Source organism: Oncorhynchus keta, chromosome 13, assembly GCF_023373465.1.
Source record: "Oncorhynchus keta strain PuntledgeMale-10-30-2019 chromosome 13, Oket_V2, whole genome shotgun sequence".
NCBI lineage: Eukaryota > Metazoa > Chordata > Actinopteri > Salmoniformes > Salmonidae > Oncorhynchus > Oncorhynchus keta.
Genome location: NC_068433.1, coordinates 48378189 through 48441941, shown reverse-complemented (window position 1 = coordinate 48441941; position 63753 = coordinate 48378189). Strand labels below are relative to the sequence as shown.

Here is a 63753-nt window from a genome sequence, read left to right as displayed (position 1 = left end):
AGGTCCTAAGAAATGATTCTCGGAGACATCACAGTGTAGGATAAAAAGTTTCTGCAACGAGTTTCTAGTCAGAGAGGGTATTTTCTTGCTCCTCACGTCACCGCGAATCCCATAGTGTTTGAAATCACTGTTTTGAAAATGTTTTAACTGTTGATGATGTCGTCGGGTAGAACTTTTAACTTATTTTTCTACAGAACATAGAAATGAGCTGGAACAAAGTCTCATTGCTGTCTGGTAAATATTGCATATCTAATAAGGTGAAATAAGTATCATACAAACTCATTCATAGAATCTACCCCATCAAGACCTTTATTAAACACAGAATTAAAATAGCTATTGTTAACAAATGTGTATTTTGTGGTTGTGACCCAGAAACTCTTGAACATTTATTTTGGGACTTGTTCTTATGTCAGACGATTTTGGAGTGAGTTAGAATATTTTATTTTAAAGGAAACGACTATTAATGTTAATCTAATAGACTCTGGTGTTATGTTTTATTTTGATCCAAATGATATGGACCCTGATTTAACTTTCATTGTTAATTTGTTTATCTTTCATGGAAGATTATTTATCCATACAATGAAGTGGGCAGAGAACAAACCCCTCTTCACATTATTTAAGATACAATTGAAATATAATTTGTTAAATGATCAGTAAATGTAAAAACAAAAAAGCAATACACACCATAAAGGTTTTTGTCAAATTGAAAATGTATCTTGATATGTAATAGCTGTCTGTCTGTTAGGTTTATGTACTTTTGTTTGTATATTTCTGTTTCTGTATTTGTTGTGTTCATAAGAAGAAGAAAAATGCACCATTTTCACATATTTAGACACTGGTATTGTGCTGGAGATAATCGAAAATGAAGTTGAAAAGTGGTGAAATTGCCATTTAAGCTGTGTTGATTAATTTGATGGTAATTCCTAATGATTCTATCATACAGAGATGTGTATGGAGCCAATTGACATATTATGCAAGTCCAGTAGATGGCAGCAAAGACTCGTGTAAATCAGGGCCTTTAAAAGTCAATGGATGGCCTGGGCTGATATAGAGTGCACTGCATGCATTTAGGAAAACTACGTAAGCAAATGATGATAAATAGTACACTAATAAAGGTTTTAATAGAATTGTTTGAATTAAATACTACGTGTTACCTGATACTTTGATGGACAAGCCACCGTTCTAACAGAGGGACCTCACCTCAGCAGTAAACAACATTCACACTTCACTCCAAATTCCCAAGTCTTTGTAGTGAAGAATATCACGCAGAATCAGTGTAAAAACGGTCTGTGACATGCAAGGTCTTTGCAGGGTTGGGTAGATTACCTTCTTAATGTAATCCATTCCAGTTACTTGTTACCTGTCCATAATTGTAATTAGTAACATAACTTTTGGATTACTCACACACAGTAATGTTATCTTGTTACTTTAATTTACTTCTGGATTACTTTACCCTTAAGAGGCATTAGAAGAAGAAAAATGCGTGTGTCATAGTGGTCGCTGACATGTGGTCAGACTCGCTCAGGTGGAACAAACTTAAACTTGGTTTATAATGGGTTTTTTTCTTCTAGGAAAAATCCTAAAAGTTATCCAAGAAGTAATCTAGTTTTTCGAAAGTATCTCTAATCTCAAATCAAACTTTATTTGCCACATGTGCCGAATACAACAAGTGTAGACTTACTTACAAGTCCTTAACCAACAGTGCAGTTCAAGAAGAAGAAAATATTTACCAAGTAGGCTAAAATAAAAGGTAATAATAAAAAGTAATACAATAAGAATAAGAATAACAAGGCTATATACAGGGGGCACCAGTACCGAGTCAATGTGCAGGGGTATAGGCTAGTTAAGGTAATAATAAAAAGTAATACAATAAGAATAAGAATAACAAGGCTATATACAGGGGGCACCAGTACAGAGTCAATGTACAGAGTCAATAAAATGGACGGATGGTGAAGTAGACATACTTGGTATTCACATCTCAAAAAATATAAATGAACTTACCACAATCAATATCAATCGAAAGTTTGAACAAATAGATAAGATTCTTTAACCATGGAGAGGTAAATACTTGTCTTATTATGGAAAAATCATATTGATGAACTATTTGGTCCTACCACAGTTTACTTACTTACTTACTAATGGCACTGCCTACTTCAGATGAATAGTTTTTAAAATCATAATCAAAATATTTATTTTTATTTGGAATTCTAAGCCAGACAAAATTAAACGTGCCTATTCATATAATGAATATGAGTTTGGGAGGCTAAAATTATGAAATATTAAAGCTTTAAACCGCTCACTAAAAGCTTCACTCATACATAAAATATATTTAAACCCAAAATGGTTCTCCAGTAGATTATTAAGAAAGGCTCATCCTTTGTTAAAAGGATTATTTATTTTAAATGTAACCTTTATTTAACTAGGCAAGTCAGTTAAGAACAAATTCTTATTTACAATGACGGCCTACCAGGGATTTCAGTCATTTAACATTACATTTAAGTCATTTAGCAAACGCTCTTATCCAGAGCGACTTACAAATTGGTGCATTCACCTTATGACATCCAGTGGAACAGTCACTTTACAATAGTGCATCTAAATCTTAAAGGGGGGTGAGAAGGATTACTTATCCTATCCTAGGTATTCCTTAAAGAGGTGGGGTTTCAGGTGTCTCCGGAAGGTGGTGATTGACTCCGCTGTCCTGGCGTCGGATTGAATGAGGGAGTTTGTTCCAACATTGGGGGAGCATAGCGAACAGTTTTGACTGGGCTGAGCGGGAACTGTACTTCCTCAGTGGTAGGGAGGCGAGCAGGCCAGAGGTGGATGAACGCAGTGCCCTTGTTTGGGTGTAGGGCCTGATCAGAGCCTGGAGGTACTGAGGTGCCGTTCCCCTCACAGCTCCGTAGGCAAGCACCATGGTCTTGTAGCGGATGCGAGCTTCAACTGGAAGCCAGTGGAGAGAGCGGAGGAGCGGGGTGACGTGAGAGAACTTGGGAAGGTTGAACACCAGACGGGCTGCGGCGTTCTGGATGAGTTGTAGGGGTTTAATGGCACAGGCAGGGAGCCCAGCCAACAGCGAGTTGCAGTAATCCAGACGGGAGATGACAAGTGCCTGGATTAGGACCTGCGCCGTTTCCTGTGTGAGGCAGGGTCGTACTCTGCGGATGTTGTAGAGCATGAACCTACAGGAACGGGCCACCGCCTTGATGTTAGTTGAGAACGACAGGGTGTTGTCCAGGATCACGCCAAGGTTCTTAGCGCTCTGGGAGGAGGACACAATGGAGTTGTCAACCGTGATGGCGAGATCATGGAACGGGCAGTCCTTCCCCAGCAACCTTTCATAGATAAGAGACATTACTGTGCAGCCGTATTCATTGACCTGGCTAAGGCTTTCGACTCTGTCAATCACAACATTCTTATTGGCAGACTCAACAGCCTTGGTTTCTCAAATGATCGTCTCGCCTGGTTCACCAACTACTTCTCTGATGGAGTTCAGGATGTCAAATCGGAGGGCCTGTTGTCTGGGCAGTGTCTCTGTGGGTGCCACAGGGTTAAATTCTCGTGCCGACTCTCTTCTCTGTATATATCAATGATGTCGCTCTTGCTGCTGGTGATTCTTTGATCTGCCTCTACTCAGACGACACCATTCTGTATAACTCTGGCCCTTCTTTGAAAACTGTGTTAACTAACCTCCAGGTGAGCTTCAATGCCATACAACTCTCCTTCAGTGGCCTCCAACTGCTCTTCAACCGATCGCTGCCCGCACCTGCCCCGCCGTCCAGTGTCACTACTCTGGCCCTAGCTTCATACTCGTCGCCAAACCCACTGGCTCCAGGTCATCTATAAGTCTCTGCTAGGTAAAGCCCCACCTTATCTCAGCTCACTGGTCACCATAGCAGCACCCACCCGTAGCACGTGCTCCAGCAGGTATATCTCACTGGTCACCCCCAAAGACAATTCTTCCTTTGGCCGCCTCTCCTTCCAGTTCTCTGCTGCCAATGACTGGAACAAACTGCAAAAATCACTAAAGCGGGAGACTCTTACCTCCTTCACTAGCTTTAAGCACCAGCTGTCAGAGCAGCTCACAGATCTCTGCACCTGTACATAGTGTAAATAGCCCATCCAATCTACCTCATCCCCATACTGTATTTATTTATTTATCTTGCTCCTTTGCACCCCAGTATTTCTACTTGCACATTCATCTTCTGCACTTTCTACCATTCCAGTGTTTATGCTATATTGTAATTACTTCACCACCACGGCCTATTTATTTCCTTACCTCTCTTATCCTACCTCATTTGCAAATGCTGTATATAGATTTTTCTACTGTATTATTGATTTATGTTTGTTTATTCCATGTGTAACTCTGTGTCGTGGTATGTTTCGAACTGCTTTGCTTTATCTTGGCCAGGTCGCAATTGTAAATGAGAACTTGTTCTCAACTAGCCTGCCTGGTTAAATAAAGGTTAAATTAAATTAAAATAAATAAATAAAAATGTTACTAATGTATTAAGTATAATGAATGAAGACTCATTAGTCATTTGATAATGTCTGAATGATTCCATCTCTAAATGGAAAATAAAGGATTTTGACACCCACCATCTCAGATTGTTCTGAAATAATTTATGTGGTTAGAAACAGATAAGATTAGCATTCATGCCACATTATTTTGTTGAATTATAATTTTGGATCGCAGGGAAATTACGCTAATTAATTGCATCCAAATTGACCATTTAAATATATAGGGTTCATATAATATTCACTAAATATAGTAGCTGACATCATTTCTACAAAACGAATGGTCAAAAAGTCACACACAGACCCCCCATACCCCACGCCTGCTACCCCAACAACCAATATACTGTGTCAGTTCTCTATGTTTCACACGTAGTATGAAGCTGTGGCTTGTAGTATTGCTTATCCATAGTATATAATGTATTCCCTGTGAATCTGGAGATGTTTTTTCCCCCTCATACATTTTTTTGGTAATATTAAATCACTTGGATTATTTCGTGTGAATTTACCACATTTTGACCACTAGATGCCACTGTTGCTGCTATACCGCCACACTCTTATACATTTCTCTGGTCTCTTGTGTTTACTAAATAGATCACAGCAATTCCTAGATCTGGCTCATAATGAAAATAAATCTAGGCTTCATATGCACTCAATGTTTATTATTAAATTCACTCAATGCTTCTTATTCTTGTGCTGATGAAGGTATGTTGTCTAACATGTGAATGTGAGTATTATCTGCTCACACATCAAAATCCACGTAAAAAGTTGGTAAGTGAACCAAACCAGCATCCAGAAAAAGAAGCACTTGAAAAAGGTTCTGTATCAACAGGAAATAAAACATTTTTATTGATCATTTGTGTATATGAAGTTATATAACAACAGTCAAAAAAACTCCACAGAGTGAATCACTACACAAAGTGAAACAAAACTGTAAAACACCTCATAAAAAATGAAGGTATACACAGCAATATACAGTAACTGTCAGCTCGCTGTCACCGCGAGCGATATGGCAGGAAAAACAGCCCAAACAGTTGTACAAGATTACAGAGAAAATGTCAACACAGAAATACTCAAGCAGGCAGTTGATATACACAAAGGCAACTAGGATCTTTCTACAGCATCAGACTCTAATACTTTACACAGCTTCGTCTTGAAAGGTTAGAGTGGCTTTTTGTTGTCGTCATTTTAGAGAATCTTATATGTTTCTGGTCACACAGTGAGATGTATGGGCTTTTCTTGAATAGGATGTGAGGAGTTTTGCTTCCATGATTTAGTAGGGGGGACCAGTAAGAGTAGCATTACATTGCAGCTGGTGGCTTTTCTTGTAGTACAGTAAGTTACACACCTCACAATCTGATCCTGTAATGCTGCCTCTTACTGTAGTGTCCCGCCCCTCAAGAATTCAACGCTTTCCCTTTCCTTTGTTGAAGCATTCTGATTTCCTTCCCCTTTAAATACCGATTACAGCCTTTCTTTAGTGATTTAGTCGTACCCTTGTGGATCTGCTCCTTCCATTCAAATACCGAGCCTACGTTGGATCCTTGTTTGTGATTTAAACAAGCGTTTTTTTTGTTGTAATTCATGATTTAACGGATGCATAATAAATATGTTAAATGAAAAAATATATAGATCAAGAGGGAATGTAATTCATTAGGGCACATTCTGCTGTGATTAAATGTCTGTTCAATGTTTCTGGAATGTATAGTTTATCCGGGGAAGGTCTACCCAAAAGGGTATGTAAATACATAAATTAAAACACACACAAATCAACATATTTTTGCAACAATGAAAGAAAAGTACCAACTACTAATCTCACAGTTAATCACCACAAACACACAGTCCATACTGCACATTCAGAGTTTTCATTTCAAATATAAAAGTATTTTCAACAGGGTTGTAAAACATAATTTATTAATAAAAAATAATCATAATTAGATATAGTATAGTAGATCAGGTTGATACAATGATGGATGAAGTTGTCATGACAAGATGTGATACGTTTCGGTAATAATCATGACCATTTCAATATGATAAATAAATCACTTTTTGGAAAATGATGAAAATATGTACATATGTACTTTCAGAGGGTGAGGGGTCATTTAAATGTTTCTGTGTGTGTGCGTGCGTCACATTTTGGTATTTCCCAATCCCACTATGTCCTGAAACTTCTGAAGCCGAATCTGTGTGCGAGAAAAAGCGAACTGGATAGGAGGGAACCCTTAACAGAAGGATTTTAGACGTCAGGCTCCAACCACCACAGAATCTATATGTGCTGTGTCCTAACCATCTCACTGGAGAGGAATACGTCTCACTTGATAGGAGTCTTTAAACTTTAAATATTCATTTTTTTTCTCGGGCAAACACAACCCACACAACACTATGGAATGAACATACAAGTATTGCACAGTGCTCAACGAAATGCTGTGTGAATCCCACCACTCTCGCTCTCCCATAAAACGTTCTAGAACTCCTGTGTGTAGCCCTGTCAATCAACCAACCAGCCGCTGCACAGTTATAAGAACTGACGATGCCACGCACTCTCTCAGCATGTGGAAGGGAAATGGCAGTACAACGTCACTACAGAACAAACTTGTCGCTATTGATAAAGTCTACACCTCTAAGCACGCACGGCAGTCACAGTGACACACAAAGCTGTCCTCAGAGACACCCATGGAATGACAAATAGCTTTTTCATAATAGTGCTATCAACTACACAATAACATTGAAAACACTTAGAAACGACTCCTGAAGCTAGCATCCAATATATGCATGGAGGTTCCTCCAAGATAAGAGACTTCACGGATTTCATGGATTCAAGCGTCTTACTTATTCCTCTTATTGGGCCCGTAGTAAAGGACATATAAACAAATATTATCCCCTATGCAGACCATTAACTTTTACAGTCATTGTTTATATCCCATTGTTCTCTTGGTGTTGTACTGAGAGCCAACAATAGAAAACTGGCTAACTACGGTTTACTCAACGAAGAGATACAGTTATATGGTTGTTGCTTTCATGTACTGTTCCTTTAAGTAAATACCAAGAACCAGAAGCTCCCCTGCGCATTGAGCGTCCTTAAATAAGGACCGTCAACATAGTGTAAAGAAGTCAACAAGCTATTGCCGGTTCAAAGACATACAGTGCAAAACAGTAGCCGTACAGAAAGTAAGATTGGCAGTATAACATGGCTCTATTGCCACTGTGAGAAGGCAACACAAAGCTGCTATTTAGACCTTGTGCAGCCAAATACATTGTTCCCGATAAACCAAAGTTACGACCACTACCTAGTGGGAGTGTGCATGGAGAGAAGGTTACTCTACATGTGTCACCTCCCTGAACATGGCAGTGTTTAGAAACTCACTATACTTCCAGTCAATATAATAATCATATACTGACCCATCAAATCACTGACTTCAGCTTTAATCTGGATGAAATAGATTGAAGGCAAGGGATGTTATCATAAGAGACAGCCCCATGGTGTTGGTAGATCCCCCCCCCCCCATCCCAGCCTTTAGCAAATATTGTTTCAAAAATCATGCAGTTTACAAAAAAATCAACTGAATTTATCTAAAAAATAGTAATCTAAAAGCTTAGAGTCAAAACTCTTTGTTCCATCTATGGAGACCTTGAGACTCCAATGTCCTGAACATAATCCGTTTCCAACAACAAGGCTATGGAAAGTATATATTGTTCAACAAGCTTAAGGACACAATGGCTACTGCTTGATTCTATTTCATATGGGATCAGTTTCCGAGGGGGGTTTGGCGGAATAGTCATTTGGGTTTAAGAGGACCGGTCTGTAAAAAGTCAATCATTTAATGAAAAGATGGCCTTTCAAATGAGGACCTATTTCACTTCGAAGTAACTGACTGTGTCACAAGGTGATGCCCTGCTTAAGGAAAAGGAAAAAGGCTAACCGGTTTGCATCGATTTGAGAGATCCTCCAGAACATCGTGTTTCAAGCAAAACAAGTAGGTCCTCTGATGGAGAGATGTGTATAAAAAGGTGTATAAGAAACCATGTGCTTGTATACTATCCAGCAGCATATATTTTCCCATGAAACCATAGTAGTTAACGGCCTAGTTTTCTGTGTATTTCAACTTTTTTTCTGCAATGGTTCATTAGTAAACATAAAGCCAGACACCGTCTTTTACAATGTGACTATACTTCCATTAGCATCTTACAGGTTGGAATTGCTTTCTTCTTCCTCTGGAATGCAATAAGGTCAAAATGTTTTATCCTGTAATATATAATATCGTCTCTCCTATATCTGCATTTACATCATTTAAAATAGAACATCTTATTAAAAACATCCAGATATACATCGATTAGGAAACGGGTAACAACATACCAACATAAACTAGAAATCATTTTTGTCTGCAGACTGATATATACAACTGTGGTACAATAAATGCCTTTCAGTCATGCGCTATCTATACAGATCATATTGCTTAAAAGAAGGGGGAATTTGGTTAAGGGGAATCAGGGTGCAGAGATGGACAACATAGTCAGGGGCGGGGACTCCCAACCTGACAAATAGAAACACAAATCTGAACGACAGGGCCTAGGGGTTTGAAAGAACCATTGACAATTACAAAAGAAGGCGGTAAGACAAGTAGTATGGAGTTGGTGGGAAGGATGGGTGTTGGCTGGATTGGTTTGACGGTGGATGGACTCATATCACTGAGGTATTTACACATACTGGCTAAAGAGCACTATGGGGAAGGTGCTGAAAGGGCCCTGCCTATTTTTTTGTGGAGAGCTGAGCGTCCACCTCCTCCTCCACCTTCAGCACGTGCCACTGGGCGATGGGTCTCCTGGGGTTGGCCAGCATATCCGACCAGTGGCGCAGCTCCGTCCCCGAGCTGTTGAGGCCCACAAAGACCTTGCCGATGGCATCGTTCTTGCCGATCTTGTCATAGTCCAGAACGGTTACAACAACTTGAACTTTCTGTAAGGGGAAAAGTAGGGAGGAAGACGTTGGAATAAATTATGAGTTTGTGGGATACACACACTGTACAGGTAACTAAAGTAATGTACTGGTAACATTTAAAGCTCACAGACTATAGTCATGGACGTTTTATGATTTGTGTAGTGCTGAGAAGTTTTCTTGAGCACCCAGTATTCACCCAACGTAACAGAGAATAATAATATTGTCTCAAGTCCCCAGACAGCCTACTTCCTCTATTGAGCACAATGATGAAGGCTCTGCTCGACGACCTACAGAACGACCTTGGCTAATTTCTCAAATACAAAAAAGCAGTACAATTAGAAGACAAGTGGGAGTAACCTCCACTCTGTCAAATGCTCCTGACTACCAGAGTGGCCTATTTGAGTGAAGAGTGATATGCTCCCTTGAAGAGCCAGTCCTACGTGCTTATTAGCAGTAGATACCATTTGAAGACTGGGTCTGAATCTTTCCAGAGCCAAACGCACAACAGATTGTAATCTCACTCAGAGGTCAACATTTCAACCTCAGCATGTGTTTATTCAAAGTGTCTCAGCAATGAGCGGTGATCCGTGCGTCATCTGCTGGAAGGGAATATGAATCGGCACACTAAGATCCACATGAGAGAGGAGAGAGGAGCTGCTCTACCTGTGTAGGTGCCGAGTCACTGTTCTCCCAAAGCATGTAATGAAACGCTGTCCCTCAGCCTGTCAGTTGGAGTCAAGTGGCTTCGGAAGAGATAGTCGACCCCCTCAAATCACTTTGAGGTATAACAACGACAGAGACACTTGTATTTGGGTTGTTCTATCCCTTTAAAGAGAAGGATCCTCTGTGGAGGCGGGAGTGTACTTAGCAGTATAGGCTTCCTCCACTGTCACCCCTCTGTCTCTCCAATGGGTATGGGATGTTCTGATTGGCATCCTCACAGGCTAGGCGGGGTTGGGCTGCGAATTGAAACGGAGACACGTGGAACCAAACTCGTGGTTTGTGAGCTGTGAAGTGCTAAATCAATTATAGGCAATTACTTTTTTATGCCTGGCGTTTAGACGCCCGCTCACAGATAATTCCCCCTTGGCCCAATTTGCATGCACTTTATCTTCTTTAATTCTCTGGGCCTAGTAGCTTTAAAGTGCTTTCTCATAAAGTAATTTGTCCTCAAACAGTGCGAGTGCCATACTAAACCGTACTCTATATACATTTCATCGCACTGGATGAAAAAGGTGCTGAATTGCACCGTGAAGAAGAGATATTTGAATGTTCAAATGTAATCATGTGCCAAAGGCTTGTAATCAGGGATGTGTTGAGAATGGCATTACTTCTCACCACTCCCCTGTGCAATTCTCTTGTACGCTTGTGAAATTAAGGCATTTCATGAGAATGCAAATGTGGGGGACTTGACTTAACTCCCTCATCATTCTACCACCTTCGTGTGGGAAGAAACCATGAATAAGGTCGAGCAAACCTGCCGGTTCCAAGTGGGAAAAGCATGTACTTTGTTTTTTTGATAGAAATAACAGCATTCTCCATGCACAGTCATTTATAAATTGATAAGAGCTATTGATAAGAGCTAGGTTAAAGAGTAAACCATTTGGAGAAGAGAATTGTAAATACACAAAGCAATTGTTTTAGAGTTGGTGAGGGTAGGTAACAACATCTCCACCCCGCTGATCCTCAACACTGGGGCCCCACAATGGTGCGTTCTCAGTTCTCAGCCCTCTCCTGTACTCGCTGTTCACCCATGACTGCGTGGCAATGCACGCCTCCAACTCAATCATCAAGTTTGCAGACGACACTACAGTGGTAGGCTTGATTACCAACAACGACAAGACGGCCTACAGGGAGGAGGTGAGGGCCCTCGGAGTGTGGTGTCAGGAAAATAACCTCACACTCAATGTCAATAAAACAAAGGAGATGATCGTGATCTTCAGGAAACAGCAGAGGGAGCACCCCCCTATCCACATCGACGGGACAGTAGTGAAGAAGGTGGATTTTATGTTATGTTAAGTTTATGTTCCTTGGCGTACACATCACGGACAAACTGAATTGGTCCACCCACACAGACAGCATGGCGAAGAAGGCACAGCAGCACCTCTTCAACCTCAGGAGGCTGAAGAAATTAGTCTTGTCACCAAAAACACTCACAAACTTTTACAGATGCACATTTGAGAGCATCCTGTCGGAATGTATCACCGCCTGGTACGGCAACTGATCCGCCCACAACCGTAAGGCTCTCCAGAGGGTGGTGCGGTCTGCACAACACATCACCGGGGGCAAACTACCTGCCCTCCAGGACACCTACACCACCTGATGTCACAGGAAGGCCAAAAAGATCATCAAGGACAACAACCACCCGAGCCACTGCCTGTTCACCCCGCTATCATCCAGAAGGCGAGGTCAGTACAGGTGCAAAGCGGGGTCCAAGAGACTGAAAAACAGCTTCTATCTCAAGGCCATCAGACTGTTAAACAGCCACCACTAACATTGAGTGGCTGCTGCATACCCTACATTACTCATCTCATGTGTATATACTGCACTCTATACCATCTACTTGTTGTAAAATTGTTAGGTTAGATTGCTTGTTAGATATTACTGCATGGTAGGAACTAGAAACACAAGCATTTCGCTACACTTGCATTAACATCTGCTGTGTAGGTGACAAATTTGATTTGATTTGAGATGATTTTCCTTATGATCCATGGAGACACCAGTCATATGGAAGCAAACTAAAAAATCATATCAACATGATATGCATTGTGTCCCTTTTCCCACAGTGAAGTAAGCTGTAAATAGCTGTGCCGTTAATCTGATTTTATTTGTATGCTCTCATCATTTGCATAGATGAAATTTGGAGACCCAAGCTACAGGCTTCTGTCGGACCGAATCTGCCAAATTGCGCTTTAGAATGTTTTAATTATATACCCAGACTTTTTGCAGTTTTATTTCACAATATGTATTGTTAAATATTAGCCACTATCGGGAGCCACACATACATTTGTAACTGTCACTTAGGTGTTAGTTTCCTTTGAACTTGTTGCCTACATTTTGAAAGATTCCATTCCATTCCGTTTACTTTTCTTTCCTCTGTCATGTCTGTGTAGTTGTTCCTGAGGGTCGCTAGCATTAGTGGATCATATTAGGCTAACATTGAGAAATCATTTGGGACAGCCTACTCATAGCCTACTTGAGTCAATATGGAACTCAGACCATACGTAGCAGTTTAAGCCTGGTGCATCGTTCACGACGACTGGACCGTTGTCATACAGTTCCATGATTAATGAGGATCAGGGTAGATTTCTAGGACTACTGTTCAACCCCTATAGTACATCTACTTCCACCTTCTAATATTTAATGGAATGAACTTGAGTATCTCAACTTTCATCAATCAATTCTGTGCGTAGACGCACTCCAAACCTGTAAAATATGACTCATACATACTTTCCTAACCATACATTTAGCTTAAAGTCTACAAGATCAGAGTATTTTTTTATTTACCAGTTGGTGCTGAAACTGAGCTGAATATGCATATATATATACAGTAGATTGCTTTCTTTCATTGATCCCTATATTCTGAACCCGTTCCTTCAATGTATTTTAGTCTGTCGACAAAATAAAAATTTGAAGTACACTAATGCATTACGCGCCTGCATTAGGTAAGCCTGAATACCAACTACTGAGAAGTGCATAGGAAAGGTGTACATTTACTAAGTCTGAATCGGGCCCATGATGAATAGAGCCTGAGACTGATTATCCTTGTACAGAACAAAGAGCACACATTCACATGCTAATTTTAAGCCACCAATTCACTCTTAGTAGCCACAAGCTTTGAACACAATCTCCTTGTCATTGGTCTAGGTGTTGGCACTAAGTCTTATTTGAAGTATTCTTTAAAAAAAAAAACTTGACATGGTGGTTTATGACTGAGCTCAATTAGATCTAGTCTTAATGCTTCAACAACATGGAGAACTCCCAAGATGTGCATGGCAATGTACAACACCTTTACCTGGATTTGCTCGAATGGCACTTCAAAGCTGAAGGACTCGTTGTAGTAAGGGTTGAGGGTGTTCTTCTTGATTGTCGTCTTCTTCTTCTTCAGCCTCTTCCCGTTCTGCATCAGGTGGATCTTCAGGGATCTGAGAAGAGAGGGCCAGGTTAGAACCCACTGATCAGGTAGGGATCTGAGAAGAAGGGCCAGGTTAGAACCTACTGCATCAGGTGGATCTTCACGTAGGGATCTGAGGAAAGAAAGAGGGCCAGGTTAGAACCTACTGCATCAGGTGGATCTTCACGTAGGGATCTGAGGAAAGAAGAGAGGGCCAGGTTAGAACCTACTGCATCAGGTGGATCTTCACGTAGGGATCTGAGGAAAGAAGAGAGGGCCAGGTTAGAACCTACTGCATCAGGTGGATCTTCACGTAGGGATCTGAGGAAAGAAGAGAGGGCCAGGTTAGAACCTACTGCATCAGGTGGATCTTGACGTAGGGATCTGAGGAAAGAAGAGAGGGCCAGGTTAGAACCTACTGCATCAGGTGGATCTTCACGTAGGGATCTGAGGAAAGAAGAGAGGGCCAGGTTAGAACCTACTGCATCAGGTGGATCTTCACGTAGGGATCTGAGGAAAGAAGAGAGGGCCAGGTTAGAACCTACTGCATCAGGTGGATCTTCGTAGGGATCTGAGGAAAGAAGAGAGGGCCAGGTTAGAACCTACTGCATCAGGTGGATCTTCACGAGGGATCTGAGGAAAGAAGAGAGGGCCAGGTTAGAACCTACTGCATCAGGTGGATCTTCACGTAGGGATCTGAGGAAAGAAGAGAGGGCCAGGTTAGAACCTACTGCATCAGGTGGATCTTCACGCATAGGGATCTGAGGAATCTGAGGAAGAAGAGGGCCAGGTTAGAACCTACTGCATCAGGTGGATCTTCACGTAGGGATCTGAGGAAAGAAGAGAGGGCCAGGTTAGAACCTACTGCATCAGGTGGATCTTCACGTAGGGATCTGAGGAAAGAAGAGAGGGCCAGGTTAGAACCTACTGCATCAGGTGGATCTTCGTAGGGATCTGAGGAAAGAAGAAGGGCCAGGGCTGCATCAGGTGGATTAGAACCTACTGCATCAGGTGGATCTTAGAACGTAGGGGATCTGAGGAAAGAAGAGAGGGCCAGGTTAGAACCTACTGCATCAGGTGGATCTTCACGTAGGGATCTGAGGAAAGAAGAGAGGGCCAGGTTAGAACCTACTGCATCAGGTGGATCTTCACGTAGGGATCTGAGGAAAGAAGAGAGGGCCAGGTTAGAACCTACTGCATCAGGTGGATCTTCACGTAGGGATCTGAGGAAAGAAGAGAGGGCCAGGTTAGAACCTACTGCATCAGGTGGATCTTCAGGTGGACGTAGGGATCTGAGGAAAGAAGAGAGGGCCAGGTTAGAACCTACTGCATCAGGTGGATCTTCACGTAGGGATCTGAGGAAAGAAGAGAGGGCCAGGTTAGAACCTACTGCATCAGGTGGAAAGGGATCTGAGGAAAGAAGAGAGGTTAGAGCATCAGGTGGGGCCAGGTTAGAACCTACTGCATCAGGTGGATCTTGACGTAGGGATCTGAGGAAAGAAAGAAGCCAGGTTAGAACCTACTGCATCAGGTGGATCTTGACGTAGGGATCTGAGGAACCTACTGCATCAGGTGGAGACGAGGGATCTGAGGAAAGAAGAGAGGGCCAGGTTAGAACCTACTGCATCAGGTGGATCTTCAGGATCTGAGGAAAGAAGAGAGGGCCAGGTTAGACTGCATCAGGTGGATCTTCACGTAGGGATCTGAGGAAAGAAGAGAGGGCCAGGTTAGAACCTACTGCATCAGGTGGATCTTGACGTAGGGATCTGAGGAAAGAAGAGAGGGCCAGGTTAGAACCCTGCATCAGGTGGATGCGTAGGGATCTCAGGTTAGAACCTACTGCATCAGGGATCTTCACGTAGGGATCTGAGGAAAGAAGAAGGGCCAGAGTTAGAACCTACTGCATCAGGTGGATCTTCACGTAGGGATCTGAGGAAAGAAGAGGGCCAGGTTAGAACCTACTGCATCAGGTGGATCTTCACGTAGGGATCTGAGGAAAGAAGAGAGGGCCAGGTTAGAACCTACTGCATCAGGTGGATCTTCACGTAGGGATCTGAGGAAAGAAGAGAGGGCCAGGTTAGAACCTACTGCATCAGGTGGATCTTCACGTAGGGATCTGAGGAAAGAAGAGAGGGCCAGGTTAGAACCTACTGCATCAGGGATCTGAGGAAAGAAGAGAGGGCCAGGTTAGAACCTACTGCATCAGGTGGATCTTCACGGGATCTGAGGAAAGAAGAGAGGGCCAGGTTAGAACCTACTGCATCAGGTGGATCTTCACGTAGGGATCTGAGGAAAGAAGAGAGGGCCAGGTCACGTAGGGCTCTGAGGAAAGAAGAGAAGGTTAGAACCTACTGCATCAGGTGGATCTTCACCATAGGGATCTGAGGAAAGAAGAGAGGGCCAGGTTAGAACCTACTGCATCAGGTGGATCTTGACGTAGGGATCTGAGGAAATAAGAGAGGGCCAGGTTAGAACCTACTGCATCAGGTGGATCTTCACGTAGGGATCTGAGGAAAGAAAGCCAGGTTAGAGAGGGTAGGGATCAGGTTAGAACCTGCATCAGGTGGATCTTCACGTAGGGATCTGAGGAAAGAAGAGAGGGCCAGGTTAGAACCTACTGCCACAAGGCATATACACCCTCCCTTTCTAGTGTCTCTACACTCATATGTTTTAGTCACACCTTGTCTGTCACTTTATTTGGATATATCAACACGGAGAGGAATCACACAGTCTGATAATATTCACTGTACTTACAAACCCATTTCAAATCATATGCAAGAGAAACAGAGTTGCGCACAATTTCTATAAATAGAATTTCGCTGCTTTTTCAAGTGGTTCATGTTTTCGCCACTTTCACTGAAGGGCCTCATTTCCCTTCCCCAATAATGAAGACTGAAGCCTCTCCAGAGTGGGCCTGCTGTGGCCGGCCATGTGGCACCCCTCTCTCTGGTAATCAGGTCAAAAGGACCAGTAAAAGATGCAGACTCACCCATCAGCCTTCCTGCTTTATCATTGGCAATCAAGACGTTGGACTAGCATGGCTAGCAATCCTGATTTATTTTACTCCTTTCGGAATGCTAATGACAAGCGGGAAGTGGAGGGGGAGAGGAGGGTGTGGAGTGGTACCCTGTTTGAGACAAGACACTTGAGTTTTGGAGAGCTAATGAGCCTTGGTAATGGACTGCCATTGAAACCAATTTGAGTTAGATAGTAGACAGACTTATCTTAATGAAAACAGGTCACGCCATTTATCTTTGAAGATGAGACAGCGTTGTTGGTTCTAGGATCAACAAACACAAAGAAATAGGATAGGATATGGCATGGTAATTGAGCTAAACGACCAATCACATTAAGGGAAAGGGTGGCAGTTACAATTGAGCCCCAACATGGTAATGCACCAATGAAGCAAGGCATCAGTATCAATCCTCATAATGCTCTCTTGTTCTAAAATACTGCTGGTTCTCATAATCTAGATGTATCTGTGGCTCCCAGATGACTTTATTAGGCTGTCTTGGATGCTCATGGCGTAGGGCTTTGTAGGGATTTGTTCTACAGTTTTGACTGTGGAACATCTGTGGGATTCCTAGCAATGGCAAACATTTTGAAAGCAATGGTAAACATCTGTTATCCAACTTAGAGGGAAAGGAGGATACCTTGTCAGTTGTGCAACTGAATGTATTCAACTGAAATGTGTCTTCCGCATTTAACCCAACCCCTCTGAATCAGAGAGGTGCAGGGGGCTGCCTTAATTGGCATCCATGTCTTCGGCGCCCGGGGAATAGTGGGTTAACTGCCTTGCTCAGGGGAAGAACAACAGATTTGTATCGGGATTCAATCCAGCAACCTCCCGGTTACTGGCCCAATGCTCTTACCACTAGGCTAGGCTACCTGTGAATTTTCAGACTTGATTTGCTTTATTAATGAAAAATGTATCAACCCCTACAAGAATGTAGATGACTTATAATTCACATAATAATTTACATTTCCTGTTGTTGCAGGCATATTTTCCTGCTGTAGAAAACTGTCTCAAATTAAGACCCTACATCTGGAAGAGCTGATTGCTCACTGACAGGTTCATCCCATAGCTGTGTGCGCAGTGTACACTGAGAGACAGAGAAAAATAGAAGCAGAAAAAGAGAGAAAGAAAGGCAATGGGACAGAGGGAAAGGGAGAAAAAAAGAAAGGACGGAGACAAAGTGTGATAGCGAGAGAAAGACAGAGAGAACTGAGTGAACGAAGAGAGAGAACTGAGTGAACGAAGAGAGAGAGGGTGAATGAACAGAAGGGAGAGAACAGCTAGAACAAAAAGAGAGAGAGAGAGAGAGAGAGAGAGAGAGAGAGAGAGAGAGAGAGAGAGAGAAAGAGAATGCAGCCTCGAGAGCGGGTGTCCATTGTGACGTTTATTACTCTCCTGCGGTGCGGTGAGGGCTGTGCCATGATAAAAGAGACAGTGGAGGAGAGGTGTGTGTTAGTGAATAGGCCCAGCAGTATCTAAATGGGAATCTTCTCCAGTGTCGGACTGTGAGCATCACACGGCCGTATCACCACTTTCTATCAGACTCTTCCATCAACAACCCCTTTATTGTTTTTTTCTCTCTTTCTTTTTCTGATGTGTGCAGTGAATTCTCTTCAGCTCAGTTCCCTTCTTTATAGGTTCTACTAATGTCCCTGTAGGAAACTAAAGATGTGTCATGAGAGAGCTGATTACAAACAATCAGACTTCTACAGCTTCGCTGTTGACGCTGATAGGAAGCTTTTCTAATAGGTAATGATTGGAGGTTAATGGAGGGAAGTTTGTGGACGAACTAAGTATGGTCCCCAAGGTCTCTGTGGAGGTTAGGCTCAATCCCATTGGTTGGAACTGTCACAGCAGACTGATAACAGAGGCTGCATCAGATCCTGATCCCATGGCCGTGACAGCTGTAACTCACACAGGCATTCACACACGTTTAATGGCAAACGTATTTCTTCATCCCTGCTCCCGATCATTAGTTGCAACAGTTTTGAACCTGTGCAGAAATCTTTTATCTCTGTATAAAAAAAAGACCTCACATTCACAACCGTATGAATACATTCCAACTCCTTCCCATTCCAACCCTGTATCTGGCTACCTCTGCCTCATCTTGACCATCCACACAGGCCTGGGCCTGAATGACCAGCACTGGATAAATGAATCCCCCTATCCATAGAGACTGAGGCTGAATACACACAACAACAACACCCAGGCAGGGATATCACAGATAACCTATCCCTCCACCGTTAGAAAAACACCTGTGGTGTCCCGTGGCTTTCAGCCCTATTCTACCCAGACTCTTCTTATCTCACCGCCAGGATTATTGGGTTTTGGCGGGCGACGCACCCCAACTCATATCCAGCTCATTTTGGCGTCTCATCCCAGACAGCTCTAATCTCTGCCCATTTTGCGGATGAGTGGCCGTGGCAGCTGATGTGATGCGCCTGTCGCAGAGAGAGAGAGAGAGAGAGAGAGAGAGAGAGAGAGAGAGAGAGAGAGAGAGAGAGAGAGAGAGAGAGAGAGAGAGAGAGAGAGAGAGAGAGAGAGAGAGAGAGAGAGAGAGAGAGAGAGAGAGAGAGAGAGAGAGAGAGAGAGAGAGAGAGAGAGAGAGAGAGAGAGAGAGAGAGAGAGAGAGAGAGAGAGAGAGAGAGAGAGAGAGCGCACGTTTACCGTTCCTTGTGTCTGTCTACACTTTAGTATATGGAGGCAGATCCTTGCTGCAAGCGTGACAGTCACTCATTTGGATCACTGCCAATGGGTCGGGTTATAATGAAAATATGCTGTGCCCATTTATAAAGAATCCCCCTCCCTTCCCAGTGAACAGGGAGCAGCAGGTGTGTGAAGAAGTGGCTAACGGGGAGGACATGAGCGACGTCGGCTGCAGGTGTTTGTGGAGGAGATGATGCAAGCACCTGTCCCATGCGATCTGTCAGAGCAGCAGCCATAACAGGACCTTTTCTATCCCAGCTGGCTCTGTGTCAAACAGATGACAGAGGGCCTTTTAACACGACAGTGTGTACATCCAAAACAAACACATTATATTCATTCCCTACCGTTACGAGCCTATTTCAGCGTTACTGTGTTTCCCCCGTCGGTTTGAACAGAATCGCTTAGATCCAGGCTTTAAGCTTGTCGATAACGAGTCATTGCTATATATTTTGGATTATAGGCCTAAGTGAAAGAGAATAGCTATCAATGCCAATCATAATTAGTCTACTGAGCGTGTGAAGACCAAACAGAAAGCTACTTGTAAACATGCACGTTGGCTGCTTACTCGAGTGTGCTGTGTGTTGGCTTGCGGGGGCTGTGTACGAGATGTTGAACAAACGTCAACACAAGCAGGTTAAATATAGCTCAGCTGTCATCTTAGTTTCCCTCCCATCGTTCTGGATGGGCCATGGAGGAGGGGCACGCAGGGCCCCACTGTCATCTTAGTTTCCCTCCCATCGTTCTGGATGGGCCATGGAGGAGGGGCACGCAGGGCCCCACTGTCATCTTAGTTTCCCTCCCATCGTTCTGGATGGGCCATGGAGGAGGGGCACGCAGGGCCCCACTGTCATCTTAGTTTCCCTCCCATCGTTCTGGATGGGCCATGGAGGAGGGGCACGCAGGGCCCCACTGTCATCTTAGTTTCCCTCCCATCGTTCTGGATGGGCGTTCATGGAGGAGGGGCACGCAGGGCCCCACTGTCATCTTAGTTTCCCTCCCATCGTTCTGGATGGGCCATGGAGGAGGGGCACGCAGGGCCCCCCACTGTCATCTTAGTTTCCCTCCCATCGTTCTGGGCCATGGAGGAGGGGCACGCAGGGCCATGGTTTCCCTCCCATCGTTCTGGATGGGCCATGGAGGAGGGGCACGCAGGGCCCCACTGTCATCTTAGTTTCCCTCCCATCGTTCTGGATGGGCCATGGAGGAGGGGCACGCAGGGCCCCACTGTCATCTTAGTTTCCCTCCCATCGTTCTGGATGGGCCATGGAGGAGGGGCACGCAGGGCCCCACTGTCATCTTAGTTTCCCTCCCATCGTTCTGGATGGGCCATGGAGGAGGGGCACGCAGGGCCCCACTGTCATCTTAGTTTCCCTCCCATCGTTCTGGATGGGCCATGGAGGAGGGGCACGCAGGGCCCCACTGTCATCTTAGTTTCCCTCCCATCGTTCTGGATGGGCCATGGAGGAGGGGCACGCAGGGCCCCACTGTCATCTCGGTTTTACACACTTGGAGTTGACATGAATCATTCACATGCAACTAAGCTACGTCACACACACACACACACACACACACACACACACACACACACACACACACACACACACACACACACACACACACACACACACACACACACACACACACACACACACACACACACACACACACACACACACACACTTCCAAACTTCTGCATTTCCCTAATCACCACCAAATTGGTTTTCCATTCGTTCATCATTATAATAACACCTGGCCTCATTGCTTTCCACACCTTGGAAGTGTAAATGACTGGAGTGGGGCTGCGAACCTGGAGCTCCCTTAAACAGCCAGGCAGTATGCATGAGAAACAAAACAAATAATATGGTCTCCAGCCGAGAGGCTTGATGGCATGCTGTGTGGTGAGGTGAGGGAGCACTGGCTGAAGGCAGTGAAGGTTCATTAATACCACAGGACTGGTTGATGTGATAACCTCCTCACTGAGGAGGTCCATTACCCTGTTATGAACAGCCTCACTATCCCCTGTGACAGAGAGAGAGAGAGAGAGAGAGAGAGAGAGAGAGAGAGAGAGAGAGAGAGAGAGAGAGAGAGAGAGAGAGGGAGATGGAGAGAGAAAGAGAAAGAGATAGACGGAGAGAGGGAGAGAAGTGTCACAGTGCAGACGGTACATCCATTATCTTAACAAGCATGTACTCATCCTCCAGTAACATCCACTGTGATTCTGTATGTAACACACTGATACTATTCTATAGCACTATATTATTTACCACAAATCATTTGATTGGCTCTTGATAGTGCCTGTGGCTTTACACACTTTACACACTTCACTGTATGTAGGTTGTCAGCATTGGCGCCGAGTTCTCTTTATATGTTTCTACTCACCTTTTATGTGAGGAGACATGGTCTATGTGCCCCGCAAATATACTTCACCCATAGAAAATAGGCTGTTTTCACATTGCTGCACACAGCCAGTGAAGAGCCCTGCAGCCTTGAGAAGTGACAACTACAGTTGAAGTCAGAAGTTTCATACACCTTAGCCAAATACATTTAAACTCAGTTTTTCACAATTCCTGACATTTAATCCTAGTAAAAATTCCCTGTTTTAGGTCAGTTAGGAACACCACTTTATTTTAATGCTGTGAAATGTCAGAATAATAGTAGAGAGAATGATTTATTTCAGCTTTTATTTCTTTCATCACATTCCCAGTGGGTCAGAAGTTCACATATACCCAATTAGTATTTGGTAGCATTGCCTTTAGCACTCCAAAAGTACGATCTTTGTCCCCATGTGCAGTTGAAAACCGTAGTATGGCTTTTTTATGGCGGCTTTGGAGCAGTGGCTTCTTCCTTGCTGAGCGGCCTTTCAAGTTACGTCAATATAGGACTCGTTTTACTGTGGATATAGATACTTTTGTACCTGCTTCCTCCAGCATCTTCACAAGGCCATTTGCTGTTGTTCTGGGATTGATTTTCACTTTTCGCACCAAAGTACGTTCATCTCTAGGAGTCAGAACTTCCTGAGTGGTATGACGGCTGAGTGGTCCCATGGTGTTCATCATTGCATACTAATCTTTGTACAGATTAACTTTCAGGCGTTTGGAAATTGCTCCCAAGGATGAACCAGACTTGTGGAGGTCTATACATTTTTTTCTGAGGTCTTGGCTGATTTCTTTTGATTTTCCCATGATGTCAAGCAAAGAGGCACAGAGTTTAAAGGTCCACAGGTAAACCTCCAATCGACTCAAATGATGACAATTAGCCTATCAGAAGCTTCTAAAGCCATGACATCATTTTCTGGAATTTTCCAAGTGGTTTAAAGGCACAGCCAACTTAGTGTATGTAAACTTCTGACCCACTGGGAATGTGATACATTTTTTATGTGAAATAATCTGTCTGTAAACAATTGTTTGAAAAAGTACTTATGTCATGCAGAAAGTAGATGTCCTAACCGACTTGCCAAAACTATAGTTTGTTTTCAAGAAATTTATGGAGTGGTTGAAAAACGAGTTTTAATGACTCCAACATAAGTGTATGTCAACTTCCAACTTCAACTGTATTTTAAATCCACGGGTACTGGAGCTCTCTCCTGTGGTGAGTCATACTAGTGAGAGTTGTTCCCATTGTCACAATATATACTGTTCTTAAATATAGTTACTCACCTTGAGTCTATAACGTTACCTGTACATTTTCAGCAAAGATTATGAGAAAGACAAGTATCTAACGATGATTAGATTAGGTGCTCTTTTAAAACAAGTTTTGCTGCACAGCATGATACAGCGATTCTGGCTGTTACGATTATTTGGGGCAATCAGAAGAATTATGAATAATTATACATATTTGAATGAAAATAGAGGTGTCTCGTTGGCTGAGCAGTAATTAGGCTCGATAAACAGGACAGCAGTGGAGAAAAGGAACAATCCCAGACCATCAATTACTTGTCCTCCTCCTCTAGTTCTGGCTGTGTCACGACGTGAGATAGTCACTAATTATTGTTATTATATACACGCGTGTTGTTTCATCTATCTGCCAGGCTTTGACGTCTATTCTCCTGGCAAAAAGACACTTCTGGAGAAGTTGACTCTTCAAACAATGGGCTAACTGCGATATAGTACTCTGCGATATCTTGTTAGATCAAATAAATTGGAACACAATTTTGTTAGCTACAGGGGTCCAAAACAATATTTTCTGCCCTAAAGCGTGTACAGGAATTATGCTTGTTTGGTATTTGTTTATTTGGTTAGTCAAACCCAGAGGCGGAGAGAGAGAGAGATACCAGAGTATTGGCTCCTTTCAAAAGGAATGACAACGCTCTCTTTCAAAACTTGAACAAAACAAGCCAAGCACAAGCTATTCCTCAATTCAATTTTCTGATAACATTTAAAAAGGTAAAATTGCTGTCATTGTGTTCAGCTTCACTACCTTGTTCATTGTTCGGTTGACATCAAAAACATGAATGTCGAAATAAGCTGTGTGAGTGGGAACAAGACGCCTGTTATCCAGCCTACTGTTTGGGACTTCAATAGGTAACATGAAAGTCGAACAATAGCTCCTAAAATTCTCATTCCAGTAAAAACCCAGGTGAGAGTGTTAAGTACTTTACCAGTTGGATAGATTGGATAGACAATGATGTGCCAATATGATTCTCAATAGGGTCTTGGGATGGCTAGAAGCCATTGGCTAGAAATGATGTTATCCCCTTACAGATTTTATGATACAGTATGCTCATTTGAGTATACAATGTGAGACATATCCATGCACACACTGACTGACACACTCTGACACACGCAACACACACACTAACACAGACCCACCTACAACAGTGTAGCCAGTCTAATGTGCTATTAAAATGGAAATCATAGTTCGGAACCTGAATCCAATGGCAACTAAGATGAAAACATGCTATTACCATACGTTAATAATTCAACCAGAAATCCCCAGACTTGGCTCCACTTTGACCTTTTAAACACACTAGATAAACCATGCACCAATTACCCTTGGCATATTGAATGTCAAGCCCAGCCAACCTTACTAACCACTTTCCTTCGGAATACGTTTCCCACAGTAACTGCCTGGCCTTCAAACTGCCTTCCTTATATTACCTCATCAGCTTGATTGACAGCTTAGGATGTGGCCAATCCCATGATGCAAATGGCGACAGATGAGAGCTAATGCTTCGAGTGGAAATGCAAGCGGGGAGGCATGGGTTCTGGCTGATGGCTACCAGGCACACTATGACAGATGACGGAAGGTCTTGGGCTAGTCTGAGGTAGCGGTTCTGTTAGGCAAGTCAGGCACTGATTGCATGCTAGGCTGTGAGGCACGGGGAGGGAGAATGGACTAGATGCATGATAACTGCAGCCTGGAGAGGGTTAAGATTAGGAGGAAGGACAGGGAGGAAGAGGAGGATAGGGGATTAGAAATGGTCCAAGGAACGGATAGGAGAGAGCCAGGGAGACGGGAGGGGTGGGGTGGACCCAGCTGTGGAAGGGGGATTTGGGGGCTGGGGGGGCTGTTTGTGGGGTGGAGTGATGAATGGTTCAGGTGGGCTCCTATTTCTAGCTCCTGAATGGCCCATATCACCAGGACCATATAGGAAATGTACACAGCTGGCTCTGCTTGCTAGAAGGGGCCCGCGCCCACATAGCCCTCCTTCTAAGAGGAAAGTTTTAGAAAATTAGATTTCTTTGCTCATCTCTGAGCGGTGCAGCAGCGAAAACTTTCTCCTGTCCACTTTCTCCTGTCCACCTTTCTGTGTAGAACAGTATTGGTGGTGTGATGTTCCGAGGTGAGCTTCATGGGAGAGTGTCTGATATCCATCATGGCGTTCTCTGGCCCTCAGGGAGAGTTCTGCCCCCTGCTCACTGATGGATGGGAAGCTGCTCAACACTAGATGGATTACTCTCTGCAGTACACACACACCTGCACATGCTCAGGAGTGTGTGTGTGTGTGTGTGTGTGTGTGTGTGTGTGTGTGTGTGTGTGTGTGTGTGTGTGTGTGTGTGTGTGTGTGTGTGTGTGTGTGTGTGTGTGTGTGTGTGTGTGTGTGTGTGTGTGTGTGTGTGTGTGTGTGTGACTATCGCAAATGAAACATTCTGTTAACATGGCATCAGGCTCACTTTTCAGAGTTGGTCAATTCATTAGAAATGTGTTCTATCTATGAGCCTCTACAGGTGCTTTAGTGAACCATGGCCACAATGGCCAGGTGACTTTCCAAAGCGTTACTTCAGTGTAGTTCCTATGGGATCTCCTGCCAACATAAAGCAGGGTGTTCATTAGTGCCCACTGCGATCATTACTGTCCATGTGTATTTTCTCCCACGCAACAGCAGGTCTGCACAGTGGAGCCCAGTAACCACCACCCACACCCCTGATCCCTGGAGTACCTGGGTCTAACCACATGTTCTGTTGGCATCACATTGGCATCACATTGGCATTGTTCTGGAGGACAAAATGCCATTTCTATTGCTGTCCACATTTTGGAAGTAGAGTTTAGACATACATTAATCACCTCAGATGCTATCTGTTATCTCCTGCCAATATAATGGTGGGCAATGATTGGTTGGGGACGGTTGTTGTTTGAGAGAAATAGCTGCAGGAAAATAGGAGACACTGAAGTGATTGCTGCCGCAGATTTTCTCAGACAAAAGATGAGCCTGTCGTGTGGAAAGCCAGCGGGGAGTGAAAGTGCAGCACAATCAGAGCTCAGAGTCTGCAACAGACACCAATTTCCCAAAGTCCAACCAGACAAAACACTGGGCCCCACAATGACTCACCAAGCCTTCAGCAAAACCCCTAGAACAGCACAGAGTGGGGAGAGGGCAAAACAATGGTTTCTAATACATACTGTAACACCCTGAGAGCGTTCATTACCAGAGAGAGAGAGTGGCTTTGACTGAGGGTTTCATAATGACAGCTCCTCCTCTTGAGTGGACATGACACAGATGAGAGCAGGTCTGGAGGTCAAATTCCTTACTACCATCTTAGGCCCCCTGGCTGTCAATCGTCTTGCCTGGCCATCCTTGTTGTGGCCCTCAGCTCTGCTCTGCTCACCTGACAAGCCTCCCACGTCCATCTTCTTCAGGTTCTTGGCCTCCAGGATGACCACGGTCAGCTTACCAGCGGTGGGCACGTATCGCAGGGAGAAGCAGATATCACCCAGCTTCTCTTGCTGTGAGAGGAGAGAGAGAGAGAGAGGAGTCATGACCATAGCTATGAATAAGGATGAAGTTGTCTGCTGAAGTGACACATGTTTTGGGTGTGTAGTCTTGTCTGTCTAAAAGCTTGCATGCTTTCACATGGATTCGACGACGACATAAATTAACATAACAAAACAACTGGAATTCAGCTCCAAGAGATTTTAATTGAGTAAATCTGTCCCCAAGTATTCCAACGCATAATAGGGATACATATGTTACCATATCCAAATGTAATCAAGGTTTGAAATTCTTATGATTTAGTCAAATATTATATTTGTTTGGGCATCTTGTGGTCAATTTGACAAATTATTTGCAATTATGTTCGGGACCCCGACCATCCGCTCAAGGAAAAAACGTGTAGAGATTATTGGTTGAGGTTATAGCTGCTGAGAGACAGAACGTCATCAATCGTTCCCTTGTGTCATACACATCAACATAGAAATAAACAATCGTAGTCACAGAGCGAACAGACTCAAAATGTGATTTATATTTCTGGAATTACACATATTAACAAGTAGAACAGACTGATGCTCAATAAGTGTCCCAGGTCCAACTTGAATTACACATGATTGGAAACAGCCACAATGAATAGACCTCATAAATCAAGGGCCAAGGAAGCCTGAACATTGATTTTTGTGTTATGTACCAGAGGTCTTTTATCAAATTACAATCAAGACCGATTCCCTAATACTAAATATATGTGATGAAAATATAATACGGTTGCCAGATGTGAGTTGTATATGGGGCAGGTTTATTCTCAGCCTGGGTTGCCATTACTCAGTCAGTGTATCTAGCCGGGCCTGGCCTGTACACTCAGCCCAGAGCCGACGGGACTAAATAGACTCACTTTAATGACAGAGGCTCCAGCTTCATCAACATAAACACACACTCCTCCTGGGGAGACATGGGTAGAGAGACTGAGAGAAAGAAATGCTGAAATAAATGATGCTTGTCTGAAGACATCATGGTCTAATATATTCCAGAAATATCTAGGAAAGGCCAGCACTGCCTCTCCTGCCGAGAGCGCCTCGTGTTTGACCCGCCAGGTTGAGGAGGATGTTTTCGCTGTCAACACTGTTATACAACCGAGTAGGAAGAGTCTAACATTTTGTAGCTAATAAAATGCATGGTCCGTGGTTCCCTCAGCCAATATGGGTGTGTTATTTCAAAGCACGTTTGCAGGTAAATCCAATTGTCACCGCATCACTTTTCTTCTCAACAACAGACGCCGTTGTAAGGAACCTTTGTTTCTAGAAGAATACACAGTGAAAAACAAACAAATTATGAAACCCCCTGATATCAAATCAAATCAAAGTTTATTTGTCACGTGCGCCGAATACAACAGGTAGACCTTACAGTGAAATGCTTACTTACAGGCTCTAACCAAAAGTATGTGTGTGTGTGTGTGTGTGTGTAGGTAAGTAAAGAAATAAAACAACAGTAAAAAGATATTTGAAAATAAGAGTAGCAAGGCTATCTACCTACACCAGTCAGGCTTATTGAGGTAGTATGTACATGTAGGTATGGGAACAGAGAATAGCAGTAGCGTAAAAAGAGGGGTTGGCGGGTGGTGGGACACATTGCAGATAGCCCGGATAGGGGGGCGCACAATGCAAATAGTCCGGGTAACCATTTGGTTACCTGTTCAGGAGTCTTAGGAGGCTTGGGGGTAAAAACATGTGTCGCTTAAAAAAGATTGGATTCCTTCTGAATTCATCTGGAATCCATGTGTTATTCTGGCAGTGTTTGACTTCATTTTAAAGTGATATGAACAGAATGCCGCCATGTTATCATTACCACAGACCTACTGTATATGTAAGAGATAATCAACAAGGGTCTATGCATTCTGTAGAGAATAATGAGCGACGTGGAACCTTCCACGGAGTTGTATCATTTTTCAGAGAACGGATAAAGCCCAGAGTTGATTATCCCTTTTATACCATGGCTATAATTGAACACATTTACTGCTACAAATGTGTTCATTTGCAGGTAGAAATGTGTTCAACATCCACTGTTTACTAGATAGTAAGTTTACTAGAAAGATACAGTAGTTTCTTTGATAGCCAAACAAACAGACTTGCTAGTTTAGTCCTAGCATGCTATTATGAAAATCTAATTAAACAATGGCAATAATGTTTTCAGTTTTGCTTTCAAAAGCAGCTCAAACATAGAACATATAAGAATGAACTATGGCCATTGAATTCTACAGTGCTGATATACCGTGCGTTATAGGGAAATAATCCATGCTCTAGAATGCCCTTCAAGCCAATCAGAAACGAGTATTCAACAATACCATGGTATAATTAAGCAATAAGGCACGAGGGGGTGTGGTATATGGCCAATATACCAGGGCTAAGGCCTGTTTTTATGTTTTTACTGTTCTAATTCCGTGTGTAACCAGTATACCAATCAGCATTCAAGGCTCAAATCACCCAGTTTATAATTAAGCAATTAGGAACCTTGGGGGTTTGTGGTATATGGCCAATATACCATGGCTAAGGGCTGTGTCCAGGCAATTCGCGTTGCGTCGTGCATATGAACAGCCATTAGCCGTTGTATATTGGCCACACATCCTCGGGCCTTATTGCTTAAATCATACCCCAGAGGAAATATCTGGTTCAACATGCCTCTCACTCTGTGTGGATGCATATATTCGCATAGATATGGGTAATGTGTCCATACATTTTTCTGAGTGGATATTGGGATTATGCTGAAGGACCAATTTTGCCCTTAGTCTAGTGTGGTCGTGCCAAGTGTGGTCGTGCCGTAGAAGCATGGGGAGAAATAGGAGTTGGCTATAGCGCACAAACAGATCTGGGACCAGAATAGAGGACGGGCTGTTCAGAGCATCTCTTTAGCTAGCCGCTAGGACCTCGTTGGGTGTCATTTGCAGCCACTGAGGCACGGCTGATGTGTGAAACATTCCTTTCAGCCACTGTTACACACATTCAATGAGGACAGGAACTTCTTCTTGACCCCCATTGTCTCTTACACAAGTTGCTTGGTGTGTCACATTATCCTTAAAGCCTTCGCACAATGATCACATTTCAACATTTGTATAATCATATAGTGTTTAAGATGGTGCTAACGATAGTGAAAGGGGCCATTTCAAATCAAATCAAAAACCTTCAGCGAAAGCCCACTGAAGTGAGCCACTACCACTTTAAGGGAGTTAAGACAGTGCCTCAAGCCTCGCGTGAAGTGATCAGGTGTAGCTTGTCTGGTTCTGGAACAATGCTGCAGATTGAGATGTCCTTCCACTCTCTGGCACCACAGAAAATGAACCTAGCGGGCTGCTAAAAACAAGGTTTGCCTAGCAACTCACACTTAAATGCTGCACGCCGTAACATTTACCTTGAACATTGTATCTCCTGCACACATTTCTTCATAGAATTTATTTTTTTATTTTACCTTTATTTAACCAGGCAAGTCAGTTAAGAACATATTCTTATTTTCAATGACGGCCTGGGAACAGTGGGTTAACTGCCTGTTCAGGGGCAGAACGACAGATTTGTACCTTGTCAGCTCGGGGGTTTGAACTCACAACCTTCCGGTTACTAGTCCATCGCTCTAACCACTAGGCTACGCTGCCGCCCCAAGAAGCATGGAGAGATGATTACGTTACATTTTCTATGAGAGATGGAATACCGCCAACTACTGTTTGGCACTGAGCTCACTCTTCAATCCCAGGTAAAACATTTTTAACATAGTCATACGATTGACGTGTGATAAAACGTGTAATTTAAAATGTCTGATCGTGGATTTTCGAGAAATGAACTGTTACCTTGGTGACAACACTCCATACTGGTAGTCAACTGTCATAACTTTGGGAAATAAAATATTAGGAGTTTCTGATGTGTAAACTTAGAGATGTTATATATTATATATATATATATATTATATTATTTACCTCCTCCTTCTCGGCGCTCACAAGATCCCGCCACTCCTCTGTCACGTGACTAAAGTCAATCTTGTTCATGGGCAGCTTCACGTCTCCGATGGCGTCGTGCTTGGAGAAGCGGTCAAAGTCGTACACCGTCATCATCAGCGTCTTGCCTCCCAGCTCGACGTAGGGCACCTGGGGAGAACCATGAGGACTGAACTTGTGCATATAATCACTAGAAGAGAGTCTGTCCGAACTTGAAACCTCTCTAAGTGTCTTCTGGTGGAACTTATCTCAAACTAAGGATAAATTGAAGTAGTCTATTGTTGACAACTGTAGTAGCACAGTGGTGAAAGTGGTGCTTTACAAAATGGCCGCCAGATTGGCACACTGTATCAAAGCTACTTCCAGGCACTGGTATTACTTGTCAAGGAATAGAGAGGAGTTGTCGTGAGTTGGGGAAGTTCTGGTTCTAGAGCATTACAAATCAATCAACTCGCCTCCTCCTCCCTCGTCCTCCTCTCCTTCCTTCTCCAGTCCTATCTGTGACAGACAGGCGGCAGGCAGTCTTATCTGCCAGAGATCCAGGGCGAAGGAAGGGGTGCTGGTGGAGGGGATGGTGAAGAGTGGATGAGAGTGGTGTCTGGGATTTGATTCTTGATTGCCTCCAATTGAGGCAGACAAAGCTCATTATACACGGCGTCTTGTTACAACATGGTGACAAACTGCCTGATTGGCTAGAAAAGAGATAAGACTTCTGAAGTTTGTCCTTGACACTATCACCACCACGACCAAAGAACACTCCTAGCTCCTTCATTTCTATAATGGAGCCACTTGTGATTACAAGTAGGCGCCGGTGGGATAAATAAAGCTTCACAGATCTACCATGTTTTCTGAATTCCAAAATAAATATGCTACTGGTATTTAACCAATCTGGCAACCAGCATCCCCCCAGCCCCCCACATATGCTACGTATTCCTCGCTGCAGACAAACACCTGTTATCTTTTTACTGCTGGATGAATACCACAACTCTTCCTCCACAGCTGAGATATTGTAGCTACAATCACATTTTTGCTCAAATTTAGGCCAAATCAAAACAAGAAAGAGAGAGAGAATAAGGAGAGATGGAAGTTTGCATCTGCCTGTGTGAATCCTGATCATACAGAGGCCGTGTGGACCAGGAAGCTGTCTGTCAGCAGCTTGTTACTGGGCCAGCTGTATGGAACAGGAGGCTGTCTGTCAGCAGCTTGTTACTGGGCCAGCTGTATGGACCAGGAGGCAGTCTGTCAGCAGCTTGTTACTGGGCCAGCTGTATGGACCAGGAGGCAGTCTGTCAGGAGCTTGTTACTGGGCCAGCTGTGTGGACCAGGAGGCAGTCTGTCAGCAGCTTGTTACTGGGGCAGCTGTGTGGACCAGGAGGCAGTCTGTCAGCAGCTTGTTACTGGGGCAGCTGTGTGGACCAGGAGGCAGTCTGTCAGCAGCTTGTTACTGGGCCAGCTGTGTGGACCAGGAGGCAGTCTGTCAGCAGGTTGTTACTGGGCCAGCTGTGTGGACCAGGAGGTAGTCTGTCAGCAGGTTGTTACTGGGCCAGCTGTGTGGACCAGGAGGCAGTCTGTCAGCAGGTTGTTACTGGGCCAGCTGTGTGGACCAGGAGGCAGTCTGTCAGCAGCTTGTTACTGGGCCAGCTGTGTGGACCAGGAGGTAGTCTGTCAGCAGCTTGTTACAGGGCCAGATGCTCCATGTCTACACACCTTACCCGAACGAACACACCACAGCATGCAAATGACTTTGTCATAGAACAAACAAACACAACCTGCTTAAACTACTGTGTGCAATGTATGGTTTGTGTATTGTGTATTTGTCCTATTCCTTCAGAAATGTATATTGTTGCTATTTTGGAATACAAAGTGTATTACTTCTACTACTACAACTAATACTACTACTAATACAACAACAGCAACTACTACTACTACTATTGCTACTACTACTGCTACGACTACTACTACTACTACTACTGCTACGACTACTACTACTAATACTACTGCTGCACAAGACAAGGTTTGAGAGTTGCATGGGTGAAGTATTGTCTAGTCTACTCTTATACCTTGAATAAGTACCTTGAATTGGAACTGCTCGTTGAAGGTGGGGTTTAGGGTCTTCCGGTGGACCTTGGTCTCAAACTTCTTCTTCTTGTCAGGTAGCAGGTAGACCTTAACATAGGGGTCCGAGGTGCCGCCCATGTCCATGGCTGGAAGGTCCGCTGCTTGGATGATCCCTACTATGAGCTGAGGAGAGGAAGGGTGGAGGGGAGTCAACAGAGACTAGTCAGCACTACTACAGTCCTACCCATAGCAATACCAGACTACCCACAGCAATACCAGAGCCTTGATATGACTGTCATCCCACCACCATTCTAACAGAGCACCAAGCTTTGGTTCAATTGGAATAACCCCGGTCTCATCACTGGTGCAAAAAATAGGATGGAGAGACGCGACATGGCATGGGTTTAACATGATCACCAGCAGAATTGAAGTCAAGAGCCTCTATAGTTTTGATTGAATTATGAGAAACAGGCCCATCGGTAATCTCTTCCAAACTTCTCATCTGTAACTCTTTACATTTCAAATCATGGAGGTAGGCCATAGGTGATATTAAAAGTCACACTCCTGTGAAAGCCATGATGGTTTAAGCCAAAGCACCACATCAGGCTGATAATTGATAACCATGCTGGGGGGCAGGGGAGGCTGATTGACCTGCCAGTCACAGCTGCTTCCTCCAAGGCCTATTGAGGCCTCCTAGTCAGTCAATCAACTTCCTGTCAGGCAGCCATCAACCGGCAATCTGGAGGGGGACCAGGGCACTCAACCATGGAGCTCTCCAGCAGTTGTCAGAGCCAGCCAGCATGGATTATTGGAGCGTGAGAAATGAGGCTACCCTCTGTCATCAAAACGCATGGATCGGTATAGCAACGAATGCTGGATCTCATCAGAATTTGTGACCCGTGTTTTCGCAGTTCAGATCAGTGCTAAAGCAATGCTCAGGGGAGATGGTGATGGGACTCCAGCTGTAGGAAGAGCTCCCGAGTGGCGCAGTGGTCTAAGGCACTGCAGCTCAGTGCCAAAGGCATCACTACAGACCCTGGTTCGATTCCAAGCTGAATTACAACCGGAGTCCCATAGGGCTGCGCGCAATTGGCCTGCGTTGGTTGGGGTAGGCTGTCATTGTAAATAAGAATTTGTTCTTAACTGACTTGCCTAGTTTAAAAAATGATGGGAGTGGGAGATGACTGTGTGATGACACAATACAGAGGCCAAAGCAAATACTCCATATACACTGCACAGGAACACAACATGGAAGGAACATATATGGAACCCCCTCTGCCAATGGGGGTGATATTGTGCTAAAATGTACCCATGCTACTGCATAACATTCTCAAAACATTGTTATATACACAAAAACATGATATTCTTGTTATATACACTGAGCAGAGGGGGTTCCATCTAGAAGCGGTTCAGGGAACAGAACAAAAACCCGGAAAATAATTACATTTTTCGAGGAACAGAACCAGAACCGAGAACGAAAGTGATCTACTGTATACTGTTCTGGAACAGAACCATTATTTTAAAAGCATGGTAACCGGTTAATAACGTTATTTTACACTCCAGGAATTTTTACCAATCCGACAAAAAATGCAACACAGTGCCCTCACTGTCATTCAGAAACGTATTCCAGTGCCTGCCAGAACATATTTTCCAGTGTGTGTGTGTAGGCTACAGTACATGTTCCTCCCTCCCTCTAAACCATGCATTGTCTACTGTAGCTACTGATGTTACAGGCGTGATTCAGAAATGAGGGAGAGAGATTTTTAATTAGAGAACAATGGACTTGCCTTTTCAGTGCTAGTTAAGCATAGTTATCAAGTTTCACATTGGATTTATTAACTACAAAAAGGTAAGAAACATTTTTATTATATCTCTGGTGCTGCTCTGCACACACAAGCTTGTTAGCCAGGTAACTTGTTAGATAGCTCTGGTCTAGCTCTCGAAAACTCTAGGCAGCATTATGTGTAATGTAATGGAACTGAGAGTCATGCTCAAGGGCTAGCTCTGGTCCAATGTTAGTTAAGTCAACTCTCTGAAGTTCAAAGTTCCTTCATAGAAGTCGCTCCTCCATAGGTATAATTCTGTGGGCCAAATTCAGATAATGCATGTCATAACAACAAGATATCCAGCACTTCATGCCCAGCACTCTCCGCAGCCTACACTACACTAGTTTGTACAATGCAAGGCTAGCATTGTACAGGAATGGATCCACTATACATTGGTGAAGTAATTTAATGTTGAGCTAAATGTGGATTTCAGAGGCACATTTAGATTTCAAAGACACAAAAAGGGAAGATATCAAATGTTACTTTTTTTGGTTTGAACCAGTTTAGAACTTTATTTTGCTGGTTGGAAGCAATGGATTGGAACCAAATCAATTATGGTTCTGTTCAAAACTAAACGATTGGAAAATAACTGAGATTCCAACTCCTGAAACTGAGTGTACAAAACATTAGGAATATTGAGTTGCACCCCCCTTTGCCCTCAGAACAGCCTCAATTTGTTGGGGCATGGACTCTACAAGGTGTCGAAAGCGTTCCACAGCGATGCTGGCCCATGTTGACTCCAATGCTTTCCACAGTTGTGTCAAGTTGGCTGGTAGTGGATCTCTACCTCGAATAGCTTTTCCATCTCATCCCACAGATGCTCAAATGGACTGAGATGTGGTGACTGGGCAGGCCACTGCAGTCAGCAGAATTCACTGTCATGTCCGTGGATCCATTCCAATACAATGCTAGCTTGTGGCATGGGGCATTCTCCCGCAGAAAAAATAATAATATTTGCAGATGGATACACTGATGCCATGAATGGACGCACCTGATTGGCAATGATGTTCAGATATCCTGCGGCATTCAAATGTTGCTCCACTTTTATCAAGGGGCCCAATATGTGCCATAAAAACACACCCCACACTATCACACCATCACCACCATCCTGCAATGTTGACAGGTGGCATGATGGATGCATGTACCCATACCCTAGTCCTCCCATATGCGTGAAACAGCAGGAACTGGGATTCATCAGACCAATGACTTTCAATGATTTTCCAATTCTCCAGTGTCCAGTGTTTTCATTCCTTAGCCCACTGCAACAGCAGTAAAGTCGTCGGCTGTCATACCACATTCGTGTCAAGGTACGATGAGTTTTGCATTCTTTTATTTGGTCTTTTGGCACCAATGTTGCACTAGTCTGTCAGCTGACTAACTGTAGCCCGTCTGTTGCTCTGCACAATTCATGTCAGCCTCCTTTGTCCTCTTTCATCAATTACCCATTTTTGACCCGTGGCCTGCTGTTGGCTGGATGTCCTAAGGGTGGTTTACCATTCTTGATACACACAGGAAACTGTTGAGCGTGAAAAACCCAGCAGCATTGCAGTTCTTGACACACTCAAACCAGTGCACCTGACACCTACTACCATACCCCATTCAAAGGCACCTAAATCGTTTGTCTTGCCCATTCACCATCTGAATGGCACACATATACAATCCATGCCTCAATAGTCTCAAGGCTTAAAAATCCTTCTTAAACCTGTCTCCTCCCATCCATCTATACGGATTGAAGTGAATTTAGCTGGTAACATCAATAAGGGATCTTAACTTTCAGCTGGATACACCTGGTCAGTCTATGTCATGGAAAGAGCAGGTGTTCCTAATATGTTGTACACTCAGTGTAGTTTGAGCATAAAGCTAAAGCAACCCAAAAAGAATGACTAAGATTCTGGACATGTATGTTCTTAAATAATGGATTAAATATATTTTTGTTCTCTCACCCATCTACACACAATACCCCGTAATGACAAAGTGAAACATGTTTTTAGAAAAGTTAGCAAATGTATGACAATTAAATACAGAAATATGTCATTTACATAAGTATTCACACCCCTGAGGGAATACATGCTAGAATCACCTTTGTCAGTGTTTGCAGCTGTGAGTCACTCTAGGTACATCTCTAAGAGCTTTACACACCTAGATTGTAAAAATCTTCAAGCTCTATCAAATTAGTTATCGATCACTGCGAGACAGCCATTTTCAAGTCTTGCCATAGATTTTCAAGACAATTTAAGTCAAAACTGTAAATGGACCACTCAGAAACAATCAATGTCGTCTTGGTAAGCAACTCCAGTGTACGTTTGGCCTTGTGTTTTAGGTTATTGTCCTGCTGAAAGATGAAGTTCTCCCAGTGTCTGTTGGAAAGCAGACCAGACCAGGTTTCCCCTCTAGGATTTTGCCTGTGCTTGGCTCTATTCCTTTTCTTTTCATCCTAAAAAACTCCCTGGTCCTTGATGATAACAAGCATACCCATAACATGATGCAGCCACCACCATGGTTGAATATATGAGGAGTGGTACTCAGTGATGTGTTGGATGATTTGCCTCAAATATAACACTATGTATTCAGGACATTCAGTTAATTTTTTGCAGTTTTACGTTAGTGCCTTTTTACAAACAGGATGCATGTTTTGGAATATTTTTTATTCTGTACAGGATTCTTTCTTTTCACTCTGTCATTTAGGTTAAATAATGTTGTTCATCTATCCTCAGTTTTGTCTTATCACAGCCATTAAACTCTGTAACTGGGGTGTGAATACTTTCTGAAGGCACTGCAAGTACAATTATCCTGCCCGTCACTTACCAAAGACCTCACTGTGATGATATTGTAGCTTTCAAAAACATTTCTGCAGACCTCAAAATGTTAACCAGCAGTCATCTCTATGCAAGTGTGTCGATTAATCCTGACATGCTGTCCATTAGATTTCCCTACAGTTGTCCAGAGAGAAGCAGTGTCAGGTGTCCTGCTTACACGGTGTCACACTGCATTTACTGTGAGCCTCCACCCACCTGGACTCATCTCCATCATCTCTAAGAGGATGATGGGACTGGAGTACTGTGACGAAGACTGTTTACTTACTAGGATTTACAAAACTCAAATCAGATGTTCTGCTGTGACACCACCTCTATTGGTTAATACAACACGTACACATGTCCACAGTCAAGAGTTAAACAGTCAGATTCAGATTCATATTTGAATATTCTCAGAGGGACCAGTTGAGTCAAGTGTAGAAAGGGGCCAGCAGCTACACTAAAGTGGATTATTAAAGGGTACTACTAAACTGGACAGTGGTATAAAGTACTTAAGTAAAAAATACTTTAAATGACTACTTAAGTAGTTTTTGGGGTATCTGTACTTTACTTTAATATTTATATTTTTGACAACTTTTACTCCACTACATTCCTAAAGAAAATAATGTACATTTTACTCCCTACATTTTCCCTGACACCCAAAAGTAGTCGTTACATTTTGAATGCTTAACAGGACAGGAAAATGGTCCAATTCACACACTTATCAAGAGAACATCCATGGTCACTCTACTGCCTCTGATCTGACAGACTTACTAAACACAAATGCTTCATTTGTAAATTATGTCTGAGTGCTGGAGTTTGCCTTTGACTATCCGTAAATTAAAAGAAACAACAAATTGTGCCATTTAGATTGCCTAATAGAAGTATTTTAAATAATTTACACTTTTACTTTTGACACTTAAGTACTGTATATTTAAACCCAAATACTTTGGGACTTTCACTCAAGTAGAATTTTACTGGGTGACTTTCACTTTAACTTGAGTCAATTCCTATTAAATTATCTTTACTTTTACTCAAGTATGACAATTGGGTACTTTTTCCACCACTGAAACTTGAAGGTACTACTAAACTGGATTATTAAAAGGGTACTACTAAACTGGATTATTAAAAGGGTACTACTAAACTGGATTATTAAAAGGGTACTACTAAACTGGATTATTAAAAGGGTACTACTAAACTGGATTATTAAAAGGGTACTACTAAACTGGTTTATTAAAAGGGTACTACTAAACTGGATTATTAAAAGGGTACTACTAAACTGGATTATTAAAAGGGTACTACTAAACTGGATTATTAAAAGGGTACTACTAAACTGGATTATTAAAAGGGTACTACTAAACTGGATTATTAAAAGGGTACTACTAAACTGGATTATTAAAAGGGTACTACTAAACTGGATTATTACTACTAAACTGGATTATTAAAAGGGTACTACTAAACTGGATTATTAAAAGGGTACTACTAAACTGGATTATTAAAAGGGTACTACTAAACTGGATTATTAAAAGGTACTACTAAACTGGATTATTAAAAGGTACTACTAAACTGGATTATTAAAAGGGTACTACTAAACTGGATTATTAAAAGGGTACTACTAAACTGGATTATTAAAAGGGTACTACTAAACTGGATTATTAAAAGGGTACTACTAAACTGGATTATTAAAAGGGTACTACTAAACTGGATTATTAAAAGGGTACTACTAAACTGGATTATTAAAAGGGTACTACTAAACTGGATTATTAAAAGGGTACTACTAAACTGGATTATTAAAAGGGTACTACTAAACTGGATTATTAAAAGGGTACTACTAAACTGGATTATTAAAGGGTACTACTAAACTGGATTACTACTAAACTGGATTATTAAAAGGGTACTACTAATCTGGTTTATTAAAAGGGTACTACTAATCTGGTTTATTAAAAGGGTACTACTAATCTGGATTATTAAAAGGGTACTACTAAACTGGATTATTAAAAGGGTACTACTAAACTGGATTATTAAAAGGGTACTACTAAACTGGTTTATTAAAAGGGTACTACTAAACTGGATTATTAAAAGGGTACTACTAATCTGGATTATTAAAAGGGTACTACTAAACTGGATTATTAAAAGGGTACTACTAAACTGGATTATTAAAAGGGTACTACTAAACTGGTTTATTAAAAGGGTACTACTAAACTGGATTATTAAAAGGGTACTACTAAACTGGATTATTAAAAGGGTACTACTAAACTGGATTATTAAAAGGGTACTACTAAACTGGATTATTAAAAGGGTACTACTAAACTGGTTTATTAAAAGGGTACTACTAAACTGGATTATTAAAAGGGTACTACTAAACTGGATTATTAAAAGGGTACTACTAAACTGGATTATTAAAAGGGTACTACTAAACTGGTTTATTAAAAGGGTACTACTAAACTGGTTTATTAAAAGGGTACTACTAAACTGGATTATTAAAAGGGTACTACTAAACTGGATTATTAAAAGGGTACTACTAAACTGGATTATTAAAAGGGTACTACTAAACTGGTTTATTAAAAGGGTACTACTAAACTGGATTATTAAAAGGGTACTACTAAACTGGATTATTAAAAGGGTACTACTAAACTGGTTTATTAAAAGGGTACTACTAAACTGGATTATTAAAAGGGTACTACTAAACTGGATTATTAAAAGGGTACTACTAAACTGGATTATTAAAAGGGTACTATTCCAATCTGTGTTTGTGTTATATGATCCTCATGATACTGAACATCTGATCTGGCTTCTTTCACATTCCCCAGGTCTGTAAACCTGTGTGTGTGTGTTTAACGGAGGGGCAGCGTGCTGTCACAGAGAAGGGCCTGCTGGGTCATAACCCTTCCCTGTATGTGTGATATTGGCCGCTTACGGGAGGCTGGAGAACGGTGTGCACCTGCAATTGTGACTAAGCCCCGGGCAGCACATCCTGAATCAAGTTGTTCTGATACTCTCTCCCTGGTCCCTCCCTGCCATCACGGCTCCACATAGCCACACAAACACTACACACTTCAAAGGAGAAAGCGAAAAGGGATGTGAATGGAGCTGTCATATTCCTCCTGTCTTCTCGCTTTTTGCCGGAGCCTCTGAGAATGTATTCTATTTCAGAGGTCAATGGTAGAAGTACATTTGGAGAGACAGAGAAAGGTAATGGGGAAAAACGGTGGTTTTAATTATTCCTACCCAATATAATGGAGACGGTAAACTCTCTGTTATGAATCCAGAGGGTCTCCTTTCGACCCATTAAAAGGGACATTACTATGATGTTGAAAGTGGGAAATAGCATATTATGTTTCCCATTCTGGCTCCTTTGTGGATCATTTGTGGTGGAGCTGCTTTATACGGCCACCGTACTCTGGGTACCGAATCCTTTACTAACTTGTGCTCTCATTAAACCCCCACACCCCCATTCTAATAGAGGCCTGGGCCAGTAGCCATCACTGGTGCTTAACTAACAGAAACAGGCAGAGACATTTGACCATACTGGTCTTTCTCTTTCCTCCATTCAGAGAGAGGCCCTGCTCTACTGAGCTGAGAAGGGCAGATTACCTTTAAACAAAACGAGAGTTTAGCCCTCCTGTACCCCCTGCTCCTCCCCCTCCCCCTCCCCCTCCAAAGTTCTCAGCAGAGGACAAGAGAACAACTATTGCGCCAGCCACTCTTCCTCAGACTAGGGAAGTATTTTCACCATGATTGCTTCTACTCTGTGGACCTGATCTGAAGACACAGGAGCTGAGTGAGTAGGGGGCTCTGTGGCTCTCTGCTGTAGCTGTTGCTGAACTGAAAGTGGGTCAGACTGACAATAGTGCCTGGTTCACTGGCTTTGTCTCTCAGCCTCAGAGCTGGGTACTGTCAGTGAGCACCGGGCCCAATGCTCCAGGTTTCTGTCACACACACAGTGACAACTGCCATCCATTCATTATGGATCCATTATGGAATTACGGTGCTTATTATTAATGGACCACTGTAATCACAGTCTCACAGAACAGAACAGGCTGGTATGGTTTTACACTGCATGACAGCTCAGTAAACTACTGGGAATGGAGAAAGCTATATTGGACCCAATATATAAAATAAGTAATGTGACTAGTATTGAGTTAGTGCATTCGTCTTAAATGGTCATAAGGCTCTTTATCAGAATACATTTGACTGATATTATGATAATGACCATGACTATTATGGCCATAACAACTGAGTGCGTGAGGGATTATTGTGATTATTAATCCTCATGATTAGCATCATTACTGTCTGTTACCGTCACTATATTCGCGAAAGCATTTTCATTTAAGGACAAACAGAGTGCTTGAGGGTCTTTCAGGGGAAAGTTGTGATGCATGTGGAGAATCTCTAATGTTCCGAACGTGTGGATAATATAATATGACGGTTCAGCGAACACTTTCACCCAAAGTGACAAAGAAATCCACAGAGAACTGTCAACATACTATCCATTCCGATCATGTGGGAATTGAACCCACAACCCTGGTGTTGCTAGCACCATGCTCTAACCCAGTGAGCCAATTAAAACTCCTGGCCATGTGGATGAGACAGAGTGACAGATGTGTGTGAGTGGCTAATCTCAGGCTTGTCCATCGGTTCTGTTAATGACAGGGAGTTAGCATGGCCTCAGTGAAGGACAGCAGAGCTTCCTCTCCACGCTGCCTTCCACCCTCCTCTATGATCTGTCACACCACATCTGGAAGTTGGTCTGCTCCTCTAGTCGCTCTGCTTTTTAAAACCCAGACGGAGGGAAAAAAACAGAAGATGGATTCCATAGGGAACCGTGTTCCCGTCAAGGCTGAAAGAGGACACTTTTACAAAGAAAAATGGTAAACCCAGAAATACCGAAATCCCAAGACGGGATTGTTTGCGAGAGGAGAAGTGATTCATTTACAAACCAACCCAACCACCGTGATCCTCTGGTGAGGTGTAGTTGATAAGCTCTGGTTAGCATGCTGCAGTTACAGGCATTCATTATAAACAGTGGTTATACAACAATGAACAGTAAGAGTATGTTCTGCATTACCTGTGTAGGCAACATTTTCTCAGTGTTTTTTTAAATGGATTGATGAGTCAATGGGCCAACCACAGAGGAAGGTGGGGTGACCATACTTACGAAGGAGAGATGTTTCGGACAACAACGACAACGACAGAGAGAGTGGATATCAGAGACGGACCCTTACCGTATTCTCGGTGAAATTGTAATCCAGGCTGAACTGTAATTTTCCAAGTTTCTCTTCCTCCTTGGGCTCGGGCTCTTTCTCTGTATCGGTCAGGCCTGTCTCAGCGTCATCCTCATCCTTCAAGGCCTGAAGGAGACACCCACCAACAGTCAGTGCCCTCCGTGTGCCGCCTGTGCCAGCCCCATAGACGTCTGTCGCCCTGCCCCGCCCCAGGCCTGCCAGCGGGTGTGCCAGCGGGCCCCCCTCCTGAAAAAAACTGCCTCTCTTTCGGGGGATTATAATGGGGGGAGCAAGCAGTAAAACACCACAGCGGTTAACACCAGGACATGCTCGTTGATGCGCTAGCCTCGGGCCGGGACCCCTGATGCGGTTCAATCAATTTGTGGGTGTTTTGGTCTGAGGGGGCAGAGAGATCAAATGATAGAGCCAAAAGATGAGAGTAATGGGCAGGCAGAGGAGAGAGAGAGAGAGAGAGAGAGAGAGAGAGAGAGAGAGAGAGAGAGGGAGCGCTTCTGCAAACCACCAACGACAATTCCCTTGATGTTATTTCAAGAAGATCAGTCTGTGGTGCAAAACAAAATCAACAGGGAAATGTCAAGAGGTGGCGCGAGTGAAGAAGAAGAAGAAGATGATGAAGAAGAAGAAGAGTGAGTTTTCCTTTGCTAGCCTGGTTCTGAAGGGATGCTGGTAGTGGTGGGGGAGAGGCGGGTTCGAGGCAGGGGGGCAGTCAGTTTGTTATTGATAAGCATGCGATTAAAGAGGCAAAAACTAGCTCTCAAGTACATTCAGTGTCAAAGTTGCCTTCCAAAGGTCAGACATTGTCAGACTGTCATTGTTGCATGCAGGGCATTCTCAGTAAACAGAACAGTACTCTGGTTGTGACCCCCACATTCTCAGTTTACTTATCATTCACCCATCAGGAGACACAATGGCATTGTCAGAACCCTCAGCTGCATGTGTTACCCCCACGCCGATGGAAGCTATAAGCATCATGCCAGCAGTAGGTAGGTAGGTGTTGATAAGAGATGTTGTCATGGTTGTCATGGTGATGGTCAGGTTGCTGGTGTGAAAGCATCAAGGCTGAACAACATTGGTTTGTTTGGAATTTGTACGGCCCATCTGAGTCCCCTCCTGGTGCAAGCAAACCTATAGTCAATTTTTCCCTAAGCAAAACTCTAAAAAATGTAATTATTTGTTCGTTATTGCTTGCACACAGAGAGGAGAGGAGTATAGCAGAATAGACAGCCATGTTCAACACCCGCAATGTGTATTAGGTATTTTACTGGGTTAAGTCAAAGTCAAGTCAATCTGCCTGTTGGCTTCAGGTGAAAGTATGTGAAACGTAAAGCTACTGTATGTCTAAACCTTACTACAGGTTTCAAAAGCAGTAACCTAGCATCTTTACCAGTCTACTTTAGCTCATAGGCACATCTTTGTTTTGAAATGCAAAGCAAAGATTGAAAAGGCGCCAGATGGAGAATCAGTGTGGTTCAACCTTGTTAAAGCGCGCCCAGGGCTTCTTTCATACATATATATGTGCATGTGCAAGACTACGCACATATATAGAGCAGATATACATGTACTGTATGCATAGTTACATATATTTGGTTCTACAGGAGTAAGTTGTTGTCAAGAGGCTATCAAAACATCAGAGCAGCAGGCTTAAGGAGGATCCAACAACAATTGGGAACCTACCGCCAGTGACAATCCCGCACAGTCATCAGACACAACACAGATAAGGAGGACATAGAAGGAAGAAACACACATTAAAACAACCACACACAGGAGTTAACACAAGAGTCTGGGCACACCAGGAGAAATGACCGCTCGGGAGCCCATGGCCCCGCCTCTAGAATATCTAACCAATAGGTGTGTTGCATACGGAACCGATAGGGGTGTTGTATTGGCAGTGTGTAGCCTAATTGCTTGACGTGTAGTCATAGCAGCTCCTAAATTAGCACAGGAAAAGTGGTCTATCCAAATAGAATTCATTCTAGATCGAAGTTATTGTAATTCTATGGGTGCATCTTACTAAAGTTTAAGATAAATCAGTGTTATTATAAAGCTTACCAACTGTCACTAGGAACAAGGACACAAGGCATAGGCCTCTACAAATCAAAGAATTGTATGCATTTCAACAATAAGCTCTTTGGGATGAATCAGATGAAACTTGTGGAGCTCACTCCTTATCAGACTGTGTAACACCTCTGCATCTCTGGCCTGTGCGGCTATTCAATTCCCTACTCCTACATCATCTCACAGGGCTTTGCCCTCAACCCCAATTCAATGTCCCTGATTGATGATGTGAGCGGTGTTGGCGTGGACAGACTGCAAATTAAACAGACTTTGACAGAGGGGGGGGGGATTGAGAACCTTCGCTAATGCAATTAGTATTCTAACTGGGGTTAAAGAGTTGTGTGTTCCCTATTCTCTCTCTGTGTGCGTTGGAGAGGGCGGGCGGAATTAATTCACTCCCCTCGCTCGTAATTAGCTAATGTCATTTCTCTGGGTTGATACCACTGGCAATACAGCATACCGTACTCAGAGCTCATTGTTCTTAACACATTCAAATATTGAGAGGAACAGAAAGAGAGATTGAATACTCTCTCTGAGGCGATTATAAACGGCAGGCTTCCTTAACAGTCCTGCAATCAGAGTGGATGGGGAGGAGTCATCGCAGACGCAACAATATCAACACAAGTCGTGTGTCATGTGTGTCCACTGGTCTTCATGGGGGAGAGTTTGGCCTAAACCAGGGGCGGGGCAAACTACGGCACGCGGGCCCGTTCAATTATTTTGGGTTTTAAAAAAACACTCCAGGCCACACTTGAACCTTTAAAATGAGATGGAAAGTATTTTTTACAATTCTGTGCGGCCCTCCGTTGAATTTTGGCCCTCGAGCCAAAAAGATTTCCCACCCCTTGGCCTAAACCATATGTATGTCTGATAAATTGTATAGTGGAATCACTTTGTTATGTGAAGATTATTATTCTGAAATATACTGTATATGCATTTATTTAGAGGTTTCAATCATCAATGAATGTCAGGTGCCGGGTAAGTGTAATAAAAGTCAGTGATGTCATTTCTGGCTACAGTCAATCACAGATAATATGAAACTCGCAATGTATAAAAATGTATATAAGTCTATTTTTTTCTTTACCTTGAAGTAAAAGGTACGTCAAATCGAGTATATATAATAATGCAGTAGAAAATACAGAACAACTTGGCATTATCAAACACTACTGTTGACTAACAAACTATTAACTCTAATCAATAACGTTCAATGGTAGTAGTACAAAGTCTTTACCTCGGTTTTCGCACCGTCGTTCACGTCCATCATGTTGATGGCATTCTTGCCCTTGTCTTTGCCCTTCTTCTTGTTCTTCTTCTTGAATATGCACTTCTTGCAGATGCAGAAGCAGCAGGAGAGGACCAGGACCACGGCCACAAAGGCGATGGAGACGATGGCCCAATTTGGCACTGGAGAGGGACACACAGGGACACAGGTTAGACAAGATGATGTCAAAGATGGGGGGCCATACCTGGATGAAGAAAACCGCACCATTGCTCTCACTCTTCTTTTCTCAAACAACCAAAAGTGCCTCGTCCAGAATATGGCACCATTGTCTGTTTCAAACTAGGCCCGAGCTGACCAGAAACGCCTGGCCACCATCTCCCTGCATCTGACGAATGACTCTGATGGCGGGACGTTGAGACTACTTGTTGAAGATAGCAGCTGCAGCAGCAGCTGGAGTGAATGAGGACATAGAGAAAGACATAAGGACGTTGGGCCAGTAACGGTAAGGTCGCTGATTCGAATCCCGAGCCGACTATGTGAAAACTCTGCTGACGTGCCCTTGAGCAAGGCACTTCATCTTATTTGCTCCTGTAAGTCACTCTGCATAAGAGCGTCTGCTAAATGACTCAAATGTAAAGGTAATGTGCAGATGGAAGACTTGGATCAACAGTGGTGGGTGGCAGCGTCCCCGATCTGCAGTCGAGACGTGGACTCCTAACGATTGCCCTTGAACAGAGACGTTTTAAGCGTCCCGACGCTTCACTGTGCATCCTCGGCCAATTTAGTGGAAATAACAGAGGTTGGCATTTTCCACTTGCCATTTAAACAAAACATTTCTCTCTGACAACTGATACTTTCACACCAATCACGGGCACACGGGTCAGGGTGTAGAGGTAATTTGCAGGGCCTGTTGGAGAGCGAGTTACCAACTGTAGCGTGACCGTGTCGAGTCAGTGATTGCATGACCACTCATCATGTTGATGGGTTTTGACACTTCTCTCTCAAAGATAGTTCCTATTCACACGTTTGTCTTAGATTCATCTCATACTAGCTAGTTTCTGAGAACTTTCTTTGAGAGCTTTTGTCAAGTCAATTTCTTAGCATTGCTCGTGGATGTGACCTACTCGGCAAAGGATACTAAAACAGCCATGGACCATTATGTTACTTTAATTGAGAATGTAAGGACATGTTTTTTTCCTCCCTGGCCCTATTTTATATAAGGCTGAATGGACTAAACAGTCCAGCTGAACGCTCCAGTCAGGGCTGTCACAGGCAGACAGGGAGCCGCTCAGCTCCACAGAACAGTGATCACTCTAACAGCCTGCTGACAAACAGGGACGCCCATCTAAACAACAGGAGTCAGGCAGTTCTCCCCGACAGAACACACACACACACACACACACACACACACACACACACACACACACACACACACACACACACACACACACACACACACACACACACACACACACACACACACACACACACACACACACACACACGGCACAAAAGTGGGTTGTTAAATGTATCAGAGGAATGGTAGAGTGGCCAGACGTGCTGTAAATAATGAGGACAGAAACACAGTGTCAGACTGCTCCGTTCTGGAGGGATAATTACGGCTGCTGCTCACAAAACATCAAACACCTTGCAACCACACCTCCTTTCAACAGAGATGGCCACCAACAGCCCCATCAGCAAACAGGCCCATCAGCAACAGAGAGGACCACCAACAGGCCCATCAGCAACAGAGAGGACCACCAACAGGCCCATCAGCAACAGAGAGGACCACCAACAGGCCCATCAGCAACAGAGAGGACCACCAACAGCCCATCAGCAACAGAGAGGACCACCAACAGCCCATCAGCAACAGAGAGGACCACCAACAGGCCATCAGCAACAGAGAGGGCCACCAACAGGCCCAGCAGCAACAGAGAGGACCACCAACAGGCCCATCAGCAACAGAGAGGACCACCAACAGGCCCAGCAGCAACAGAGAGGGCCACCAACAGGCCCATCAGCAACAGAGAGGACCACCAACAGGCCCATCAGCAACAGAGAGGACCACCAACAAGCCCATCAGCAACAGAGAGGGCCACCAACAGGCCCATCAGCAACAGAGAGGACCACCAACAGCCCATCAGCAACAGAGAGGACCACCAACAGCCCATCAGCAACAGAGAGGACCACCAACAGCCCATCAGCAACAGAGAGGGCCACCAACAGCCCATCAGCAACAGAGAGGACCACCAACAGCCCATCAGCAACAGAGAGGGCCACCAACAGCCCATCAGCAACAGAGAGGGCCACCAACAGCCCATCAGCAACAGAGAGGACCACCAACAGGCCCATCAGCAACAGAGAGGACCACCAACAGGCCCATCAGCAACAGAGAGGACCACCAACAGCCCATCAGCAACAGAGAGGACCACCAACAGGCCCATCAGCAACAGAGAGGACCACCAACAGGCCCATCAGCAACAGAGAGGGCCACCAACAGGCCCAGCAGCAACAGAGAGGACCACCAACAGGCCCATCAGCAACAGAGAGGACCACCAACAGGCCCATCAGCAACAGAGAGGACCACCAACAGGCCATCAGCAACAGAGAGGACCACCAACAGCCCATCAGCAACAGAGAGGACCACCAACAGGCCCATCAGCAACAGAGAGGACCACCAACAGGCCCATCAGCAACAGAGAGGACCACCAACAGCCCATCAGCAACAGAGAGGGCCACCAACAGGCCCAGCAGCAACAGAGAGGACCACCAACAGGCCCATCAGCAACAGAGAGGACCACCAACAGCCCAGCAGCAACAGAGAGGGCCACCAACAGGCCCAGCAGCAACAGAGAGGGCCACCAACAGGCCCATCAGCAACAGAGAGGGCCACCAACAGGCCCATCAGCAACAGAGAGGGCCACCAACAAGCCCAGCAGCAACAGAGAGGACCACCAACAGGCCCATCAGCAACAGAGAGGACCACCAACAAGCCCATCAGCAACAGAGAGGACCACCAACAGGCCCAGCAGCAACAGAGAGGACCACCAACAGGCCCAGCAGCAACAGAGAGGACCACCAACAAGCCCATCAGCAACAGAGAGGGCCACCAACAGGCCCAGCAGCAACAGAGAGGACCACCAACAGGCCCATCAGCAACAGAGAGGACCACCAACAGCCCATCAGCAACAGAGAGGACCACCAACAGCCCATCAGCAACAGAGAGGGCCACCAACAGCCCATCAGCAACAGAGAGGGCCACCAACAGCCCATCAGCAACAGAGAGGACCACCAACAGCCCATCAGCAACAGAGAGGGCCACCAACAGCCCATCAGCAACAGAGAGGGCCACCAACAAGCCCATCAGCAACAGAGAGGACCACCAACAGCCCATCAGCAACAGAGAGGGCCACCAACAGCCCATCAGCAACAGAGAGGGCCACCAACAGGCCCATCAGCAACAGAGAGGACCACCAACAGCCCATCAGCAACAGAGAGGACCACCAACAGCCCATCAGCAACAGAGAGGACCACCAACAGCCCATCAGCAACAGAGAGGGCCACCAACAGGCCCAGCAGCAACAGAGAGGACCACCAACAGGCCCATCAGCAACAGAGAGGGCCACCAACAGCCCAGCAGCAACAGAGAGGACCACCAACAGGCCCAGCAGCAACAGAGAGGACCACCAACAGCCCATCAGCAACAGAGAGGGCCACCAACAAGCCCATCAGCAACAGAGAGGACCACCAACAGGCCCAGCAGCAACAGAGAGGGCCACCAACAGCCCATCAGCAACAGAGAGGGCCACCAACAGGCCCAGCAGCAACAGAGAGGGCCACCAACAGGCCCATCAGCAACAGAGAGGGCCACCAACAGGCCCAGCAGCAACAGAGAGGGCCACCAACAGGCCCAGCAGCAACAGAGAGGGCCACCAACAGCCCATCAGCAACAGAGAGGGCCACCAACAGGCCCAGCAGCAACAGAGAGGGCCACCAACAGGCCCATCAGCAACAGAGAGGACCACCAACAGCCCATCAGCAACAGAGAGGGCCACCAACAGGCCCATCAGCAACAGAGAGGGCCACCAACAGGCCCAGCAGCAACAGAGAGGGCCACCAACAGGCCCATCAGCAACAGAGAGGGCCACCAACAGGCCCAGCAGCAACAGAGAGGGCCACCAACAGCCCATCAGCAACAGGTATCAGAGGAATGGTAGAGTGGCCAGACGTGCTGTAAATAATGAGGACAGAAACACAGTGTCAGACTGCTCCGTTCTGGAGGGATAATTACGGCTGCTGCTCACAAAACATCAAACACCTTGCAACCCACACCTCCTTTCAACAGAGATGGCCACCAACAGCCCCATCAGCAATGAAAATATGTTTTTGTCAATATTTACCATGCACAAGATGGAGACCATATGGTAGATTCAGGCTGGTTTGATTTACTTCACCAACGAAGGATCTGATAATTAAACAGTTTTCCCACCTGTATAAATTCAAGCAAGCTATACTGAACAAAAATATTAACACAACCTGTAAAGTGTTGTTCCAGTGTTTCATGAGTTGAAATAAAAGATCCCAGAAATGTTCAATACGCACAAAAGCACATTTGTTTACATCCCTGTTAGTGAGCATTTCTCCTTTGCCAAGAAAATCTTTCCACCTGACAGGTGTGGCATATCAAGAAGCTGATTAAACAGCATGGTCATTACACAGGTGCACCTTGTGCTGGGGACAATAAAAAGCCACTCTAAAATGTGCAGTTTTGTCAAACAAGTTTTGAGGGAGCGTGCAATTGGCATGCTGACTGTAGGAATGTCCACAAGAGCTGTTGCCAGAGAATTGAATGTTCCTTTCCCTACCATAAGCCGCCTCCAACAACATTTTAGAGAATTTGGCAGTATGTCCAACTGGCCTCACAACCGCAGACCATGTGTAACCACGCCAGCTCAGGACCTCCACATCTGGCTTCTTCACCTGGGGATCATCTGAGACCAGCTGATGAAACCGAGGAGTATTTCTGTCTGTAATAATGCCTTTTTGTGTGAAAAACTAATTCTAATTGGCTGGGTCTAGCTCCCCAGTGGGTGGGCCTGGCTCCCAAGTGGGTGGGCCTATGCCCTCTCAGGTCAACCCATGGCTGTGCCCCTGCCCAGTCATGTGAAATCCACAGATTAGAGCCTAATTTATTTATTTCAATTGACTGATTTCCTTATATGAACTGTAACTTAGTAAAAATCGCCTGAAATTATTGCATATTGCATTTATATTTTTGTTCAGTATAATTACAGAATAATTACAACCATAGTAAAGATGACACGGTACATTTCCTTTCTGTACACTACTCAGAAACATGTTGTGGTACTCCTAACTCTATTCGTATGGAACACTGGGAGCCAATTGGCTTCATTGTAAATCCAATGTTTGTCACCTTTCAGTGCTACTTTGAAGACTCTATATCTGCGGGCCACTAGAAAGAACCATCACAGGAGAAATATATGACGGTCTATTCTCCCTGGGGCTTTGGCTCGCCAGCGCTTCACTGAATTTCCCTCACCTCCTCGCCGTCAGAGAGGAGGGAGGGGGAGAGAACAAAATCGATAAGCACTCTCCTTTAAGGAAAAACATTGAGTGATGCTCTAAAATAACTTTGGGATCTACAGCCTTGGCCTTACCACAGTGGCGTGCTATTGGCAGTGACAATCTCCCCCGACCCACGCCATTTTGAATTCGCTGTGGCCTCTCGAAAAACTGGTTTGTTTCTGCTCACAAAGTTGTTGAACGGTAAACAAGAAAACATTTGAAAAATATGAAATATTGTTTTGAAATTTGCTTGTTATAATTGTTTTAGCGGTAAAACTACGTCACTTTGCGTTAGTATCGTAATTATCAATACCTAAACATAATACAACACCTCGCTATCCATCACTGACTCCATTTCCTCTTGCATCCTCGGTTGACCCTAAAGTCCCAGGTTTAGGGCTGAGTTAAAACCTCTCCTCTGCTCCTTGGCCAAAGCAGGGGCAGCGGTCTGAGACTGATACCTTTGGGATACCACCACATGTTCCAGTGTTTGACCCGTCATTTTTTTCCACACAGCCTGGCAGACTATCTTTTAATGGAAGTGTCGGAGATATGGCAGGATCCTATTTCAGGCCTGAAAGCTGGGATGGTAAGTCACATTCCCACTGAAGGAACTGGAAAGCTGTGACACTTTTTTTCAAATGGGAGGTCTGCTAAAATGATTTCTAATATCAATGACACAGCAGGAGTGTAAATAAACGAACTGATATAACAGTGGAATTTGGCATTATTTTTGAACGAAGCAGACTGCACTGCAATTGGATTCCGTTGTGCATCATGAAATCTAATGTTTTTAAATGGTACTGCCATCCTCTGTGGTTATTTACAATGTTTTGACATCAGCGGTACATCACCGTTATAATGCACAGCCCACTGCTGTGAAACTCAATGCAATAACCCAGGCCTTGCTTGTATACTTTATTCTGCACGTATCTAATACTGCAAGACACTTTTGTGTTGCTTAATTAAAATAACCTGAGCCCCCGAAAGCAATAAAAGCATTCCCTAATTAACTACATGGTGCGTCTATTCTCCCTTGAGACAGCGACGCCAGCGGGTGCACCGCACTTCAACTTTAAGCAGTAGTTATCCCTCGTTCCGCCACACACAACGGCTCTGGATGATGGAGTGCGTGTTCAGTGTTCACAGCTCCCGAGAAGAGGCGCAAATCACATTTCCGCCATGGTCAAAAGCCATCCAGCGAGCGGCAGCCAATACGCCACACAATGAGACACCTCCTTGGCTTTCAGCTGTGAATATCATCGGCCAACTGATAAGTCTACCATCTTTTCTCCTCCGGATGCCTTCAAGGACACAGCAGGGCCTTTTGGCTCATTCGCTCCGAACCAGGAGGCTCCAGCTGCATTTGTCTGGCGCTCCGAGTCCCCAGCTTTCTTATCAAACTCATGTTTTTTTTCTTCCAGACAGAATTGATCTGATAACCGTCTGGAATGGGGACCATTGAAATATGAGTTATCAGACAGGGTTTTTTAACAAAACCTTGCAGACTGCCAAGGGCTATGGAACTCTTGACACATGGAACAATGCAAAACAGGATGAGGGACTCATCAGACATACACTCTGGAATGAAGAAGAAAAGGTTACAGTAACTGAAAGGTATTTTACTGAACTTCATCTGTAAGAGATTATTGGCTCTATTTAACAACAGCTTATTTTAAAGGAATCGGTCATGGCTTTAATTAAATAGCAGAAAACAAATCATTCAGTCGACATTCATTCCGGTTATAGAATATGGGGATATTGTCTATATCGGTGGTTCCCAAACTTTTTATAGTCCTGTACCCCTTCAAACATTCAACCTCCAGCTGTGTACCCCTTCTAGCACCAAGGTCAGCGCACTCTCAAATGTTGTTTTTTTGCCATCATTGTAAACCTGCCACACACATACTATACGATACATTTATTAAACATAAGAGTGTGAGTGGGAAGTGACAAAGAGCTCTTATAGGGCTAGGGCACAAATAATAATATAATAATAATCAATATTTTTGCTCTTTATTTAGCCATCTTACATATAAAACTTTATATGTTCATCGACAATTGTGCATAACTCACCACATGTTAATGAGAAGGGTGTGCTTGAAAGGATGCACATAACCTTGCAATGTTGGGTTGTATTGGAGAGAGTCTCAGTCTTAAATCATTTTCCACGCACAGTCTGTGCCTGTATTTAGTTTTCATGCTAGTGAGGGCCGAGAATCCACTCTCACACAGGTACGTGATTGCAAAGGGCATCAGTGTCTTAACAGTGCGATTTGCCAAGGCAGGATACTCTGAGGCAGGGCATGAAAAGGATAACGAATCCAGTTCATACAATGATGGAAATACCTGTGTGTTGTCCTTGTTAATGCAGACAGAGAAGAGCTCCAACTTCTTAGCCTCAATTTTGTCCTTGAATATAGTCGGGGAGAGTCCCTGTATTCTTAGATTCAGATCATTCAGGCAAGATAAAACATCATCTAGATAGGCCAGTCGTGTGAGAAACTCATGATCATGAAAGCGGTCAGACAAGTGGTCAGTAAAGAAAAATTATGTAAAGTAAAAATTATGGTCTGTAAAGAAAACTTTAAGCCTGTGTTTCAATTTTAAAAAATGTGTCAATACTTTGCCCCTTGATAACCAGCGCACTTCTGTATGTTGTAAAAGCGTTACATGGTCGCTGCCCATATCATTGCATTGTGCAGAAAATACATGAGAGTTCAGGGGCCTTGTTTCAACAAAGTTAACCATTTTCACTGTAGTGACCAAAACGTCTTTCAAGCTGTCAGGAATTCCGTTGGCAGCAAGAGCCTCTCGGTGGATGCTGCAGTGTACCCAAGTGGCGTCGGGAGCAACTGCTTGCACGCGCGTTACCACTCCACTATGTCTCCCTGTCATGGCTTTTGCGCCAACAGTACAGATACCAACACATCTTGACCACCAAAGTGCATTTGATGTCACAAAGCTGTCCAGTACTTTAAAATGTTCCTCTCCTGTTGTCCTGGTTTCCAGAAGTTTGTAGAAGAGGATGTCTTCCTTAATTGACCCCCCATAAACTTGACAGACATATACCAGGAGCTGTGCCAGATGCGCCACGTCTGTTGACTCATTCAGCTGTAACACATAGAATTCCCTGGCTTGTATGTGAAGCAGTAATTGTTTCAAAACATTTCCTGCCATCCCAGCTATCACAGTGGATCTGGGCCGATTCCGGCTGAGAGTCGGGCACTTGGCTGAGAGTCAGACTCGGCCGACGTAATGTGGCCTGAGTCTGGGCCGTTTTCGGCAGTATTACTTATGGCTGGGATGTGGGGATTGAGCTAGGTCCAATTCCGGTGTGAGTTATCTAGCCCAAATGTATTACTTGGGGCTTGGGCCGATTGGGGCTACTCTCTGGCAGATGATTACACATTTTATTAGTCACATGAGCTGAATACAAAACGTGCAGACCTTACAGTGAAATGCTTACTTACGAGACCCTAATCAACAATGCAGTTTGAAAAAAACATATAAATATAAATAAGATTAGGAAATAAAAGTAACAGGTAATTAAAGAGCAGCAGTAAAATAATATTAGCGAGACTATATACAGGGGGTAGCGGTACAGAGTCAATGTGTGGGGGCAAGGGTTAGTCGAGGTAATTGAGGTAGTATGTACATGTAGGTAGAGTTATTAAAGTGACTATGCAAAGATAACAACAGAGGAGCAGTGTGTAAAAGGGGGGGGGCAATGCAAATAGTCTGGGTAGCCATTTGATTAGATGTTCAGGAGTCTTATGGCTTGTGGGGTAGAAGCTGTTAGAAGCCTCTTGGTCCTAGACTTGGCGGTCCGGTACCACTTGCCGTGGGGTAGCAGAGAGAACCTTCTATGACTAGGGTGGCTGGAGTCTTTGACAATTTTTAGGGCCTCGCTCTGACACCGCCTGGTATAAAGGTCCTGGATTGCAGGAAGCTTGGCCCCAGTGATGTACTGGGCCTTATGCACTACCCTCTGTTGTGCCTTGCGGTTCGAGGCCGAGCAGTTTCCATACCGGGCAGTGTTGCAACCAGTCAAGATGCTCTCAATGGTGCAGCTGTAGAACATTTTGAGGATCTGAGAACCCATGACAAATCTTTTCAGTCTCCTGAGGGACATAGGTTTTGTCGTGCCCTCTTCATGACTGTCTTGGTGTGCTTGGACCATGTTTGTTTGTTGGTGATGTGGACGCCAAGGAACTTGAAGCTCTCAACCTGCTCCACTACAGCCCCATCGATGAGAATGGGGGCGTGCTCGGGTCCTCTTTTTCCTGTGGTCCACAATCATCTCCCTCGTCTTGATCACGTTGAGGGAGAGGTTGTTGTCCTGGCACCACACGGCCAGGCCTCTGACCTTTCCCCTACAGTCTCGTCATTGTCGGTGATCAGGCTTACCACTGTTGTGTCATCGGCAAACTTAATGATAGTGTTGGAGTCGTGCCTGGCCGTGCAGTCATGAGTGAACATGGAGTACAGGAGGGGACTGAGCACGCACCCCTGAGGGGCCCCTGTGTTGAGGATCAGCGTGGTGGACGTGTTGTTACCTAACCTTACCACTCGGGGAGCGGCCTGTCAGGAAGTATTATAGACGATTGGTTAAGTACACATCACTGCATTTTGTAACTTCATTGTTACTTAATTGTTAACTTATAGACGTACGAGATACCAGACCTGGTCTTGGGGATGGCTAACTCTGGAGATCCCTACAATCTCCACTGAGTTACAGGTAGGTAAATCTATTTGAGTTTTCTTCACCTTACCCGTGGAATAATCTCCAAGGCTCTCTAAGATTGGACGAATTGGTGCCTCTGGGACAATTTAAAAGGCTGATTGAGGACCTGTTTGCTGAATAATGTTTGTTTTCTATTATTGTGTTTTGCTTTCAGTGTTTTGATATGAATATTCATGTAATATTGATGGGTATTATTGATGTGTATTGTGTATATTGATGGGTATTGTTCAAATCAAATTGTATCTGACAAGAGCAGGTATAGACTTTACAGTGAAACTCTTACTTATGAGCCCTTACTTACGAGCCCTAACCCAATAATGCAGAGTTTAAAAGTAACATTGATGTACAGTATATAGTGTATATTATTGTGTATAGTGTACATTGATGTGTATTGATGTCTATTGAAGTGTTGCTCAACTGAGAGACACAACCACTTTTAGGTGTGGCAATAGATAGTGCAGGATCAGTCAAATCGGTGAGACACAGAATAGGAATCATGGAAGCTAAAAGGGCTCTATTTCATTGTCTAGTTTTGGAGCAGATTTCCATACTATCTCAATGGTACTGGGCAGAGGCAGTCTGAGGGAGTTGGAGCGGTTCGATTTTCCACAACGGGTGAGGTTGATGAGATGGGCGCATAGTAATCAGTCACGTGCGGTCTGCCTCGGGGCTTGGGGGGAGCTTCCTGCTTGTCATCACATTACCCATGGTCCTCTGAGGAGATACCTGCCTCCTTACATCTTTATATAGAGGATCCAATAGACTGGCAACAGTAGTGGGCAGGGGGGTGGGTGGTGTGTGATGATGTATCAGGGTAATAGGCATGGCAACACAAACTAATATATTATGACAGCACACTGTTGGTCAATTAACCTTGACATTACATGTTGTTATGCCAACAAGAGCAGCACCTCCGGTCCTTGCCCTTTCCCACTGTGGGAACAACAACAATGACAGTGTAACAGTAGCTGCAAATGGGGTAGGATGAATATATAACAGAAAAAATAACTAGCTACACAAACTGGTATTTGTGGTAAGATTTACAGTATGTAAAACTAATGAGGAAGAAAGTGATTGAGTTTCGGACCAGGCCTCTGATTCCCTTCTTTGAAATGCTACTCTGGGGGTGGGTGAGGTGGGTGAGGTGGGAGGTAGCGTACTGGGCATCTCATTGTATTTGTTTGAACGCAAAATGGTCAAGCATCACACTGTTGATGAGGGGAGATCTCACCCTGCGCTCCATGGAGCACCCTCCTGACATGGGTTCAGGTGTGCGGGGGGGCAAGCAGTTTGGTCCGAGGAGGGCTGTTCTTCCCTTCTGTATAAGCTGCGAGCTCTATGTTCTGGTACCCCAGCCCCATCCTGCTGCCTCATGGCAGGCCTACTGGTTCAGTTCAAGGCCCGGGAGAGGACCGGGACTAGAGCCAGACAGAGAGAGACAGAGAAGTTTGTCTTTGCTGATCTACCTCCAGCCTAACCCCTGGGGTGCTGTCATTTCCGAGCAGAATCTAAATTAAATAAACTACTCAGTAATTATTGGAAATCATTTTTTGAAATGTTAGCTTTCAGTCACCTGTACATCTAATTTTATTTTAAAATCCCAAACAGTCAATTTTGTAATGAGTATGAATAGCTTTTAGTGTAATACCCACAGAAACAGGTGTGAAAAAAACACTAATATTGACAGCCTTTGAAAATACATGTTTTTAGAAATGTCATTTTCAATACGTTTGTCTGTGTTATTTAGAGTAATGGAGGAGAGTGTGGAGACAGCAGTTATGGAGCAAAGCATTTCTAACACTGAGAGGTTCATTATTGTCACTGAAAACAAAAACCTTTTGGTGTTTAGAGGGAGTACTGGAAAGTTCATTAGAGCGCCTCCCGCTGAGGCCACAAGGCCCTGAGCATGGTGTGGTGCGGCCCAACACAGACACAGCTGCAGTGGATACACCCCTCTGAGTGTGGCCATGAGCTTCATGTGGCGCTCGCTACGGCATCACATGGCGTTCTCCACACAAGCCAATAATATCAGTAGTCTGGCAACAAACTTTTAGTGGTAAACTTGAAAGAGAGAAAAGTGGGACAGTCTGCATTAATCTCCACAAACATCCTGGTGGTGGCAATGCATGCTGGGATTGTGGATGGAACTACAGAAGGTAATGGAGGAAGTAATGCTTTTAATAGCATCCTCTTTGTTGTAGGTACTCCTTGGTGGGAAATAGTTATGAGACAGCGAATTAGAAATGATTCGATTTGATTTATTAGGACCCCCATTTAGCAGACGCAAATGGCAACAGATAGTCTTACTGGGCACGTATCAAAAAATACATTACAGGCAAAAGACTATACAGTTTCCATACACTACATGTTAATGCTTTGAAATGTATATGTGTGTGCATCTATCAGTTACACATACATGTCAGTACTTACCCACAACAAGTAGGTCACATGGGGGAGAGGCGTTGTGCCGTGTGGTGTTGCTTTATTTTATTTTTTTTTTAAAACAGGTTTGGTGGTTTAAAATCATTTTGAGAAGGGAAATGTATGAAGAAAACACTGAAGATTTCTGTAGGGATGCAATTCAACTCCATTTGAGAAACAGCCACATCCGGCAGCAGCAGCCAAGAGATGGGGCTGAAGAGGAGCTTCTGGCCTGGAGATTAATCCATGGATCTTTGTTAATGTCACAAGGCATTCCACTGAGTTATACCAGAGATACAGCACAAGATGCCCGACTCTGACAACACCGTGCATTCAGCTTTACCTCCAGCAGTCAAGTCTTATAGATAACCATCTATTCCTATGTAGAAATACCCACAAGGAAAGAATTTGCTATGGCAATGGATTCATTCTGTTTTATTCACGCTGCCTTCTCCCCTTGAATATTCCTTATTAATGCCCTGTCCCCATCCTGGGAGTAGCTGTATTGATATTCCCTGGCACAAACACGTCAGTGGGCATTTATCAGGCTGGCAGCCCTCGGCGCGGAGCCACTCATTTTCTAGTTCTGACTGAGTGCTGGAGCAAAAACTGTCATTTAAACTCTACTCTAATTGAGTGGCTTTTTGGGGGGCTGCTTGCAGATACCACCTCTGTCTGAGGCGCACCCAACAACCCCTTATTTAGTCTTTGTCCACATCACACAATGTGATAATTAGGGAGAGAGGTGGTACATGGGTTTTTACAAAGCCTAATGGGCTGGTTGCCACCATGTCATTGCCAAATACAGACAATGAAATGAAGGAAAGACCGGTTGTTTTGGAAGGGTAACGCAACTCCACTGTGAGAGTGCTGAGGCACCAGGTTAGCTGTGCTGGCTAGGATTGAGGGGTGTAGTTTAGTAGCTAAATGTGGCAGGTGGCGTATCTTCAAGCCCTCTCACGGCGAAACAGTTCTGATATGAGGGACCATTACTCCAAGGCATAGGGGACATCAGAGTCACCCCCTCCACAGTGTCTTCATTATGGCTTCCATATGCTCCTCAGTGGTGCCAATTTCATTGGAGCACCCAATGGCTACAACACACTTCTATGAGGAGACCAGGAAGTGTTTGTCGCTTGTCATTTGTCAATCAATGAAAGTCTATCTCTGGTCTGCTGGAGTAAAGTCCAGGGCAGCACATACTGACCACGGACTACTGTTTAAAGATTCTTCGGCATTATTTCCCAAAGCAAATATGTTGTTGGTTTTAAATTAGCCAGACCAGACGCCGGAGAAATCTTTCATCGCTATCAGGCTCCCTGCTCTATGAATCTAGGACAGCATAATATGACAAGTGGCGTCATTCACGTTGGAGCTAAAGCAACAGAACCTCTCTTTTTCATGGGAGCCAATTCCTGACACGAGAATTACTTCCACATGAGCCAGTGGATTTGTCTATATTTAGGACTTGGGAGGCTGAACACAACAATGTCCACTGGATAAGTAGGTTGGGGTTTGGGATAAACAAAGGATGCTGCTGTCCCAAACTAACTGCTACTGTTCCACAGAAGTTACAGGCAAAGACAAGTGTCTCCTCCGGAATCACTTGGTGGAACATTTTTATATAGGAGTGATGGGCTCACAGTTGGTCATGATTCCAACATGCTGTAGTCATGTCTCCTGTCGGGGGAGGGTATTGATGGAGGGAAGAAACACAGGGTGCCCAGCAATACAGACAACTTTGGAGATTGAAAAAGATAATTTGCTTTGAGAAAACCAACCATTTTGAAAATTAGACATACTTTCCAAACACAACTCTGAAGTCAACGCCGTTTGTTTTCTTGGCACCTCAAATGCCAAATGGGTTTCTAAAAGTAGTCACAGTACTTCTGAGTAAGACCATTAGTCCCTATCCACAATCAGTCATAATGGCCACTTGTACTTTGTTGATTGCAATTAGTAGCTAAAGAACAGATCCAAGGGTGCTGTAAGGCATTTGTGAGATGTCTACAAGAAGTAGCTACTCAACCAATCACCACCCTGTCACCGGGCAGGTTAGGGGAAACCAACCACTAACATGACTCACGTGGGATTTTGTTGAGCCCATTCATGAACTTGTCCTTGAGCTTGGAGAAGTCCTCGCTGGATCCGGTGCCGGAGATATCGGTAGCATTGGCACCGACCGTGGAGGCAGTGGTGGACATCGGGGCCGCTGCCAGGGCTTCCCTTCGACTCTCAGCCATGGTGGTGCTGGGCAGCCAGGCAGAAGCTGGAGGAGAGAGATGGAGAAAGAGTTGAGTTTAACACACCTAATTTAATATAGCTTCCAGTGTACATAGAATAAATAGATACAGAGAGGCAGATCGAAGGTGGAGCGAGAGAGAAAGAGAGACAGGGAGACAGAGTGAGAAAGAAAGACAAAGCAAGAGAGAGTCAGGTAAGATTAGCTGGTTGTGACAGATGCCTTCCAGGGACAGTTTTCTCTGGCCCTGCTATAGATGAGTGAGTGGATGCTCCCTCTGTATGACTAGTTGCTGGCTCAGCCTGAGTAAACACACCCTGAAACCACGATGATCTTGCAGGGTTCAACCAGCAGTCCCAGGCAGATGAAGCTGGCTTTCACACCACACAAAGTCTGTGTTCCAAATGTAGGGAATAGGGTGGCATTTGGGATGTACACAAAGCCTCTAACACCACCTTTTTACTTTAAGTGTGAACTTAAAGCCGTTATCTATTCTAGTCATGGTTCACCAATTACTTTGCAGACAGAGTTCAGTGTGTCAAATCGGAGGGCATGCTGTCCGGTCCTCTGGCAGTCTCTATGGGGGTGCCACAGGGTTCAATTCTCGGGCCGACTATTTTCTCTGTATATATCAATGATGTTGCTCTTGCTGCGGGCGATTCCCTGATCCACCTCTACACAGACGACACCATTCTATATACTTTCGGCCTGCCATTGGACACTGTGCTATCTAACCTCCAAACGAGCTTCAATGCCATACAGCACTCCTTCCGTGGCCTCCAACTGCTCTTAAACGCTAGTAAAACCAAATGCATGCTTTTCAACCGATCGCTGCCTGCACCCGCATGCCCGACTAGCATCACCGCACTGGATGGTTCCGACCTTGAATATGTGGACACCTATAAGTACCTAGGTGTCTGGCTAGACTGCAAACTCTCCTTCCAGACCCATATCAAACATCTCCAATCGAAAATCAAATCAAGAGTCGGCTTTCTATTCCGCAACAAAGCCTCCTTCACTCACGCTGCCAAGCTTACCCTAGTAATACTGACTATCCTACCGATCCTCGACTTCGGAGATGTCATCTACAAAATCGCTTCCAACACTCTACTCAGCAAACTGGATGCAGTTTATCACAGTGCCATCCGTTTTGTCACTAAAGCACCTTATACCACCCACCACTGTGACTTGTATGCTCTAGTCGGCTGGCCCTCGCTACATATTCGTCGCCAGACGCACTGGCTCCAGGTCATCTACAAGGCCATGCTAGGTAAAGCTCCGCCTTATCTCAGTTCACTGGTCATGATGGCAACACCCATCCATAGCACGCGCTTCAGCAGGTGTATCTCACTGATCATCCCTAAAGCCAACACCTCATTCGGCCGCCTTTCGTTCCAGTACTCTGCTGCCTGTGACTGGAACAAATTGCAAAAATCGCTGAAGTTGGAGACTTTTATCTCCCTCACCAACTTCAAACATCAGCTATCTGAGCAGCTAACCGATCGCTGCAGCTGTACATAATCTATTGGTAAATAGCCCACCCATTTTCACCTACCTCATCCCCACAGTTTTTATTTATTTACTTTTCTGCTCTTTTGCACACCAATATCTCTACCTGTACATGATCATCTGATCATTTATCACTCCAGTGTTAATCTGCAATATTGTAATTATTCGCCTACCTCCTCATGCCTTTTGCACACATTGTATATAGACTCCCCTTTTTTTCCCTACTGTGTTATTGACTTGTTAATTGTTTACTCCATGTGTAACTCTGTGTTGTCTGTTCACACTACTATGCTTTATCTTGGCCAGGTCGCAGTTGCAAATGAGAACTTGTTCTCAACTAGCCTACCTGGTTAAATAAAGGTGAAATAAAAATAAAAATGGACTCCCAGGCATGTGAATGAATTGAGAACAAATATAGTATTGCTAACATTGATCCGATTGCCTTGTAGGTTTACTAAGTGTGTTAATGGGAGAAAACATTTTATCAAATTTAGAGCGTATTCACAGGATTAGCTGTTGCTCACTCACTTTGCAGGCATTGACAAGCCTGTTAGCATGAGGCGGTGTTGCTCACTCACTTTGCAGGCATTGACAAGCCTGTTAGCATGAGGCGGTGTTGCTCACTCACTTTGCAGGCATTGACAAGCCTGTGCTTGTCAGAAGCTTCTAAAGCCATGACATCATTTTCTGGAATTTTACAAGCTGTTTAAAGGCACAGTCAACTTAGTGTATGTAAACTTCTAAACCACTGGAATTGTGATACAGTGAATTATAAGTGAAATCATCTGTCTGTAAACAATTGTTATAAAAATGACTTGTGTCATGCACAAAGTAGATGTCCTAACCGACTTGCCAAAACTATAGTTAGTTAACAAGAACTTTGTGGAGTGGTTGAAAAACTAGTTTTAATGACTCCAACCTAAGTGTATGTAAACTTCCGACTTCAACTGTATAGGCTATTTTATAAAGGGTATACAATTGCATTGATGTGTTCTAACTCAGGTTCTAGCTTGGCTTGAAACCCCCTCCCTGAAATCTTAGCTAATTTCTATGGATGAACACAGCAATCAGTGCTTCTGTGAGCCCTTTGAATCTCCCCTCTAGTTCAAAGTTCCACCTACACCGTCCTGTTCTCCCTGCCTTCCATTGTCTCCCTTTGAAAGGCAGCATCGAGGTGAGTGTGGGGGCTGAGCCATGGAGAGGCACGACGGGCCACGACAGAGACACTTCAGTGCAGGCAGGGAGAGGACTTTCGGAATATAATGCCGCTCTCAGGAGAGAGTAGGGTATGTGGGAGGAGGCATCTTCTCTTCTATTGCAGATAGGATTGATCCCGTGGGAAGGGAATGGAGGGCATGTATTGTATTGTAGGCTTCAGGCGTGATGTTTTCATGTTCGTCCACGTCAAACTCCAATCCGAAGGGCCCTAATGCACACCTGCTAAAGTTTCCCGCTCTCCTAACAGGCGTGAGTGAGTCATAGGCTGAACAAAGGAGCTCCATCAAAGGGCTGTAATTACAAGAAACCCTGAGCAGAAAACAGCCCCATTTAGGAGCACATTTGCATTGTGGGAACAAGAGAGACAATCTATCCACTTAGAGGCCAGATCAGGGTGGCGGGGCTGTCATTAAAGAGAACATCCGAC

At 44.2% G+C, this 63753-nt stretch overlaps 1 protein-coding gene and 1 long non-coding RNA gene across 2 annotated transcripts; one reads left to right on the top strand and one right to left on the bottom strand.

Annotated features, from left to right (window-relative positions):
* Positions 1–5339: 5339 nt before the first annotated feature.
* LOC118377841 (synaptotagmin-1-like) lies at positions 5340–60625 on the bottom strand. The gene is made up of 9 exons (XM_052460461.1): positions 60444–60625; positions 45613–45785; positions 42306–42431; positions 32478–32645; positions 30387–30554; positions 26331–26448; positions 16117–16145; positions 13464–13568; positions 5340–9466 (listed from the first exon to the last, which is right to left on the bottom strand). Exons 1-9 carry the CDS (start codon positions 60598–60600, stop codon positions 9260–9262), a joined length of 1251 nt encoding a protein of 416 aa, XP_052316421.1. The 5' UTR covers positions 60601–60625; the 3' UTR covers positions 5340–9259.
* LOC127906832 (uncharacterized) lies at positions 13464–16249 on the top strand. The gene is made up of 3 exons (XR_008062954.1): positions 13464–13577; positions 14373–14498; positions 16126–16249. It is a non-coding gene; the product is annotated as an uncharacterized LOC127906832 (long non-coding RNA).
* Positions 60626–63753: the final 3128 nt, after the last annotated feature.

Excerpts from the sequence above, each read along its gene's own strand:
- LOC118377841 (XM_052460461.1), bottom strand. The coding sequence starts at position 60,600 with ATGGCTGAGAGTCGAAGGGAAGCCCTGGCAGCGGCCCCGATGTCCACC. Across the intron at positions 16,146-26,330 it reads GGACGTGGGAGGCTTGTCAG|ATCCCTACGTGAAGATCCAC; the intron begins GTGAGCAGAGCA and ends TTCTTTCCTCAG. Across the intron at positions 9,467-13,463 it reads TGCCATTCGAGCAAATCCAG|AAAGTTCAAGTTGTTGTAAC; the intron begins GTAAAGGTGTTG and ends TTCCCCTTACAG.